The sequence below is a fragment of the Thermobia domestica genome, chromosome 12 (genome assembly GCF_964235325.1).
Source record: "Thermobia domestica chromosome 12, izTheDome1.hap1.1, whole genome shotgun sequence".
NCBI lineage: Eukaryota > Metazoa > Arthropoda > Insecta > Zygentoma > Lepismatidae > Thermobia > Thermobia domestica.
In genome coordinates, this window is record NC_137465.1 from 105127920 (window position 1) to 105200008 (window position 72089).

Here is a 72089-nt window from a genome sequence, read left to right on the forward strand (position 1 = left end):
AGATAAAAATTATGATGAAGAATCCATTTAAAATTATGATCATTGAATTTACCTACTAAAATCATATGTACTGTATAAATGAACTGACTGTGAGTTGCTGTTAAGTTGATTATGAAGAATTATACAGTTTATTATCACTTACTTTAATACAAATCCAACCAAAATCTGGTTATGAATTCCAGATAGAACATTGTTCAAGAACCAAAAATTCCTATAACGGTGAAATAAACATACATTCTAGATTTCAGTGGAAGCACATGTTTTATAACGTATACATACCAAATCTTCCGTTTATTCAGTTATTTCTATTAGCAAAGATTTAGAGCTCACTGTTTTGCAAGTTCGGCAGAAACAAAGACGCCGTTCAAAGTATAATTCATCCTGTAAATTTGTATTAGTAGAAACAAATCCGTAGGCGGGATCTTGATGGGAGGGAAAGATCCAGGAATTTTCTCTGTTCACATATATTTTTGAAAACAATGGTGGTCCAAAGGACATAGGATCCCACAATAGTAAAATTTCCATTCTCGTCCTGCCATTTGCCGCTGGTCGTAGGTCAGGAGTTGGAAGTTCTAACTTCCAGGGAAGGTCGCGAGGCGTTTGAAATCCAATGAAGAACGTCGAGGTATTCATAGTTAATATTGTGATAATCTACAGTATATTATGGTGTTCTTGCCTTCTGTAGGTAGGAGTGAAACCAATATTTTCTCAAAAGGTTCTGTCAGCATTGCGTTATTTTGCCCGGATCAGTTGTCCAGCAAAAATTTTGCACTTTGCGCACTACAACATAGTATCATATGCCGAAAACAAAAATTAATTTATTGTTAAAATGAAATTAAACCAAATAAATTATTCACTACAGGCTGGCACTTACAGTGAATACGAATATTAGTTTACACCACCGTCATTTCATTTGTAATTAATCGCGCGGAATTGACGCTTCAAACAGATCGCGCAGCGTCAGAGAGCCTGGCCGCGGAACTATCGTGAACGGTACTCCGAACTCTGTCGCCGATGCTTTTTCATTGCTGAAGATTTTTTTCTTCAGTTTTCAGCGAATTGAAATGCCGATTATGGCAAAATATTGGTCAAACACCAGGGAATATTTAAAGATATTCAGCGAAAAAATAGGCGGAAACATTAAAATAAATAACGGAAATGTACGGTCAAAGCTGTGAACAAGGTGACTTTTATTCTGGAGAAAACCGATGTTTGCATACTTCGTTGCTAACCGATTTCTTTTCTTTTCTTTTTTTCTTTCTTTTTGTTTTACTACATTTATTGCCGAATATCGTAAAATATTCCGTGAAGTTTGCCCACTATTTTCCACAATCGCCATTAAAATCCATTGAGATTAAAAAAAAAAAAAAAAAAAAAAAAAAAAACAATGCTGGAGATAAGATGTTAAAACACCGTCTTCCACAATGCATAAGCAGAGGCTGACTGGATTCGGAGTCCCATTCACGTTAGTTTCGTGGCCAAGTGTTTCGGAGACAATTGTAATTGTTCAATTTGAAGGTGGCCCCACAGGAAAGGCACATTTGAATGACAATACAATCGAATAGGGGTGGCAAATACATTTTAACAGTCTATCGACACGGTGTGCCAAACAGAAGACAAGTGCCCGTATCTTGCATATGTTTTGATCTCACTACCCCTGATACCAAAAATGAAGCGTGTATCTCTAAAAGTAGTTTCTTCAAACTTTTTGCAAAATCTGTTCAATTTTGAACTTATAACGCTTCTTAATTCAAACACGCTTGCGATCGAGGATTTCTTCGTTTACGTAATTCTTTCATGTAAAAACGAGTTGATTGAGCATAGTATCGATATGAAGTAAGAGTAACATCCTGCGACCTTTCCTAGTTAGAACTTCTTTTTGTACATTAAATATGCCGCCAAAGAACATACCTAGGCGTTATGTGTAAAAGAATTAAATAATATCGTTTGATGTGTGCATTTATTAACGCTTAACAATATTTTCTACACTGGTTACGAAGTATGGTATATGAAAGTAAACTGAACGTCTTACACAAATTTATTTATTACATATTACATATAAGGAACAACCGTGACGTCATGCATGGTCACATTCTAAAGTATTCAATTCTCACTTCTGAAAACCCTGTAAGCTTTAATTTCAAACATGTTATTTGATAATTGCTTGGTTTTGATATCAACTGTTTAGCCTAATGCAAAATACATAGGCCGCATTGAATATATTTGGAATGTCATATGATATGAAAAACAAAAACAAAAATTCTGAAATTATTTTGTTTTTAAGAATTAAGATACAATTGAATTATATTTTTCCATAAAATTAAAGTTTACAGTTGAATAATATTTTTCCATAAAATTAAAGTTTACAGTTGAATAATATTTTTCCATAAAATTAAAGTTTAAAGTTGAATAATATTTTTCCATAAAATTAAACAAACTTTTTATCAAATGTCATGATATTGTTAAAGTTCCAGTTATGTCGTAAGTGTAAAATGCCACTGACAGTCATGTGAATAACTCTGACGCTTATCTAACTTTCGACGAGATAAGTGAAGTAGTCGAGAAGTCCTTGTGGGCATTTGGAAAAAGCACTTCTGCAGTCTTTTCCGTTTTCTCCTAGTCTTTGTGCCCTGATATAATCTTCATGGTCTTTATCATCTTCATACAGCACATTAGAAGGCCTGAAACACACAATTATGAAGTTTATATATATAAAGTAAATAGGGGGATATGAGAATAGGGGGAATATAAAAGAAGGTTTCCTCCTTGTAGCACAGCAAGTACAAGATGAAATTTCTTGTTGCGTGAGTTGGAAGCACTTTTGGAGTCTTGGTTGCGACTGAAAGTTGTGTAAACGTAGAAGCAGAAAATTAAGAAAATATTGATGGTTTAAAGATAAGTAATGTAGCCATAAAATGCGTGTTGTTATTCTGCTCCTATAAAACATAAGATATTTTCCGAATATACAAAACAATTACAAAAACTTGGTTACTCACGTGTAGTGCACAAGGTGTTCCCTTTGTTCACAAGGCATGGCGCGCGTTGCAGAATCGTATACGAACAGTTTTGCAAACCTAAATAAAATAAATATCAAGATGGGGTAATACGAGTTAAGGCATTCGGGGAAATATGGATACGTGGATTTACGTGGGGAATTTTTTCAAGAGACAAAAGGTCTCGTGAAAGCGACGTAAAGTACGTTTCAAATATAGGGCTCGATAGGTGGAACAGTAGGTAAGCCTCGCAAGTATGAGTTTTGTCCCGTCCCGTGAAAAATAGTAAATAAAAAATTGAATACAAACACATTTAAAGTTGGGAACTTTCCTGTTATACAGTAAAAAGTAATAATAATAATAATATTTCACGTAAATTTTAGGTACAGTAGGCAGTTCCAAAGAATTGACAGCAGACGAAAATCTCCTGATTATGAAAAGGAGAAAGAAGTCTACAACGACAAAGAAAGGTAAAACGACTATGATCGCCAAAGTTTCTGAAAATAACACTGACTCTCCATGTTCAGTGTGCCAAGGAGGGTGGCTCTACGGTGGGGTGCTGACTGCCACAGCCAAATATTGGTGCTGATTGCCACGACTGGCGCTGATTGCCAATATCAAGGTGCTGACTGCCACGAGCCTGAGAGAAAGTAGCTAGACGTAACATTACCGGACGCCAAGAAACATGAAAGAAACTAGATGATCCTTAGGATCGTGTTGTTCAGACCAACACCTAACAAAGGTAAACAGGTCTCTGTATGTACACTCATGTCCAAAATTATTGTCACATGATTATAAATATATTGTTCTAGTAATATAATTTGATAACGAATTCGCCCTGTATTTCTTATAATGTTGGTATGTGTATAATCGGCAAAGACAAGTATGTGGTAAATTTCGTGTCAAAAGAGCAGTAAATAAGAACAATAAAGCGAAAATAAAATTTTCTTGTCCATTTAGTTACATTTTATTTTACTCATTATGATTTTCGTTTTTTATCATTCTTTTCCTATGAAATTTATCACAAATATAAATTTTCTGATTATACACATAATATAAGTAATAAAAGTACTCTGCTAAATTATCAAATGATATTCTTACAAGAAGACAGTTATAGATATGCGACAATAATTTTGGACATGAGTGTACTTTCAGTTTTGTCAGGGAGCGGTGCGTACAAAATTGGTACGATTTATGTGTTCTCACTTAAACTCTCTATGTCAGCATGAACTTTGTACAGCTGTGCAAATTGTTTCGAGCAGTTCAGGAGAAAGCACTCGCCTGCAGAGAAACTAAGCATGCCATTTGAAGTCCCAATTCATGCTGATTATAACAAGCTAATAAAATTCCTGTACGGTTGAGAACGGTTCCAGATATTCAACTTGGATGTTTATGTGAGAAAATGAGGATATACGCATTTATACGCGTTAAGTACAACATAATTAGTAACGAATATTGACATACAAATTGAAAGCTATCGGAAGTAACAGAAAAAAAGTGTTTTGCAATAACTAACGGGTTTGTTAGATACAATTAGTCATTACATTGTTCACAATAATCATAGGTTAGAGATGAAAATTGATCTCTGTTGTTCTTCTGTTTTATGAAGAAATGACGCAGGCAAAATACTCCCTTGCACCATGAACATTTTATATGTGCAATTGTGTTGCATCCGTCAAAAGAACAGTTCGCAGAACCTAAGCAAAAAGCAAATTCGACAAGTGATTCAAAAGTTATAGGCCTTGTTCATAACCTGCCTTGCAGAACGCAAACTGAAACAATCCAATGTATCGCGGTGATCGGAAGTGATTCGTATGAACACGAACTTTATTTGATTGTTTCGTTGGTACATTATAACGTCCAGATGAAGAAAATTCATACTATGTATATACAAATCTCCTGCCATAATCTTTGATTGATCTGAATAAAAACACATCAAATTGTTGCACAAATCATGTGCAATTCTTTGGTATCTTCTCGACCATTAGGTCTTTGCCATCCGTCATGCGACTTGTAATGGACAATTTGTCTGTGAATGGACCCCAGTGATCAAGCAATAGCAAGTTCAAACCATCAGGCTTCGCCATAGGTGAGAATACTTAACACATTAAAACGTGCATCCACTCATTTTATCATATAAATTTCCAAGCTGAATATCTCGAACAGTTCTCAACGTACAGGAGTTTTATTACCTGTTGTAATCAGCATGAATTGGTCCTTCAAATGACATGCTTATTTCTCTGCAGAGGAGTGCTTCTCCCAAACTTCCCTTGTCAGCTGGCTTCAGACCATCATATCCATTAAATAATACAATAAAGCAATTAATATAAACAATGAAATGTGCAAATTGTACATATAACAGAAAAAACAATCCCTTTATAAACATCCAAGTGTATGTCGTTCCACTTAGTGAGCAACTTTATAACTTATAGGATACCACATAGATTTACTGTGATGATTACTAAATTAATCCCTACTAAATTAATTAATAATCATAAATTTAGTATGAGGGATTAATTCCTCTCTTTCCAAATACAGTTTCTCCCAGGCTCGTGGCAGTCAGCACGCCGTCGTGGCAGTCAGCACCTTCATATTTGCAATCAGCGCCAGTCGTGGCAGTCAGCACCTTCATATTTGCAATCAGCGCCAGTCGTGGCAGTCAGCACCAATAATTGGCTGTGGCAATCAGCACCCGTGGCAGTCAGCACCTATCCGGTTCTACGATGATTACAATGGAAAAGATTGAGTCAAGTGTACACGATGTTTCATGTGGTATCATTTTGTGTGTGTTCATTTTGAAACCAAGAAGATTATCTGTCTTCAGTGTCCTTAGGCAAAATTCTTAACTTCACCAGTTCCATGTAATATTTTTCAATTATAAGTTCCTGTTTCGTAATATTGAGTTCCTAATATTGTCTATAAGAGTATGTTTGTCACTACGTTTTGTCCTAAAGCTTGTTATTGTAGAATTTATGTACTGTGAGACGGTTAGTTAATGTATTTGTTTTGTTCATATTCCCTGCACTCTAAGCCATATTACCCTTAATTTGGGGGTAATGTGGTTTATTTCAGATAAGTCGCAATTATGTGTGTGGTACTAAACAGTATGCGTAATGTTCTAATGTTTGCTAATATTTCTATGGCGTAGTACTCAAGCTTTGTTATTACCGAAGGTTGTTTCAGTTGTTTAATAAATTACTGAAATACAGAGCTTTATTTCAAAAATTTTCCTTATTCTCCCTATTTACTTTACATACATACACACACACACACACACACACACACATATATATATATATATATATATATATATATATATATATATATATATATATATATATATATATATATATATATATATATATATATATATATACACTCAGTTATCATAGATGATATTATTTTTTTACTGTTTATTTGCGTCTTCTTTTGACATCTTGATATACGTAACCGAGTAATAATGAATCAAAGAAAGGAATTACCAAAGAAATTGAAGTTTGAAATCACTTTTACCAGTAACTTGTTGAATTACATATTGAAAACTTTTTGTTCAATCTATGAATTCTAAGTATCTAGTTAATGCTAGGATGAAGCGAAAAAATATGTTTTATGGAAATATAATGATACTGAGAAATTGGCAACTGATGTTGAAATCATGAAATTTTAATAAAATCATCCCCAAAAATCAACTTGTGTATCAGCAATATATATATTCAAAAATTTCAACATTAAAGTTATTCAAAAATTTCATATTCCGAAAATGATTTGTTTAACTCCTCAAAAATGTTCCTTTCTACAGAATAAAATGTTCTCCAAAATTTTATCATTTTTTTTAAAATCCCATAGATCGCTCATCGAACTTAAAGTATGCCAGATGGGAGCATTTACCAAGTAGTACTTCAATTATGGAAATAGAATATTGATGCCGAGTAAATGTATTGTGTAGTTTTAATACGATGGCGCTATGACGATGGCGCTAAATAGAATCACATGTTAGAAAACGATTTATCTTGTGTTCGAACACTCAGTTCTGCGATCCAGGTCTCTTTTCTTTCTTTTCTCCAAGTGCATATTTTAATGTGGCCAAACTTGGAAAAGACTTGTGAAAGATATAAGAATTGTCTTGAAAGTTGTTCAGTTTGCAAAGGTATTTGCAAAATTTCCACAATTTCTAATATCTACTTTGTCATTGTAATGCTTATTCAATAACTCACATGCGTTTTTCTTTCCTAAAAGGATGTAGGATGTAGGTTAAATCATACTAGAAAATTACTTTCGTTTCATTACAATTTATCATTTTCAATTTTAAACTAATGGAATATTTTAAAACTTTTAAAAGAGACACTTTCTTTATTTTCCATTATAAATTTGCTAATTATTGTAGTCAACTACATTTTATTAAGTGAAAATAAATTAAGAATGTCTAAACCTAGCTCTCTATCCGTGACAATTGGCAATAAAAGTGCATCCGAAGGAGAGGTCTTTTTCGCAAAATCAAATAATGAAACGAATAGACATAATAGATTAAAGCAATATGAGAGCAGATTCAGATCGTAAAAGTGAGCATTTTCTGAGACGAAAAGGTATCCATTAGCACGTTTGTGATCTGAATTTCTTGAGCTCAGGATTTCTTTGAAAAATAAAAAATAAATAAATAAAACTTATATCATCTTCGAGTGAGGAGATGAGTCAAATTACACTAATAACATTTGGGATAAACATACATCAGCTACAGAATTCATGTGGTATCCAATTAAGATTGTAGACTGGCTGCAGCAACAGCTTCCTTACATTGCTTTTAGAATGATTAATTCCAGAGACTTGATAACACTCAGTAGTCTGCCAAGAAAGTCAAAAGAAATGGCAACACGAAATTTTGTGTTACGAAAGTTGTAGGGAAGAGAGAGAGAGAGAGAGAGAGAGAGAGAGAGAGAGAGAGAGGAGATTAGCGGTCACTGGTGCACCTACATGCAGTAATTGGTGAGAAATATACGCTAATCATCCAGGCGCGCAACGACTGTGTTAATAATGATTGACAGGCGTTATCCACACCATACAATTCCCATATAGATCACAAACTTTAAAGGAAACTGTAAAGTATTTGGTAACAAAGTGTCAGCTATTTTGGAATGAACTTGCCAATATCATAAATATTTTCTTCGTAATTCGGTCAATTCTTTTGTAAATCGTTACAGCAGAAAAAAGTTTAAAATTAATTTATTGCCTTCAATTTTAAAAGACTGAGTGAAAAAAGAGGATGGAAGATGTAAACACCAGCGCTTTCAGTCATTCCAGTTGGAAAGGATTGTAAGAATTTCCCACATTACCAAACTGAAATGAGTGAGTTGGGTCAGCTAATCACCTTAATGTGACCTTAATGTTAGTCTCTAAACACATAAAGAACACATATTGGATCTCTAAACACAGACTGGAAAATAAAAGAGTAATACAATTTCTTTATGGTTTTAAAGCGTCAGAGAAACCGAATTCCTCGAAATTTTGCCAATCCATTGCCAACTATTTTTTTTTTTTGGGGGGGGGATAAGAATTACTCTTTCAACTGTCATTCACCACAATATTCCTCCCCTCAATCTCAAGAGTGATTATCTCTTAGGTACCTTCTATCACATCCTAATAAGCTAATTGCATCTAAAATAATGTCCTAACTAATTTCTTTCTCCCATTTAAGTAGCTAGTGTTGTCTGCCAATCGTGTCATCCAAACTTTTAATAATATTTACCATTTGATTTTCATAACATACAGCAAATTATTCCAACTCTTTAATCGTATCAACATTTCAGACATTTACAGTCGTTCTTTTGTACTTTTCTATTCTGTACTCTATATGAAAGATTTGATCACTTTGTTTCATAACATGCTGGTCAATGACTTACAAAATACCCTTTTCTTCTTCCAAAAATTTCTCTCGTCATTCCTATCCAGGATTTCCCTTCTCATTCATATTTTGTATCTCAAAATTACGTAGTTGCCTCAGATATAGTACTACCTACATTACAAAAATTACATAGTTGCCTGACCCATTTTTATCTCCTGTAACTCTATGGAGATATCCAGTTTTAATGATCTGATAGTGCGTATTTTTCCTTATTTCGGCATATTTCAAGGCAACTAAGTCCTGTTTTAACTTTTACACAACTTAAAACAATTTTAAATTAGTGTATTTTGTATTACATACCTAGGGATCACATGTAACTAAGCTGCAAATCATACTTTGAGAAATACTGATCAAAAGAAAGTTGTAGTTGTGTTGCCTGAAGACTACATTAAGCGTACATTCTATAAAATAAAAATATAAAATAACATGTACTTACGTCAATACAAGGTGTAAAATTTCTCCAATAAGTCTTTCTTGATGAAAAGGTGCTTCTGCAGTCTCACAGATGGTTCGTAATACGCATTCTTTACCACTGAATCCATATCTAGCAATATAAAATATTTAATATTTTCTACCCTCAAATCACCTTTAAATACATTACTCTTTGCCAAATGTTATTTATTAGTACAATATTATCACCCAAACACAATGTAAAACAAGTTTAACCATAGACATCTCTGATTCAAGATCTGACAAAACCATAGCGTTGAACTGATGAGATTATTCCATAAACAATGACATTTACTAAACAATGAATTTCTATCAAAACTAAAATGGGATAGTAGTGTCACATGACACTATGTTTATTTGTTGTGTAGGTCCTGGCCGCAAAAGTAAATTACTCGTCATCAGTAAAGTCTGAAGTTATGCCTCAATCTCCTTAAGCTATTACTCAAGAAAGTCGGTGGCTCCGGCTCAAACCTTCAAATAACCGCAAACTAATGAGAGGTCACTTGTACAATATCTAAAAAACACTTTCAAGTTTTTAACTATGTGACAGAAAATCAAAATGTACCGAATATACTAAGTATTCTAATTCCCATTAAGTTAAATCATGTAATCGCTTAGAACTACTGTTAAAGTATTTATTTAAGAAATATTGTCAAATTTGTAATAGATGTTTTCGGCAAATTTCATTGAAGCTCTATAATTTTACTTCCAACTGTATTAATATTTCTAATGATTTAAATGACTATGTTGATTACCTTTTCTCCAACATATTTTGCAACCACCAATAAATGTGTTTTCTTTCAACATCTCGAAGAGATCGCTTATACGGCCCATCTATGAGTTGACTGTAATTGTCCGGTAAGGGATACAGAGACTCAGAGAAGAGAGTCCAGCTGAAATCTCTGGTCGGAATATTATTCAAAGGCAAAGTTAGGCCAAGCACTAACTGAAATAAAATTAAAAGCAAAATATTTTATTTTAAAAGTGGTTCAGAATATTTTCATTTAACTGCATTACTCGCTGAAAATAAATAAATAATTAAATTTAATTTTATAATTAGACAATGAAAAACTCTTAAAATTCAGATGTATAGTACACTGTTCTGTGCATTTTTAATATTTGATTTATTTGAATTATTCTTATATTTATAAAATTGTTTTATTCCTTTACTTACCGTTCCTTCCTTCCTTCCTTTCTTTTTATATCTTCTAGTCTTCCAAACTATGCTATTTATATATATTGGAAGCTTATAGAACGTCTATCTATTTGTCTATCTGTTCATTTGTCTGTCCATCTGACAGGTATCGGAGCAAAAATGGTAAGAGACGTCAGAATATGTTTTCTTGGAATCGATTCAGCGTCCTTGTTCCATAAGTCCTAAACGGCACAAGTTCTAAAAGCATGGGCACAAGCCCTAAATTTAAGGTCTTCTGCAACTTAGGACTTCTGCTATTAAAGACTCATACTTTTTTGCTTTCACTTCCTTTAGTTCTGAATTTCGGTCCAACTACACAGAACTGTGACAGTACAATAGTTGCCACAATAGCTTACGAAGTAGTTAATTTAGACGATAACAGCCTAATTCTAAAATAATAATAATAATAATAATAATAATAATAATAATAATAATAATAATAATAATAATAATTTTTAGTGCATACTGGGAATTACAGAAATAACTGCTCACTTACAATTTCCATATAAATAACATGCAAATAACAAAAATAAACATAAATTAAAATAATAAAAATAAAAATAAAAATAATAACTATTATTATTATTATTATTATTATTATTATTATTATTATTACGTATTCTCCATTTACATATGAAATATACAATAATTTACTCCATTGTAAGAATGAATTAAAACTTTAGTATTTCATATTAATTAATGAAATAAAATATTTCAGTTTAACGTCTCTCAAATAATCATTTCAGGCTAAGAGAACGAGGATTAAAGCACAATAATGATGATGGAAGAATTGATAGAATGGGAATATGGTAAGAAACTTGTGTACGTCGAGAAATCAACGGGATCTATTATTGACCAACATTACTTAAAGTCAACAGGCAAACTCACCCCATTGATCATATACAACGGAAACTTTCGTTAACAATAATAATAAATCTATTATATATATATATATATATATATATATATATATATATATATATATATATATATATATATATATATATATATATACACTTCTTCCTATACGTTTTACATCTGTTTGACACGCTTGATTTTAATATGTACATAATTACGTAAATGTTCACTCACTTATCTTACGGGCAGTTGAGAGCATGGCCGCTTACACAACCTAACCGTATTCATCGTTTCTAAAATACTTCATTACTTTATAAATATTGAAAGTGTTTACATGATCAATATGTAACTACAACACACATATATCACTGAATCTATGTTGAATGCCGTTATATTATGACATTAACCTATCCAAACTATTCACTATGAATTTAAACTATTCTAGAATGTTTTTCATACATATAAACTCTTTACTGTTCTTTATATTGTAATTTAGAAAAACAATTCCTGAAAATTTCAACAATACAACAGACACGACCAAAGGACACAATTTTCCTTCATCAAAATTTAAGGAGGGTGTAAAATTACCTGTGTGCTCCCCATTCCTACATCTGTGTAAGTTTCTGCCATTCACAAATCATAAGTCAGAACATTTTATTATTTCCAAATCAGTGTTATCCCTTTAAATCAGGGTTGGAAAAAATACATTTAAAAAAACAAAACACGTGTTTAAAACACGAAAAAGATATTCGAAATGTTTTAAACATGTTTCAAAACACGAACGAAAAAGAACATATTTTAAACATTTTGAACAGTTTAAAACATACTTCAAAATCGTGTAATAACTTATTTGTTAAGACTTTTTACTTTTTACTTGCAACTAGTATTACAGATTCATTCCGTATACACTGATTAGTGCAACATTGGAAACAGAAATAAAATTGTTTGACTAAAAATGGCTTTTATATAGTTTTTTTTAAATGAATTTTTATTGGCCACTTGTTGTTCAAGATGATTTGCGAAAAAAAAGATTAAATATTTTCGTAGAACACTGGTGATAATGCACCTTAATGTATCAAATTTCGTTTTTGTAGCACCAGCGGTTTTGGAAATTACTTTTTATTTCCGTAAGCTGCCACTGATAACCCACTTTTTTTTTTTTTTACCTAATTTAATTTGTGTAACACCAGTAGTTTGCAAAGTGACTTTCGAATGACCATTCGATTTAATATGACATTTTTTTTTACGGTATTTGGCACAAATAATTGTATTATTGGAATTTTGCACACATGTACATAAATTGATAACCTGGAGCTGGGTGAAATTTTAATTGCAAACATTTGATTGCTATTTCAGAGTGCTAATAAAATTATTTTTAAATAATACATTTTCGAAAAGCGATGTTTCAAGCACACTTCAGGTTGTGCTAACTTTAGAATATTTTCTGCAAGCCCGTGTATTGGTTGTTGTTTAAATCAATAATTGTATTGAAGAGAAACAATATTTGGGACATTCAGAGCACAATGGATCCAAGTCTATTTTCAATAATGTTCAGTTTTGCTCCGCAAATGAACGCTATTTCTAAACGTAATATCTTAGCAGTCAAGAGTACGAAATAAATGAAACTAAAACCACGTGAAAGGGCATTGGCTAGTTTCATATGACGGTCGTTAGACAGGGGTGTCAGTGAGGGCAGGAGGGCAGCCGCGCCGAATCCGTGCCAGTTGCGGACGTCCCAGTTGCGGACGCTGCTCTTATCTGTTAAAATCATTCCCAGTTGCGGACGCACAGGAGTTGTTTGGAATTTCCATGCCTCGATTACGATGCAACCAGACTTGTTAGTCCCAATTGCGGACGCGTGCAGGAGAAGAGGTAAGATCTATTGATAACAAGCAGCAACGTTGCCACATTTTTCATTTCATTACATTTACTACCCTGCCTCGATATAAAGAATTCAAATCTGTCAGTATACGAGCATCTATAATTATAAAGCTATGTAATATTAGAGATACTGCTAACCACTAGTTTATCCATTAATTACATATGAAATACATGTATACATCAGAATTCCTGTAATTATTTTGCAAATTTGTGCATTATTTAATTTCATTTATCCCAGCAAATTTTTAGTGAGGGAAATTTTCGTAGATGCTAGCCCAAAATAACACTTCCATTTTTATTCCTGCTGTCGAAAGAGAAGTTATTTAAATTTATTAGTTTTGCATGATAATTTACTTAATTGCTTGTTTTGAAATTACTTAATTCCTTGTTTTTGAAGTCATTAACAAAAGTTTGTAGTTTGCAGAATATTAATTGATTAAATATTTAATCATAATCGACCGTTTCGCACACGCTCATCGACGAGGAATATTTAACGTCCGAGGAAAATTTCTTATAAAGATTCATTAAGAAGATCCATTTCTCAACGTAATTGCACGCAAACTCCTAGCCTAAACTTTCGTACGAAACTATATGAGACATAACTATGCATGGTAATGTAGAATCAAAATCTTATGATGAATAATAAAAGGAGAGTAATAAAATGAAATTTAGTGGGAAGGTTCATTTCCATGAAAAACTGAACAACACACAACGTAATAACTTCAACTATAGGCTCATTCTACATGTGAAGTAAAAAACAAAAAAAAAAAAAAAAAAAAGGAAGGAAGGAAGGAAAAATAGTGCCTCCGGAAATGTGACGTTAAAAAAAATCCACTAACGCGAATAGGAGAAGCTCTGAAATATGTTTCCTTTTGAACAAAACATAACCCAAAGCGCAGGTTAAAGGATGCAATTTTCATTTCAACCAGTGCCTATGGAGAAAAGTGCAAGAAGTAGGGCTTGTACAAGAATACACAAATGATGATGAGGTTAGGTTGTGCATTAGAATGTGTGCTGCTTTGGCACACTTGCCAATAGATAAATATTCAAGAAGACACACCACGCAACAATAAATTGCAGCAATTTTATGATTATTTAGTCGCCCAGTGATTGAAGAACTCGACTTTTACTACAGAGATTTGGAACTGCCATAACACGAGGCACAGGACCAACAACGCACTGGAAGGCTGGCACAACAGACTGCGTTCTATTACAAACAAAGCACACCCAAACGTCTCTTAGAGTTAGTCCGAGTTCTCAAAGATGAAGCTCGGAACAGCGACTTTTTGTACGATCGTTTGGATTTAAAAATTGGCGGGAAAAGAAGAAAGAAATCGGCAATACTATTAGACAAAAGAATGCGTAAAATTCTTGCGGAATTTCAGGATACTGGTAACATCATGAAGAGTTTGCGATGCACAGCATATGTTCAGAGACTTGAGTAGCTTAGTGTAAATACTGTATATAAGTGGTTTGTGTAAATATTGTATATAATTCACTACCTGACAAAGGAGAACTGCAAGCTCATTCTCATATAGGCATAATATTCGACAGTGGCTATTCTCCTGCAACTTGTAAACACGCCAGTGCCAATAGTTTCAACATTGACACTGCCAGTAGTAAACCTGGTTAAGTGTGAAGGGAAGTTGCAAAGAGGCAACGAAATCCTTGTGTGGGGGGGACGGTTCCCATCTTATTTTTTGAAATAAAATTCTCCTCACTAAACATTTGTGAGAAGAATTTTATTTCGACATTGTAAAAAGGCTAAGGCCCCTGAAAAAGTCATGCCCCTATAAGAACTTAATAGCTACACCCCTGAATGAATCTCTTTTCAGCAAATTGTATTCTTGCAACAAAAACTCCTTCTCGTTGCTGAGAGCAGGGTAGTAAATGTAATGAAATGAAAAATGTGGCAACGTTGCTGCTTGTTATCAATAGATCTTACCTCTTTTCACGCACGCCTCCGCAATTGGGACTAACAATTCTGGTTGCTTCGTAATCGAGTCATGGAAATTCCAAGCAACATCTGTCCGTCCGCAACTGGGAAAGATTTTAACAGATAAGAGCAGCGTCCGCAATTGAGACGTCCGCAACTGGGAAGAACCCAGCCGCGCCCACCCCCACTCTGAATTTCTCATTTTGGGGGCAGTAAGGTAGATTTAGAAACATTTTGACAAGCGAAGTCCAACAGAACTAGTTTGAAGTTCTTACACCGAATAAATACGGAGGAAATATAGATGATCAAACCTGGAAAGTTGCTTAGGCACAATTTCCAGAATTTTAAGCAGGCCCGAAACTCGAAAGTAGAGCCACATTTGGAATCCTTGGGTCAAAAAGAAAAATAAATACAAAAGAACAATATAAGCGCGGCCAATGGAAATGGATTTTAACTGATCAAACTCCATATTTATTCGGTGTAAGGACTTGAATTTTGTTCTGTTGGACTTTGCTCAGCAAAAGGTTTCTGCATTACTGTCCCGAAATTTGAAATTCAGGGTAGGCGGTAGGAGGGCGGATGACCTCTAAACAAACGCCCCTCTCTAGCGGTAATCATATAAAAGCTCTAGATTGCACCTTGTCACGTAGTTTTCTTACTTTCTTTTCGGATTCGTCGTCGAATATATGACGTTTTCCGTTGGTGTATTCTTTTTGATACACCCTGCATTTATTTAATGTAATTATGCATCATTGACTATGACATTTGGAGCTTGACTTATTAATCTTTCTCACAGTGCAGCGTACGCAATATCTTAAATTTATGAGCAGGGAGGGAGAAAATTAGCTCTCCTGTTTCCCCATTCTAGAAACGTCCTTGTATAGCGGTTGTCCTATGAAACTCTAGCCCACACTACACCTTTTTACGTGGCTTCTGGTTCATTTATTTCGGACTCTTCGCTACGAAAATAGTATGTTTGCTGAGCAAAAATGAACCTTTTTGAAAATGGACTTGGATCCTTGTGCTCTGAACGACTCATATCTAAAAATATTTTTAAAAACCCTAAGTTGGAGCCAAATTTATCCTGCAAACCCAAGTTTGTTCGAAACGTATACAATTAGTTCATTCGGTTTACTCGAAATGATGTCCTCTTTTCTTCCCGTAAAACTCATGTTAAACGATTCCAAGTTGTACGAAGACTGAGAACCAACATGTACGATGTGTATTAACGAATGCCTGTGAAATTTTAATTTCAGAACCGCAATTTAGTAAAACCCTTTGTTTTCTGAATACAACACAAAAACTTGTTTCAATGATAATTCTTTTATTTATTGTTTAATATCATTTCTACAAGTAGTCCAATTTTCGACTACAACACTTCCTCGCGAGTTAACTGATAAGCACTTAAACAATACAATAGACGATAAAAATACAATGGGAAAAAGAGGCGAAATAAATTGTGAATCATCACATCGATCTGCTGTAGCCACGAGAAATCAAAACATTCACAAGGGAACAGTGTTGCCACAGTCCTAGCTTTGGAATGGGCTGAAAAATAGTACCAAATTAAATCAAAAGGGGCTGAATTCATTATTTTATCACAGTGTAATAATTACATGGCTCTATAACACGAAACTAAAAGAAGTAAAGTTCTAGAACACTCCGCCCCATTTCTTCAAATCAAAAAATTGCTCTTTTTTAAAAAAACATCCAAATAGGAAGACCCCGAACAATTGTGAAAGTAGATAAATCTTTTCTCGCACGTAGGAAGTATAATAGAGGCCGCAAATTAAAAGGGAAAACAGTTAACATCTTCGATGTAAGGAAATCAAACGCTCCTCTACTTCGAAGTGACCAATAGACCAAAATGGTATTATGACCATATATGAGAAAAATATATAAAACGAGGAACAAATCAATCAATCACGAAATGTAGAAAAAGTCTTACTGACACTTTTGAAAATGTGACAAGTAGCTGTTAAATGGTGCTGAATTGAATAGAATTGTACCAAATTTTTTCACAAAAAGGACTGAAAATGCCAGAGTGGTACCATGAATGACAAAAAGGGCTGAATTTGGTAATTGTATAAAGTGTGGTAACACTCTATGGGAAGAAAACAGCCTTCTGAACGGGATCATTTTTTTGTAATTTTCTTTCTCTGGCAGATTTTTTTTTTACAAAAATTAAATAAAATAAAATTAAACATGTTTAAAACAAGACTTAAAATACAAGTGTTTAAAACAAAATGTTTAAAATGTATATAAAATTTGTTTTAAACAAAATAAATTGTTTAAAACAAGTTTTAATCATTTGTTTTAAACATTTTGTTTTAACAAAATAACCCAGCTTTAAATGAGTGTTCCTTTAGATGTTCAATGTTCACCTTGGATAATATCCAAAATGATACTCTATATATTTTAAATTCCATAGTGCCTATGCCTACTCCCTTTACAAATTGTATATTTTCTAAATCTAAATCTCGTACTCGGTCGCAGCTACACTACACAAAAAGTAAAATTACAATGTCTATTGTCACTGATTGTAGACCACTTGTCCACTAGATCATAAAGGCAATTTTAATAACCTCATTGAGAACTCAGAAGAAACTTCCTCGTAGTTCAATTCACATGTAGTTAGAAAACATAATGAAATATTATACTCTTAAAGGTTAAAAGGAAACGTGCAGCTGGAGAATGATGAAAGAATTAGAAGTGAGACATACACCTATTTGGAAGTAACGGGAGAATCTCCAAGAATGAGCCCTGTGTTGTCTGCAAGATGAAGGCAACAATACTTAAAAGGAGAATTGAAAACTCTATCACTGATACATAGCGCATCCATTTATACAAATCATAATTTATTACTAATATTTCTACACCTTATTTTAAAAATATTTGTTTCATTAAAAAAAATATTTTTAAAAGCTTGTGAGAGACTATGAAATTAAGTAAACTTCAATATTTGTCATTTCTTTTTACAATGTACACGTTATACTTACTTCATAGACGCTGTTCGAGGGCGCCACCAATAGTTGCCGTTTCTGTCTTGTTGATTCAGCTTCTTCTTTGGAAAGTTCTTCCATATCTTTATCACACCGAACTTCTTCCAAACTTGCTAATAGACACGCAATGAGGAGTACCAAGAACACTGGTTTCCTGCAAGACATTATTACAGTACGTTTTATTAATTACATATTTCTTTACAAGATTATTTGATAAGAAAAAATAACTTTTCTCATTTGTCATAAATGTAGTAGCCAAGTGTAGAGTAGTCAATAACGCTCTCGGGCGCGAGTGGTCAAGGGTTCGATTCCCAGTGGGAATGCTCGAACGAAAAAATATAAAAAGAAAAATCAGCTCAGGCATCCTGGGCGACGTTTCTCCTGGGCTTTCTTCATTTAAACGGAATGGTACCCAACATAAAGATCCCGCAGGCCGTTTCCTTCCTTCTCCATTTTCCTGTGTAATGTGCTCGCCGAGAGACGTCATTCATTATACGTGACGGGTTTAAAGGACCATAGATACCGAATACCCAGGAATATAATTCCTAATACTAATTTTTATATATGTAGCAAAAAAGTAGGAAGAAGAGCAAGTCTAGACAAGTAACTTGATAAACTCGTATAGTTAGTGTTTAATATAGAGTAAAGCGGGGTAAAAGGCCGCACTTAATGTTCAGCATGCTATTGCTGCTATACCAAAAACAATATTGAGATGATCCATACCAGTTAACAAACCTTATTCTTTTGCCTATAAAACAGACTGGGTAGATGAGAACTGGATTTCATAATGTATGTTCTAGACGGCGATAACGTAACAAACTCAGTGTATGACTTTTACCCCATATAGGGGGGCAAAAGTCCTTCAGTTAATGGGTAAATGGACGCTTACACAAAAGAGAAATTTACATCGATAAACTTTTTATTTCACAGTTATATAATTCGTATTAAATATAAATTGTGTTTGTGTTTGAATTTTAAAAATAAGAATTTTAATGCTTAGAACATAGAGATATGTGCTATTGTTTTTATTTCTACAAAGGTATAATTTTGGAGCTATAAAATTTTCAAAACAACACATTACGTACTGTGATCATAATATCTCGTGCTTGCAAACTTAAGGAGCTTATTTTTAAAAGGAGTGTTCTACTTCGGGCGCTCAATGCATATCTAGAAGCCTTTGACAAATAAAGCAGAAAACAGCAACGTGCTCACTGAGTGACCAACGAGATGTTCCCTTTTGAAAATAAGTTCCTCAATTATTCATGTAAAGATTTATTTTTAAATTAGGACTGTGAGAATTTTAGATATTTGGAATTACCAATATATTCTAACAGAAATCACATACAAAAGTACCCTCTCCTTCATAAAAGGTACATTTTTCGTGCCACCACTTCTTGTATTTTCTACGCTGTATTCAATCTTCATAGGGAGGATCTTTGTAAACCTCTTCACAAGAAGGACAATTATACAACTCTATACGACCACCTTTTCTAGGAACACCAGCTTTTTTCCGAGAAACATCATCTTTCCTAGAAGCGCTTCTAGTGTAATAATCTAAAATATTATTACAATTATACATGTATTTTTCTATATCCCTGTTAAATTTTAATTAAAAAAATTATTCCCCTTTTAAATTCTTTCTCCGCCACTGCTTCTTTAATGACCACGTTATTTTACTCTCATCTCTTTAGTTTCGACATTAAAATTTCTATTTAAGTAACATAAATGACTATAAACAAATAATATAAATCACGGGAAGGAAGGAAAATAATTTGTAAAGATAGGGACCATCTCATCCAATGAGATGGGCTAGAACGGTTTCCTGTAGTTCGCTTGCATCTCTAACTCGATTGTTATAGGTCCTATTGGCATTTTTGCCTTTAAACCATTGGATGCTAGTGTACAAAGACCGCTAAATCTGTGATGTTAGCGTCTTTTCTTGAAGAACGTGTGCGAGCATAGGAGGGTCAACTAATGTGAGGAAAAATAAATAAACCTTTACACACCATTAGTGCTCCGTTTCAATAGGATTGGACAGACACGAATAACAGAGGTATGAAATAGTGAAATAAGCAGAAATTGAAAATAAAAGAACAAACTAACAGCAGAAAGTAATAGGCAAAAGTGAACACAACAATAGTCATGTGGGCAGCCATATTGCATTAACCGGAATTTTCAACAGAAAATAAATAAATAGTGAAACGTTATTATAGGTATCTTCATCCAATAAAAATAACAGTGTCTCATTTCTTTCATTTATAGGTATTGTTGTTTTTTTTATCATGGCAGCCCCATGCAATTTCTGTGCCGTCGTAAACATTGACATAATGTCAAGTTAAGTAAGGGTGGCCCACCAGGGTACAAAAATGTAGTTCTTTCGGCGAGGCATCTGCCAGAGATCCTTGACTGATCTCTGCAGATGTCTTAAACTTGAAATATGTGATTTTATAACCATTGTTATCAATATTCCCCTCCATTCGGTGTAGAAATTGACCATTGCTTTGCAAACCGAGCTATATCGAAACAAAATTTAACAATCCACAATAGGCAAGAGTTCCACCGTAGTTAAGTATCACACCGGAAAATATATAATTGTTGATTTTAGTTAATGTATTGTGTGATTTAGTCGTAGTAAAGGTCAAGGTCAGGTCCATGATATGTAGTATTGATTAGAGTATTTACTTATTATTTATTTGTTTTGTTTAACCTCATTTCTTTTAAATAATTTCAAGACTAAAATAATTATGCCGCGAGTGTTTTTCGATAATTTTCGTAAATTTGATTCAGTCCATGACATCCATTTAGTGAAAATATACGTATGAAAGTGCAAATTTTATTGTCAGGTGCAAGGGATGCATTATCGTTGTCTACTGTGTCGACTAGGGTGCCATCTGTTACTCTTCGCTTAATGTTAGTGTTTTGTTTTAATAGAACAATTTTCACCAAACTCCTTCGACGAGTTTGATAAGTAGCTGCTAGTATGCAGTTATACGCTTCAAAAAAAAAGTGGTCTTGGGTTATTTTAAATATGAAGTTTTAATCTTGATATGCTGTTGGTAATTTCATGTAGAAATTTAAATTCGTTATTAATTTAAGAAAGGGTAAGAAAGAGTATTACCCAATTATTGCAAGCAAATCCAGTTATTTCAAGACTGCAGAAAAGTGAGAATGTGTTTTCGTGTTGTAAATGCTAGCCATGTCACTTATCAAGCTAACATTTATTCACATTAAAAAAAAAATAAGAGTATAGTTTCGTGGCGGTCTATAGGTATAAAAAAAAAAGTCAAAATGTGTTTGACCGTGTTGTGGCCGTAACGTAATGTAATAATAATATAAATAAATAAATATAAATATAAATGTTTTATTAACAAGTGAGAGACTCTCGGGCCCAACACCAATGATAATTTATAAGAATATTGATAAAGACCCCATGGTATTTTGAGTATAGGCCACGGTTAATGGAAGTACATGTGTATTGATGAGTGCGTGTGATATTTCGGCGTCTTGCACTAACTGTATTTGTTGCTGACAAAATTGAACAATTCGGTACGCGTTGGGAAAGGAAGGTTATTTGGTTGAATTAGGTAAGAAGTTGCAGTGAAGGAAATTTATACTTTAGGTAGGAATCAACAGCATAATAGTGAACTTTCTTAATGAAACAACTGCCAATTGTTCAGATATAGTGTCAAAGTAGATTTCATCGGTATATACACTTCATGTACATGGATTTTTTTTACCCTACCACTTCCTTTAGGCACAAGTGCATGACATTCATTTCACTAATGTGGATGGTCAACTAAAACTGTTTTATGAAAGTTATGGTCTACACTTAAGTTTTATACTCTGACGAACGGCGAAGAAATATTTTATTCCGACGTCCAAACATTATTCCAAGCGGCTGACTTGCGTGGTGTGCTTCTGGCGTGCAGTAGACAACGTGTTGTATGTATGTGTGTGTGTTGATTTGGGAGGATGCAAATTTGTTGTTTTTCCGCGATTTCGTTTTCGTACTTTTGGAATCTGTTACATGCAAGGAGAAAATCGATAGAGATGATGTTCAAACTTTATTATTGACATCCCACTACTGTAAGATAACACGCCGCTCCCTTTTTCCTCTTACGTTCTAGAAACGCGGCGCATGTCTGTAGCGAGCATGTCTTTGTGAGCTCATTTTGGGATTTTGGCAGTTTTCTTCCCAAAATGTCGGAATTTTGAATTATTATTATTATTATTTCTTATTATTTTCTTAGATTGGAGTCAGTGCTTTACTATTTTCCTGTCTTCTACGGACATTTAAAACTACCACGATTTTTTTTTTTTAGAATATTCCAAAATTAATCAGGCAAACCCAACCTTCCGATGTAGTCGGCCGTAACCGACATGGACGTTTCTGGCAGATTACAGCGACTAGAGCGCGGGGAACCTAAGGGTAACGCCTAGGGTGTTTTCTCTTGGTTTTCCATGCTAGGACACAGCAATTCCAGCGGTCATGTCGGGACATTTCAATCCGCCCGATATTTGGGGGCGGTATTCGTTCGGAGTTTATGAAATAGTTTGGATATTCAGCGAATGTTTAAATGTTTTTTTTTAGCGTGGGAAACTAACAGTGTCCACTTCTTACTACTTCTTCATACCTTGAAACTTATGCATGTGTTGAGGATTAACGAGGACTACGAGTTGGGAAATTGTCTAAATTAATGCTAGCGATATTTTTGGAGTAGGGGAAAATATATTTGGCATTTAAAATAGTTGCTAAGTTTTGAAAAAAAAAACGACTCGCAGTGTCGTTTACTCTCAACTAAGTAACTTTGACTGAATTTCTTTTGACTCCTGACTTTTCTTGTTCTAAACTATCTCTTTATTTTTAATATCCCCCTATTTTCCCTAAACATGTTAATATATCTATATAAAAGTTTGAGCGTCAATTCGTAGTGGTTGTTAACTTTTTCTTTTTTTTTGCTGTTTATACATTGGTTTGTACTCAATGATTACGTTTCGGGCCTATCTGCTACCTTCTTCGGTCGTGTGTCTGGATTATGGCGAGCTGGGTTATTCAGTGGCAGATTAACATTTCAATACATGTTTTTTTTTCTTTCCGGTTTCTTGCGACATAACTTAATTGACATCGTATTTCCTCGTCGAGCTGAGTGCAAATACCCATTCTGTGTAGGAAGAATCACAATATAAAACTTGATTTTGTTCTCTCCCCTCAAACTTGTTACAGTTGTCGATACATTTGAATGCATTTAGAGAAAATTATTGATCTTACAAATACTATGTTTTTTTTTCTTTTATTCATATACCTAATTTTGAAGTAGCCTTGTTTTAATAATTTTGTTCACCCAAAGTCATTTTGTAACATATATAATGAAGTAAAGCTTCCTAGCGCCACAGAGCATTCTATATAAATATGTTGTACGCAGTGGAAATGGGGTTGAAAATAAAATTGAATTGTGATGTATATATTATATGGTTACAGGGAATTGTAATGTTACGATGAAAAATATATAATTAATCATTACAAAATATTTGAAATAAGTAAAGAAATGTAAAGTTAGCCCTGTATTTACCGATTCTACATGATTTTTGTCGAGTCCCGACCTACCAGTACATTGTTCGAATTGCCATCTGGGGTGCTAGCCATATTTTGTTTGATTTTTTTTTTAATATATATTTGCTGATTTTAATACAATTCATAGTACGATATTTGTGTATACGTATCATTCAATACTGTTAAAATTTTGTAAATTGGGTGGAGAGACATAATTATGCATCAACTTCTCAGCGAAATAGTGATTTCAAAAATCAGTGGTGGCAAGTAATATAGTAACAGTCTAAACCAAGCGCTCAGGAATACCAAATTATATCTTTCCAACTTAGTGAAATCAAAGTTAAGAAGCTGTCCCAAAATTATATATATCCTGATCTAAGAAGTTTTGCGGTCGTTATGTTAAGTGGAAGCAGTAAGATATTAGACTACAATCCATCATTTAAAATTCCTCATAATGACTAATTATGCTATTCCCGGATGAGACTTATGATTTCTGTGTGGAAATCAAATTTTCTTCAGGTATGATACGTATAAGTAAACCGATAAGGTTCCTTCAAGCAGATCAGTTGAAACGCTGATCAGAAGCAGGGAAATATATATATATATACAATTATGAAAGTGTGCTGTGTACTCTTAGTGAAATTTTGAACTACAATCTAATCGACATAGGACCCGATATAGATTTCTTTTAATCAAACGATTTAAGATTTAATTGGATGTGAGCGAAGAGACTCAAAGTTCTAATTAATTCTAACTTCTTCAAGGATTTTGTTTTATTGTTATTATTTTTCGTTACTTTGCTAACTTGAAACCTTTTCAAGTATCTTAAAGGAAGTGGTTCACTATTGGACGTTTTATTATCAACCATTCTTCGTATAGTATCAATCGTAATGCCACACTGATAGTGGAGCTAAGAAACAGATTTTGTTTTCTAGACGTGCTTATTAAATTTCACATACGCAAAAGCTACGAAACTTTCTAAAATGTGTAATATATCTATGTATATTAATTTCATTTATATTTTAATAATCTGGTTACCGATGTGTTGGATACTTTAATAATCTCAAATGTAACACCGTTTTCTTAAAACTCATTAGTTAAATCTGTTTTGCGAATGATAAAATTTTAAAATCTTGCTTTCGAATTTTATTATATTCTGTTATACATTTTTTTCTTTTCTTCCAATCTTTTTCTGTATGTTAAAATGAATATTTCGTCTATTAAAATGTTTTGTGGAATTGAATTACTTGATTCAACATGTATTAGTAGTGAGTAGTACCTGACTTTTGACTTTAGTGCTTAGTATAATTTAGGAATATGTAATAAGATAGTTTTGGTGTGATACTAGTAACCTATGACAAGTCAACAGAATTATTTTAAACTTGGAAATCCATAAATATCAACATTTAACAGAGTTACCATCAAAAGCCTAATGAATAAAACATGAGGTGGTGCATCATCATGATAGAAGAAAATAATGAATACGGTAATTTAAGTTAACGGTACCATTTTATTAGAAAGTCACTCTGAAATACGATTAGTACATTCATATCAATTCGCAGCTTACCAAGGAGGGTTTCGGTTCATATTCAATTATTCGGCGTAATTGAATATGAATCGGCCTAGTTCCAATTTACTGTTAACTTTGAATTTCTGATACTACAAGCAAACAATAGCATGAAATTACCTTAGAAAAGGTAATTTCGTGTCATTCTTTTTAAATTGAAAACCACTCGTCCTCATCCTCCGTTCTGGACACGGTCATATAACTAAAAGAAAATAAAATATAATTTCGGAAGTCCATTGCCTTTTAAAACTTTAATACCTTCATAAATCATTTAAATCCGTTAGGCTTATTACAATTGCCTTGGCGACCAACAAAACAAATTATAACCAGAATGTAGGAGGAGTGACGTAGTTGGGGGTTTCAATTTTTGGCTCCCAAGTGACAGGATAAGTCTCACCATAGTAACCAAGTTACTAAAAACACTACGGCAGTTTTCGGATAAGTCAGTGACTAGACAATGTATTTCAACTTTTGGCTTCCGTGTCTAAAGATTCGTAGCTATAGTGATGAAAATATCATTGAGCACTGTAACGGATGAACGATACACATATAATCTTTAAATAGCCCCCACTACCCACAGTCCTGCGAGAACGGACGTCACCCCACTTCCCCCTTTAGAATATAAGAATTTTAAAAGGAGAGAGAAAGGAGAATTCCACTCCCCCACGGCTGAGAATAATGACGACGTGAAGAGTGAGGTTCAATACTGGAAAAGGCTTATACTGTATGCAAAAAATATCACTATTAAGATAATCAGGAATTTGTCTACAACTACTTGAAAAATGTAAAAAAAAGTTTTCTAACAAAATGGAAAATTTTATTATAACAAATCCGAAACGTGTTATATAAATAGTAATATAGAAAACATTCAACAATTTTAACAAGTAATAATATCATTAATAGAAATCGCCGTTAGCAAGTAACATTTTTCCCAAAAAGGATTTTTTTTTTTTTTCAAGTGACAAAATTTTCTGTAGTATTATTATAACCAATCGTAAATCCAAAATATAGAATTTAGAAACCTATATAACAATATAATCAAAAATGTATGGAACTCGAAGTTACTGCAAAGTGGCTTTCTTTGGAATGAAAATGTGGGAGGAAAAGATTCCTTAAATATGGGTCAAAATACATGAGTTACGAGCAACAGCTCATCTGTAACTCTATAGATTCCTCTTTTTTTTTCTTTCCTTTTCAAAGCGGACCAAAGACATAAATCATTCATTTGAAGTCTCCACTAGCCTTAATATTCTCCGTAATTTCAATATATTAAACTTCCTGACTGGCGACTTTTCTTTAGTTTTATCAAGGAAAAACAAGAATCAACATGTTTTAACTCAAGGCTTAATTCTGCCTACACAAAACCAGTAACATGAACTATTCAATTAACTATTTTTACTTTCTTACTTTTCCTTTCGCAATGTTTTAGAAATAAGTGCTTCCAAAATATATTGAATAATAATAATGTCTTCTAAATAACAACCATAGCCAGGAACTGTTATAGATTTCAAAAGAAGTTAACAAATTTATACGATAATACGGAAAGAATATTAATTTTAACGACCCATTTTTTTTCATTCAGAGGACCTAACACTCTTACCTCATTTTATACACTGCGAAGCGCTTCGGTCTTAAAGCCAGAACCTCGGCTGCAACGTGACGTCATCCCGATCGACGACTCGCGCAAATCCAACCGAAGGTTAAGCAGTGCTTCCAACTCCAAGAGAAAGAACCAACTTAACAGTAAACTGGAGTTTCATCTCACAAAAGTTTTCCTTTACAACGTTTCATTTTATTATGAAACTTGGGTGGGTTACATAATATCCGAGGGTCGGTCAAAAAAAAATTCCTAACCATAACAAATCCCAAGTTGAATAATAAAATAATTTCAATACATTACCAAATCTTCCATAAATATTCAAATGCTAACGCCTTCTTTACAAACTTCTACAGTAAATTTTCCAATTCCTTACATAACATACACAAAGGATGATGATGAGGTATTTACAAAATGAAAAGGGTTGACCTCTCACTTTCTCGGACGAGGCATTCCTGCAGGAATAAAAAAAAATATACAAAACACAAAATTTGTTCGAACAAACATCCTAAAATATATAAATATATATATAAGTACAATATTAATAATTTAGTTAACCTCAATTCTCACATCAAATCATTTTTTTCTGTGTTACCTTACGGGTTAGGTTGATTAACTTGTCTCGGTGGAAAATATTTCTTACAAAAACGAACATGGCGTTTTATATGAACATATGGTCTTTCAATATTTTCTAGCCAAACTGTATTTGGTGTAGGTTTAGAAATAAGGCGATATGGGCCTTCCCACTGAGGGGCGATTTTTGGATTGAAATGTTTCTCTGCTGAAATTTTCATGAACCTTTTAACCAATACTAAATCATCAATATTTAAATTAACAGGATTATGTTTTTGACTATATACCTTCGCACTATGTTTCCAAGCGCGTTCAATGTTATTATTTATATTGACTAATTTTTGCTCTTTATTCTGGTCGTCGTCTAAAAGATCTAAATCCATCAACCATTTAACATCTAATGGATGGTAAAATTTCCGTCCCATATAAAGTTCACATGGACTGGTCCCAGTAGTTTCATTCATACTTATGTTAATAGTAAAAGCAATTTTAGATAGTAATTGGGCCCAATTCTGTTGAGACTTATCAACATAAATACGAATTAAATTTTTAACCGATCTCACCGTGCGTTCGGCTCTGTTCGATTGTGGGTTATATGGGGAGAATTTTACACTCTGTATACCATAGCTATACAAGAATTTCAAGAAGTAATCACTCACGAAATAAGAAGCGCCATCACTTAGGACTTTACCAGGAAAGCCGTATCGAAGAAATAATTCCTGTAACTTATTACAGATGATTTTTGAGGTTAGTCGTCTTAAAGGTTCTAAAAAGACAAAACGACTATAGGCGTCAGTGACAATTAAAATATATTCAAATCCAGAACTACTAGGCAATTTCCCTGCAATATCAATAAACCAAGTATAATTTGGGTGCAGTACCTTTTTTGTAAAATATTGACCCATAGGTTTTCGATTGGAATCTTTACAGGTTTGGCACAAATGACAAGATTGTATAAAATTCTTAATGTCAGAATATAAAGTAGGCCAGGTATACTTTTCAGCGACCTTAGCAATGGTTTTTCGATATCCCATATGCCCACCATGAATTATTGGACAATGAGAATACTCAATAATCGACTGAATTAAAGAATTAGGTATTACAATTCTAAATCCATTATTCCCTTTACCTTTTGTCTTTTTTAACAAGATCTTATTTCTTAATACATACAGAGGAACTTCTTCCTTTCGCTCTAACCTATTGATAATCTCTCTTAATTCAGGATCCTTCCTCTGGTGATCTGTAAGAGGCACATTAAACACAGGATTTTGCCAAAAATTAATGAAAGACAAATTTACTGTTTTATTATGATCTTTTACGACTTCCATTGTATTTTCATCTTTTGTATAGAATTCTAGATGGTTTCCAACCCTTGAAAGGAAATCGGCTATACTATTTATTTTTGATCTTACATGGACTATACGAAATTTAAACCTCGAGATTTTCTCTAACATGGTTCCATATCTCCTTTGTCTTTTATGGTTATTAAGTAACCAAGTTAAACTCTTACTATCAGTATATACTACAAAGGGATTTGCCAAATAATACTCGAATTTTTCCAAAGATAAAGAAAGAGCCTTAAGTTCTAATTCGTATATATTTTTACTCCAATCAGATTGTGGAATTGCCCGACTAAACATAGATACAGGTCTAAGATTCCCTTCCGAATCATATTGGCTGAGAACCCCAGAAAAATGACGCAAAGAGCTATCACAATGTATTACGAAGTTGGAATTCATATCTGGGACTTTCAAAATGACCTGACTACAAAAGGCATCTTTTAATTTTTGTAGGGCTTCATCATGAACTTTAGTCCATTTAAAAGGCTTTTTTACAGATCTTAATTCTTGAAGGGGAGCAATTAACTCTGAATACCCATAAATAAATTTTGAATAGAACGAGAAAAATGAACATATTCTGTTCACTCCTTTTCTATTCTTTGGTTTTGGTATCTCCTGGATAGCTTTAATTCTCTCAGGGTCTATTGACATGTTGCCATTTTCAAAACGAAACCCTAAATATTTAATACTAGTTTGAAATAGACAGGACTTCTTTTCTGATATAGTAATTCCCCAATTTCTTAGTCGAGATAATACCTCCTCTAATAGAGCTTTATGACTCTCAATATCTTTGCTAAATAAAATTATGTCATCAAAATATATCTCTAAATTCTTACCAATTAACCCTTCAAAGACTTTTGACATCAAATTACTTAAAACAAAAGGTGATAACACTAATCCCATTGGTACCGATTTATATCGATAGATTTTATTTTTTGTCACAAAAGCAGTAATATTTCTACTCTCTTCAGACAGAGGAATTTGATGAAAACAAGATTTACAATCAAGTTTTGAAAAGATATTATTGTCCGAAATACTAGATATTACATTCTCCATGTTAGGAGAAGGATAGCTGTTTACCATCACCTTTTTGTTCACCTCTCCGTATGAAATTACAAGCCGCCTGCTTCCGTCTGAATTTGTTACTAGAAAGCAGGGTGACGTGTAGGGAGAATAATCTACTTCCTCTATAATATCGTCTTTTAAAAGCTGGGCAATAAAAGAATCTAATTCCTTTTGCTTATGCGTTGGAAGCTGATAAGGTTGCAATCGAATGGGAGTTTTATCGGCAAGTTCAATTTTGTAAGTGAAATTTTTTACTCTACCAATTTTGTTTCCAATAACATCAGAATATGAAGTTAACAAGTTATTAACATATTCCTGTAAATTAGAATCACATTTTAATAATTGATCAGGAACCGTATAATTACCTTGAGATTCCTCCGATTTAGTCTCCGGTGGATGCAATATGGACTGATCAAAAACGAATTCCACTTCTGGGTCAAACGTGGTATTAACTCCGCTGTCTCTGGTTACTGATGTCGATGGAGTCAAACTCTGATTGAAATTACCAAAAGATCTAGGCTGAGGTGTAGCTTTCGGACAACCAAGGTCGCATAGCGGCTGCTTTCCACTCACCCCATTCCTAGAAGTATATGCAGAAGCGAGAGAAGTCTGGGCACACAAAAGTTCATCAGCTCGGATCATAGGAACCACTAACTTCCGAGCTTTTATATTATATAAATTACCAGCAATGTCTATCACGGAATTGTATTTTGTATGAAAGTCATTTCCAAGCAGAAGATCAAACTCATTAGAGTCCACGATGAAGAAAATTTCACTAAATTGGTGTCTTCCAATTTTAAAATATAGTCTTACTCTCATATCCACTGTTACTTGTACATTTCCTAAGCCAATCGTCTGAACGTTCACCTTTTCTGTTCTTATTTTACATTTTTTTTCTAAGTTCATCATAAAGATGTCGAGCCAAATAAGAGTTCGTACTCCCAGTATCAATTAAGCACTTAAAACGCATGCCCGTAATGTAAACAGGAATCGCTAATAAATTTTCCAATTTACTACCATTTTGTTTTAAGTCTAAGTTATTTTGAGTTAAGTACTGAGATTCTAAATTATGATTATGAGAAAATTCCGCCTTATCAAAATTTTTATAGTTAGATGGTAAAGAATACATAGCTGGAGAAACTAAAGTTTTATGTAAATTTATTGGTTCACGAGATTGCAACACTACTTGCTGTTTTGTGTTTTTCGCTCCGATAAAGGAAGATGATTTACGGGGTGGTACCAAGTCCCGTACGCTACTACCTTGATTACGTAATCGATAATAATCTTTCCTATATCTATGCAAGGCGTCATAGTGTTCTGCAGCTAAATACAATTGATTTAAATCGATAGGCATACCTCTTTCAGCTAGAAATTGATGGGCAGAAGGCGTTACCATATTAGTAATTAAACTACAAATGGTGGCTTCATCAAAGGACATATCAAGTACGTGAATAATCGATAATTTATTATCTACGAACTCATATAATGAATGATCCTCCCGCATGGGAACGTAGAAAAATAATCGCATGAATTGTGTTCTACCAATAGTGGAAATAAATCGCACCACTAAATGTCTACAAACTGTTTGCCAAGGGGAAGCGTCCCCAATAAACGATTGTATAACTTCTTGCATTTCTCCTTTTGTACGAGAAAGACAAGCTACCAACACAAGATCTAAAGGCAAACCCTTACCTCTGACAATACTATCAAGTTTTAATAAAAACTGAAATGTAGACTCAGTATTGGTACCATCTATTATAGGTAGACTATTAATATCATGCAACAAAGATTTATAAATTCCTTCCGAAGCAAATTTCTCAAAATTTAAATTTAACGAAGCTGCCATATTAAATGGTCGATCTCTATATTTATTTTGAAAGCTCTGACTCCCTCCTACTCTTAAATTAGGCGAGGAATTCGCAAACCGTGAACTGTGTCCCACATTACTTTGTGGATTCACGTTAAAATTTTGATTCTGAAATGGTCTACTTTGACCACCTAGTAAAGGTTCGTGAGGATTCACTTGAATATGGGCTGAAGGCCTTAAATGATCAAACATAGGATTACTAAATTCATAAGAATATCCAAGAAATTCATCCCCACTAGAACTTGAAGAATCCGAAAATCTATACTTTACATGCGTCTCCTTTGATTGTGCCATCCTTACAAGCACACCACAAAATATTAAGCTCAAAGAAACCAAAAGAATAATTACTACTATTTTTACAACCTTATCAATAATTATCTGCTTATTACACAATGACCTACTAAACCATAAATTTTGTATCCGACCCCGGCAACACTGTATTAAGTATTTTACATTAACATTCATATACAACATTTATATTACTCAACAAGAAAGGCATAGTATAATGAAAATATGTTATTTAATTTAGAGGTTAATTTGACCAAAGAAATATACATAATTTTTAGAATATAAAGGGGAACACTTTTGCTGGACCTCCCCGAACCGGACCTCGAAGCCAGCATAAATTTGCCTTTCCAGGGCAGTGTATAAAATTTATTATTTATTTAAAAATTATATATGTAACGGATGAACGATACACATATAATCTTTAAATAGCCCCCACTACCCACAGTCCTGCGAGAACGGACGTCACCCCACTTCCCCCTTTAGAATATAAGAATTTTAAAAGGAGAGAGAAAGGAGAATTCCACTCCCCCACGGCTGAGAATAATGACGACGTGAAGAGTGAGGTTCAATACTGGAAAAGGCTTATACTGTATGCAAAAAATATCACTATTAAGATAATCAGGAATTTGTCTACAACTACTTGAAAAATGTAAAAAAAAGTTTTCTAACAAAATGGAAAATTTTATTATAACAAATCCGAAACGTGTTATATAAATAGTAATATAGAAAACATTCAACAATTTTAACAAGTAATAATATCATTAATAGAAATCGCCGTTAGCAAGTAACATTTTTCCCAAAAAGGATTTTTTTTTTTTTCAAGTGACAAAATTTTCTGTAGTATTATTATAACCAATCGTAAATCCAAAATATAGAATTTAGAAACCTATATAACAATATAATCAAAAATGTATGGAACTCGAAGTTACTGCAAAGTGGCTTTCTTTGGAATGAAAATGTGGGAGGAAAAGATTCCTTAAATATGGGTCAAAATACATGAGTTACGAGCAACAGCTCATCTGTAACTCTATAGATTCCTCTTTTTTTTTTCTTTCCTTTTCAAAGCGGACCAAAGACATAAATCATTCATTTGAAGTCTCCACTAGCCTTAATATTCTCCGTAATTTCAATATATTAAACTTCCTGACTGGCGACTTTTCTTTAGTTTTATCAAGGAAAAACAAGAATCAACATGTTTTAACTCAAGGCTTAATTCTGCCTACACAAAACCAGTAACATGAACTATTCAATTAACTATTTTTACTTTCTTACTTTTCCTTTCGCAATGTTTTAGAAATAAGTGCTTCCAAAATATATTGAATAATAATAATGTCTTCTAAATAACAACCATAGCCAGGAACTGTTATAGATTTCAAAAGAAGTTAACAAATTTATACGATAATACGGAAAGAATATTAATTTTAACGACCCATTTTTTTTCATTCAGAGGACCTAACACTCTTACCTCATTTTATACACTGCGAAGCGCTTCGGTCTTAAAGCCAGAACCTCGGCTGCAACGTGACGTCATCCCGATCGACGACTCGCGCAAATCCAACCGAAGGTTAAGCAGTGCTTCCAACTCCAAGAGAAAGAACCAACTTAACAGTAAACTGGAGTTTCATCTCACAAAAGTTTTCCTTTACAACGTTTCATTTTATTATGAAACTTGGGTGGGTTACAGCACGTATTATCTGCTTACATCAGAATTGTTCATGATTTGAAAGCAAACCTTCAAGTTGATAGAACCGCTAGCAACACCTCATTGTTTTGTTTTAAGGGTGGTTAATAAGCAACAATAATTTAAAAGTGGAGGAAGTAAAAGTAAGTAAATAACGCCGAAGAACTATATTTAACCCGAAGGGCCTATGCAAAGAATTAATTTATATTTGGAGTGTATATTTTGTGTTTATTTGTAAGTTATTTTCTATGTGTGTAAATGTTTAACGATAACATGGCAAATTCGAATAATATAGTGGGGGGTGGAGACTCCTCGAATACTTTGTGTTGCCAGTGCAACCAAACATATGAAGAACCCCAGAGGAAAGTAGAATGTACCAAATGTCCCAATTGGTACCACTTCCAATGTTTACAGTACTCCGATACGGAGGAAAGGGAGGAACAATTGGCAAAAGATTCCAACTGGACATGTCCCAAATGTAGGGAAAAGCTCCCTGATCGTAGCTCAGAATTAATGAAAACGTCTGATCAAGTAGACGCAGACTTTGAATTGGGTAAAGTAACTGCCGAATCTACTCGAAATGAGATAGAGCTGGTAAACGGTAAAGACGGAAATGGGAATTCAGAAGACGGTGACGCCGTCGGAAATTCAAGCCAGTCACCTGTCGACATGTAAACGATGTTGGCAGCGATAAATGAAATGCTAAAATCCGAAATGAATAAGATGAATAAGGAAATGAAGAAAGGGTACGATGAAAATAAGGTAGAAATGATGGATTTGAGAAAAGAATTGGGTAATTCGGTGAACCGATTGACTGAGGACATGAGAAACATGAAATTGGAAATACAGGGTGAACTTAGGAGCGAGGTAAAAAGACTAGATAGTGTAATCCTGGAAGTTAAAAATGAAACTTCCCAATTGGAAAAACGTGTACGAGATGTAGAAGTAGTTTCACACTCGGTCCCAGGTAAGATTCAAAAATTATATTCGCAGGTAAATTTGAACAAAGAGGCTCTTACAGAATTGAAAGTAAAAATGGACTCTGTAAGTGAGATCAACGAGGAAATACGGAGTCAGTTGACCGTGCTGCAGAATAAGTGCGATGAACAGTCGATCAGTAATATCAGTAGGCCACTAGACCCAGAGCCTACTGTAGGAACGGACACTTTCGTTAAGCAAGTTCCTGAACCGGCTTGTCCGCGTATTCCTTTGAGCACTATTTTGGAAGAGTCTACTTCCGAAGGAACTATCAAATTACCAGTGCCAGTGGTAAGCTCTTCCATAACGAATACAGTTGTAAATACACTTCCACAGTTTAGTACTGTAACCAGCACAGTACCCAGTTTAAATATTCCTCATTCGTCTCCATTTAAGTTGAATTTGCCGCTGAGTGGTCTGGCTCCCTCATGGTCCGGAGTTTCGGCCGTGGGTGGTGTCGGATCGGATCGCGGGGCGTACCCTTTTGGGGTTGGCTGTGTTGTTTCTGCCGGGTATCCCTGGACGAGCGGTATTAGTACTACTCGTTCGGCTCAGTATCCTATTCCAACGCCTATATTCAATAATTACACGTCAGTACCGTATGTGCATGCACCCATGCAAACGTACATGAGTACTAAAGTAAAAATGGGAGACATTGATCGATTTCCTAAGTTCGATGGCAACACTTCATCTGGTATTCCAAAAACTTTTCTAAAACGGTTGCAACAGTGTATGGATATGTATCCGTTCACTGATTACGAGAAATTACAAACTGCGGAGCGTTGTCTATCGTTGTATGCGGCTGCATGGATGCAGGCGAATCGGCACAGAATGCGAACGTACTCTGATTTTCTGGTGCTGTTTAAAGAGACTTATTGCAATGACCAGATTGAACGCGCACAGAAGAAAGCGTTGCAATCTACATGATACGATAAAACAAAGTATGCGTCGTTGCTCGATTTCTCCTGGAATATTATAGAACGCTATTATAGTATCACTAATGAACCAAGTAATGCCGAAATTATTGATATTGTAATTGGGTGTCTTCCGCCCGAAGAATCCAGAGCCATTGCAGCTCACTTATGCCAGGATGTGAATGAACTCGTCGCACGAATCGGTGCGTTGTCCGGAGCGTCGCGATATGGACTCGATGATCGACCTCCCCCAAGGAAGTACTTTGCTAGGCACGTGAAAGCGAACAATCCTGTACGAACACACGTTAACACGAGCTGCCAGACTGACTTCCTGAGTTACACTCAGACAGGTTATAGATACCCTCGCGCGTTTGAGTCGGGACACCAGAATGGTGGACCGAGATGGTTTAACAGATATAGACCAATTTCTCATCAGCCGTATAACAGGCCAAATTCTAATCAAAATGTTGATAACAGTGAGTATCTTAGAGCTGTTAACAAACGCGGTAATAGTAGACGTGGTAGAGGTGGATACACTAATACCATAGATCATAGGAACAACACTAGTAATAGTAATAATACCCATAGTCGTTCAGAGAATGAGTTGCGAATAGTGACCCGGGATAATGACCAAGAGACAAGGGTCAAGACGTCAAACTAAAGCCGCAACCATCTTGTAAAATGGGGGAAGGTAGTTGCGGAGATTCAGTAGACCCCATTCAAAATTCCGAAATAGTCAAAATCCAAATGTCTAACAATAATTTAGACTCAGAACCAGACATAGATTTATTTCTGAAATTTGACATTAAATTTGTAGTAGAAGAAGAATCAAATGACTCTGAAGAAAACCGCTATTTTTCCACGTCCCCTGTAGTAAAAGGAACCATTGGAGGCTTACAATTAACTGCTACAATAGACACAGGAGCTGATCTCTGTTTAATGGATTGGGGAGTTTGGAAACAGTTGAAACAGCGTTTTCCGTCAGCGAAACTATGTCCGTACACTGGGTTGACTTTAGGTGCTTTCGCTGGCAAGGAAAAGTTCGCTGTTCAGGGAGTCCAGGTCTTTAACTTAAATATCCAAAATCATATTTTCGAAACTGCAATATTTGTCATTAAATATCTGAGAACAGATTTAATTCTAGGCTGTTCATTCCTAGATAGATATTCGGGAATAGTAGATAGAGAAAAGAAAGAGTTACGTTTAAAGGATAGTTGTGGGAAAGTAGTGGTAGTTTCTACTGATCAACCTAATATAATGTTAGTTAAAATTCCACAAGACGAGATTGCAGCCAGTATATCAGGGAGGCCTGTGGAGGACCGGTCTTCCCTTGGTCCCATTATTTATTGTCAAGCTGCTCATGCAGTAACTCCTTCGACTAGGGAGGTAGTTCAACAGACTGGTGTCATAGAGCCAGCCCTGGATTCGGACTGCAACGTATCGGAAACAGACATAGAACAGTACATAAGAACACGTGGGGATTTACCGGATCACATTCGCGAATGTCTTCGCAAACTACTATTACAGTTCCGTGGGTTATTTTCTGAATATCCTCGCAGAGTTAACGCTCCACCGTACAAACTACAGTTAATTGATAGCGAACCAGTTGTAGGTCCATATTATCCGGTGCCACAAGCACTTCAGGCTGAATTCGAAGCAGAGCTGAATAAATGGTTGCGTTTGGGCATTGCCAGGGAACAAATGTCACCTTATCGCAATCCAATTCATGTGGTAAGAAAAGCTTCAGGAGGTATTCGTCCGGTGCTGGATTTAAGAGCAACTAATGCCAAAATTATTACTCCTAGGGTTCAAGTTGAGCCGATAAACGAGCTTTTGAGCCGGATTTCGCAGTCTAAATGGTTTTCTACCTTCGACGCATCCAGTGCGTATTACGGAATCAGTTTGCACAAGGATTCATACCCGTGTACGAGTTTTATTTATAAGGGAAGGCAATTTGTTTTGACGACTCTCCCTCAAGGTCTCAAAGCGTCTCCATCTATATTTCAACATGTCATGAACCAGTTTTTCAATGACGAACCTAGGCCTTATACTGTTTTGTATCTCGATGACGTTTTGATAAAGTCATCCTCTCAAGAAGAACACTTGTATCATCTTGAGAAAACTTTCAACACCTTCAAAAATGCAAACTTTTCCTTGAATTTCAATAAATGTAAATTCTTCGTTACCGAAGTCCGTTTTTTAGGCCATATAGTAAGTGGGAGCACAGTGAAAGCCGACCCTCGTCACAATGAACCAATCCGTTGCTTTCCCGTTCCAAAAACAAGACGCATGCTACGTCAATACTTAGGGCTTGTGAACTGGAGGAAAAAGTTCTTCAAAAACTTTTCTGGTCTTACTGCGAAATTATTTAATTTATTAAAGAAGGATCAAAAGTTTGTTTTCGATGCTGAAACTTTGGAAGCATTTTATAAAACTCGAGAGATACTTAGCAATCCACCGGCTCTAAGCCAACCAGATTTTTCTCTCCCATTTCATATACAAAGTGATGCTTGTCTCGAAAATTTGGCCGGTCTATTAGCGCAATACCCACCTGGAGAGAGCGACCCTCGAGTCATAGGATACGCGAGCCGGAGAGTGAAACCACACGAATTATCTCTGTCGATTTTCCAACTTGAACTTCTAGCTGTGCTCTTCTTGTGTGAGCATTTTGAGCAGTACATTATGGCGAGAACCACATACGTGCACACAGATAATGCAGCTGTAACCCATGCATTTACTTTGAAAGGGTTGGAACCACGAACCACCCGAATTTTGCTCAAACTTCAAAAATTTGATCTGGTTTTCGAACACTGCCCAGGGGACAAGAATTTTGTAGCTGATACTTTGAGCCGTAACCCTCCAGAAGTAACATCCGAACCTGAAACGCATTATGTAAATTATCTGTCAAAAACGGAATGTTCAAACATAAATATAATTGACATTAGAAACAATCAGAAACGGGATGAATATTGTAAGAAGCTAAGACAGCAATACGAAAATAATATGCATCTAGACCGAATTACTGTACACGAGGATCTATTATATATAAAACCGGATAAATCCTATAAATGGCTTTTGGTAATACCTCAACAACATGTAGACATCATTGTAAAAATAATACATGATGTGGGTCACTTCGGAATTCAAAAGTGTTTTCAATTCAGCAGATCCCTGTTCTATTGGCGAAAACAGAAAACCAGTATCAAACAATATATTAATAATTGTGTACAATGTGCAAGAACAAAATTTGCAACTCGTACAATACTAAAACAAACCTGTCATATTGAAGCTAGCTTTGCACACGAAAAGTTGGGCATTGACGTCGTTGGTAAACTTCCAACTAGCCAGGGATTTCGGTACATTTTGTCAACAATAGACATTTATTCTCGATTTGTTAGTTTTCTTCCACTTCGAAATGCTCACACAAAAGAGATAACTACTGTATTAGAACGTAGATATTTTCACTTAGTGCCTCACCCACAAGAATTCATCTCGGACAGAGGAGCACAGTTTATGTCTAAGCTGTGGAAAAATTACTGTGATAAACATAATATTATTCATAGACGTACTTCGAGTTATTCGCCTAACTCGAACGGCGTTACGGAACGCAGTCATAAAGAGCTCAACCGTTTGATCCGTTTGTGGTGTCGTGATGATCAAACAAATTGGAGCAGGCACCTGGTGAAAATCCAAAATCTTTTAAATCATTCATATTGTAGTGCAATACAATGTGCTCCAGCCGAACGCTTTCTCAGTTTTTCTGCCGTGGATGCGTTCCGCAGGGCGTTTCCCTGGCCAAAAGACCTAGAACCCATCGAAAACAGTCGAAAGTTAATTCTGGTATCTACTGATACAAATAAGAGTAACAATGAAAGTTGCACTGGATTCACGTTAAAAGAAAAACAATTAGTCATGCTAAAAACTCACCCATTGTCATCTGTCATAAAACATGAAGCTGCTAAATGGATGTTAGTATATACCGGCCCATACTTAGTCCACAAAATACTGAAAAATTGCGCTGTTCTACATACACTCAAAGGAGTAAGTATCGGCACTCATAATTTCCACAATTTAAAATTATTCAATTCCACACAGGAGAAATATGAAGAATTGTTGAAAGACTACTCTAATTAACGCTATAAGACCACTGACCTACCAGTACTAAGTAGTAATTTAGTATGCTTCACATTATCTTAATTCACGATCATGGTTATTTCCGTATTAGAGCTCAAATAATCGTAGTCAATTTAGAAAAATTTGCTTTTTATCAAAATCAAATTTTTCTCGCGTCGAGGTGGAGAAATTGTAATAATCTAAAATATTATTACAATTATACATGTATTTTTCTATATCCCTGTTAAATTTTAATTAAAAAAATTATTCCCCTTTTAAATTCTTTCTCCGCCACTGCTTCTTTAATGACCACGTTATTTTACTCTCATCTCTTTAGTTTCGACATTAAAATTTCTATTTAAGTAACATAAATGACTATAAACAAATAATATAAATCACGGGAAGGAAGGAAAATAATTTGTAAAGATAGGGACCATCTCATCCAATGAGATGGGCTAGAACGGTTTCCTGTAGTTCGCTTGCATCTCTAACTCGATTGTTATAGGTCCTATTGGCATTTTTGCCTTTAAACCATTGGATGCTAGTGTACAAAGACCGCTAAATCTGTGATGTTAGCGTCTTTTCTTGAAGAACGTGTGCGAGCATAGGAGGGTCAACTAATGTGAGGAAAAATAAATAAACCTTTACACACCATTAGTGCTCCGTTTCAATAGGATTGGACAGACACGAATAACAGAGGTATGAAATAGTGAAATAAGCAGAAATTGAAAATAAAAGAACAAACTAACAGCAGAAAGTAATAGGCAAAAGTGAACACAACAATAGTCATGTGGGCAGCCATATTGCATTAACCGGAATTTTCAACAGAAAATAAATAAATAGTGAAACGTTATTATAGGTATCTTCATCCAATAAAAATAACAGTGTCTCATTTCTTTCATTTATAGGTATTGTTGTTTTTTTTATCATGGCAGCCCCATGCAATTTCTGTGCCGTCGTAAACATTGACATAATGTCAAGTTAAGTAAGGGTGGCCCACCAGGGTACAAAAATGTAGTTCTTTCGGCGAGGCATCTGCCAGAGATCCTTGACTGATCTCTGCAGATGTCTTAAACTTGAAATATGTGATTTTATAACCATTGTTATCAATATTCCCCTCCACTCGGTGTAGAAATTGACCATTGCTTTGCAAACCGAGCTATATCGAAACAAAATTTAACAATCCACAATAGGCAAGAGTTCCACCGTAGTTAAGTATCACACCGGAAAATATATAATTGTTGATTTTAGTTAATGTATTGTGTGATTTAGTCGTAGTAAAGGTCAAGGTCAGGTCCATGATATGTAGTATTGATTAGAGTATTTACTTATTATTTATTTGTTTTGTTTAACCTCATTTCTTTTAAATAATTTCAAGACTAAAATAATTATGCCGCGAGTGTTTTTCGATAATTTTCGTAAATTTGATTCAGTCCATGACATCCATTTAGTGAAAATATACGTATGAAAGTGCAAATTTTATTGTCAGGTGCAAGGGATGCATTATCGTTGTCTACTGTGTCGACTAGGGTGCCATCTGTTACTCTTCGCTTAATGTTAGTGTTTTGTTTTAATAGAACAATTTTCACCAAACTCCTTCGACGAGTTTGATAAGTAGCTGCTAGTATGCAGTTATACGCTTCAAAAAAAAGTGGTCTTGGGTTATTTTAAATATGAAGTTTTAATCTTGATATGCTGTTGGTAATTTCATGTAGAAATTTAAATTCGTTATTAATTTAAGAAAGGGTAAGAAAGAGTATTACCCAATTATTGCAAGCAAATCCAGTTATTTCAAGACTGCAGAAAAGTGAGAATGTGTTTTCGTGTTGTAAATGCTAGCCATGTCACTTATCAAGCTAACATTTATTCACATTAAAAAAAAATAAGAGTATAGTTTCGTGGCGGTCTATAGGTATAAAAAAAAGTCAAAATGTGTTTGACCGTGTTGTGGCCGTAACGTAATGTAATAATAATATAAATAAATAAATATAAATATAAATGTTTTATTAACAAGTGAGAGACTCTCGGGCCCAACACCAATGATAATTTATAAGAATATTGATAAAGACCCCATGGTATTTTGAGTATAGGCCACGGTTAATGGAAGTACATGTGTATTGATGAGTGCGTGTGATATTTCGGCGTCTTGCACTAACTGTATTTGTTGCTGACAAAATTGAACAATTCGGTACGCGTTGGGAAAGGAAGGTTATTTGGTTGAATTAGGTAAGAAGTTGCAGTGAAGGAAATTTATACTTTAGGTAGGAACCAACAGCATAATAGTGAACTTTCTTAATGAAACAACTGCCAATTGTTCAGATATAGTGTCAAAGTAGATTTCATCGGTATATACACTTCATGTATATGGATTTTTTTTTACCCTACCACTTCCTTTAGGCACAAGTGCATGACATTCATTTCACTAATGTGGATGGTCAACTAAAACTGTTTTATGAAAGTTATGGTCTACACTTAAGTTTTATACTCTGACGAACGGCGAAGAAATATTTTATTCCGACGTCCAAACATTATTCCAAGCGGCTGACTTGCGTGGTGTGCTTCTGGCGTGCAGTAGACAACGTGTTGTATGTATGTGTGTGTGTTGATTTGGGAGGATGCAAATTTGTTGTTTTTCCGCGATTTCGTTTTCGTACTTTTGGAATCTGTTACATGCAAGGAGAAAATCGATAGAGATGATGTTCAAACTTTATTATTGACATCCCACTACTGTAAGATAACACGCCGCTCCCTTTTTCCTCTTACGTTCTAGAAACGCGGCGCATGTCTGTAGCGAGCATGTCTTTGTGAGCTCATTTTGGGATTTTGGCAGTTTTCTTCCCAAAATGTCGGAATTTTGAATTATTATTATTATTATTTCTTATTATTTTCTTAGATTGGAGTCAGTGCTTTACTATTTTCCTGTCTTCTACGGACATTTAAAACTACCACGATTTTTTTTTTTTAGAATATTCCAAAATTAATCAGGCAAACCCAACCTTCCGATGTAGTCGGCCGTAACCGACATGGACGTTTCTGGCAGATTACAGCGACTAGAGCGCGGGGAACCTAAGGGTAACGCCTAGGGTGTTTTCTCTTGGTTTTCCATGCTAGGACACAGCAATTCCAGCGGTCATGTCGGGACATTTCAATCCGCCCGATATTTGGGGGCGGTATTCGTTCGGAGTTTATGAAATAGTTTGGATATTCAGCGAATGTTTAAATGTTTTTTTTAGCGTGGGAAACTAACAATGTCCACTTCTTACTACTTCTTCATACCTTGAAACTTATGCATGTGTTGAGGATTAACGAGGACTACGAGTTGGGAAATTGTCTAAATTAATGCTAGCGATATTTTTGGAGTAGGGGAAAATATATTTGGCATTTAAAATAGTTGCTAAGTTTTGAAAAAAAACCGACTCGCAGTTTCGTTTACTCTCAACTAAGTAACTTTGACTGAATTTCTTTTGACTCCTGACTTTTCTTGTTCTAAACTATCTCTTTATTTTTAATATCCCCCTATTTTCCCTAAACATGTTAATATATCTATATAAAAGTTTGAGCGTCAATTCGTAGTGGTTGTTAACTTTTTTTTTTTTTTGCTGTTTATACATTGGTTTGTACTCAATGATTACGTTTCGGGCCTATCTGCTACCTTCTTCGGTCGTGTGTCTGGATTATGGCGAGCTGGGTTATTCAGTGGCAGATTAACATTTCAATACATGTTTTTTTTTCTTTCCGGTTTCTTGCGACATAACTTAATTGACATCGTATTTCCTCGTCGAGCTGAGTGCAAATACCCATTCTGTGTAGGAAGAATCACAATATAAAACTTGATTTTGTTCTCTCCCCTCAAACTTGTTACAGTTGTCGATACATTTGAATGCATTTAGAGAAAATTATTGATCTTACAAATACTATGTTTTTTTTTCTTTTATTCATATACCTAATTTTGAAGTAGCCTTGTTTTAATAATTTTGTTCACCCAAAGTCATTTTGTAACATATATAATGAAGTAAAGCTTCCTAGCGCCACAGAGCATTCTATATAAATATGTTGTACGCAGTGGAAATGGGGTTGAAAATAAAATTGAATTGTGATGTATATATTATATGGTTACAGGGAATTGTAATGTTACGATGAAAAATATATAATTAATCATTACAAAATATTTGAAATAAGTAAAGAAATGTAAAGTTAGCCCTGTATTTACCGATTCTACATGATTTTTGTCGAGTCCCGACCTACCAGTACATTGTTCGAATTGCCATCTGGGGTGCTAGCCATATTTTGTTTGATTTTTTTTTTAATATATATTTGCTGATTTTAATACAATTCATAGTACGATATTTGTGTATACGTATCATTCAATACTGTTAAAATTTTGTAAATTGGGTGGAGAGACATAATTATGCATCAACTTCTCAGCGAAATAGTGATTTCAAAAATCAGTGGTGGCAAGTAATATAGTAACAGTCTAAACCAAGCGCTCAGGAATACCAAATTATATCTTTCCAACTTAGTGAAATCAAAGTTAAGAAGCTGTCCCAAAATTATATATATCCTGATCTAAGAAGTTTTGCGGTCGTTATGTTAAGTGGAAGCAGTAAGATATTAGACTACAATCCATCATTTAAAATTCCTCATAATGACTAATTATGCTATTCCCGGATGAGACTTATGATTTCTGTGTGGAAATCAAATTTTCTTCAGGTATGATACGTATAAGTAAACCGATAAGGTTCCTTCAAGCAGATCAGTTGAAACGCTGATCAGAAGCAGGGAAATATATATATATATACAATTATGAAAGTGTGCTGTGTACTCTTAGTGAAATTTTGAACTACAATCTAATCGACATAGGACCCGATATAGATTTCTTTTAATCAAACGATTTAAGATTTAATTGGATGTGAGCGAAGAGACTCAAAGTTCTAATTAATTCTAACTTCTTCAAGGATTTTGTTTTATTGTTATTATTTTTCGTTACTTTGCTAACTTGAAACCTTTTCAAGTATCTTAAAGGAAGTGGTTCACTATTGGACGTTTTATTATCAACCATTCTTCGTATAGTATCAATCGTAATGCCACACTGATAGTGGAGCTAAGAAACAGATTTTGTTTTCTAGACGTGCTTATTAAATTTCACATACGCAAAAGCTACGAAACTTTCTAAAATGTGTAATATATCTATGTATATTAATTTCATTTATATTTTAATAATCTGGTTACCGATGTGTTGGATACTTTAATAATCTCAAATGTAACACCGTTTTCTTAAAACTCATTAGTTAAATCTGTTTTGCGAATGATAAAATTTTAAAATCTTGCTTTCGAATTTTATTATATTCTGTTATACATTTTTTTCTTTTCTTCCAATCTTTTTCTGTATGTTAAAATGAATATTTCGTCTATTAAAATGTTTTGTGGAATTGAATTACTTGATTCAACATGTATTAGTAGTGAGTAGTACCTGACTTTTGACTTTAGTGCTTAGTATAATTTAGGAATATGTAATAAGATAGTTTTGGTGTGATACTAGTAACCTATGACAAGTCAACAGAATTATTTTAAACTTGGAAATCCATAAATATCAACATTTAACAGAGTTACCATCAAAAGCCTAATGAATAAAACATGAGGTGGTGCATCATCATGATAGAAGAAAATAATGAATACGGTAATTTAAGTTAACGGTACCATTTTATTAGAAAGTCACTCTGAAATACGATTAGTACATTCATATCAATTCGCAGCTTACCAAGGAGGGTTTCGGTTCATATTCAATTATTCGACGTAATTGAATATGAATCGGCCTAGTTCCAATTTACTGTTAACTTTGAATTTCTGATACTACAAGCAAACAATAGCATGAAATTACCTTAGAAAAGGTAATTTCGTGTCATTCTTTTTAAATTGAAAACCACTCGTCCTCATCCTCCGTTCTGGACACGGTCATATAACTAAAAGAAAATAAAATATAATTTCGGAAGTCCATTGCCTTTTAAAACTTTAATACCTTCATAAATCATTTAAATCCGTTAGGCTTATTACAATTGCCTTGGCGACCAACAAAACAAATTATAACCAGAATGTAGGAGGAGTGACGTAGTTGGGGGTTTCACTAGTGCTTACTTTTCTTGAAAATAGGCTTCGGACTTTTGCCCCAAACACGGATTACGACATTCTTTTTTTTTTCTATCATCTACCCACGGAGTTTTCAACACAATATGCCTCACTTCAAATTGACTACTAATGATCAAACCGTTGTAATTGTCGCAACTTTCTGGTAGCAATTGACTAGAAACATATCACTGTTTTCCACTGATGTCGAAATTAGTAGCAAAACTATCAAAAAATATCTTACCTCATTATTTTAGATAATTTCCTTGCTGAGTAGTTCCGTGCAGTTGATAACGACTAACGACCATGACACCTTTCCAGTGACACGACAACATTGCAAACTCATATCATCTTCTCGACAAAATCCCCTCCGCGGACTTTTACCTCTGCGGACCTTTGCCCCCATCTCCTATAATCTTTACAACAGTTCTGCACCTAACTTTTGAGGCACCATACCCTCAAATGAAACATGCATAGTTCAATGAAATGAAATTTATAGCTTTATGTTCACACGTAAATGTCCTTTAGACTACATAATTGGTGTAATGAGAATTTGGAGGGGAACAGAAGAACCACACGGAAACACACAGGCGCAATGTTACCCACCTCAAACTCGTGTGGCCAGGGAACGCCACATACGAAGGACTTTTTGCACCAGGTGGCCACTTTATTAGTGTGCCACCGACCTCCGTACATCCTACATAGTTAAAGTTATCATGTATGTCCTCCTGGAAAATAGGCCTCAACGAGTTAAAACTTTTTACAGAATATGTACACACAAAATGTTCAAAGGTCACCTAGGTATTTGTTCTTCCATTTCTCTTTTATTTTGGTTTTCGAAATTTTATAGAGATTATAAAAATGATTCAAATTTTGGTAATTTTTAAAAATATATTTGAATTTTGAACAATTCGCAACATGGTTTCTCAACCTGTGGTATGCGTGGGTACGACTTACAGTGCTATTAATAATTAATATGCTTCGGTGGTACGCCAGTAGAAAATGTTGAGAACAACTGTCGTACATCAAACCGTAATGCACTAGATTCTGCTTTCTATCTATAAATCGATTAATAAAGGATAAGGATAAATTTCTCGTTCGCAATTTATAAACATAAAAGGTAATGGCTTACAGTGAGATAAAAGTCATATAGGTTAATATATTCATCGTTTAATAAGAATAACAAAAGATTCGAATTACACCAATCGTCAGTCTGACGACGTTCCCCGAACACACAGTTTACAAAATTCTTTGAATGGTATAATTGATTGCTTTCTCCACCTATGTAGCCCCATCAAGGTTTCCACCAGCAAGTTTCTGCATTATTCCTGCTAGTTAGCTCTATTCCATTAAAGTTAATTGGCATTACTCTTGCAAATGTTAAAGCATAATCTTCTCATACAAAATAGTTCTGTACTGACTTAAAATGATATTTAAAAACAGTTCCACATGTACAAGTGAAAAACAAACCAAATTTGTTTATTTCTTAATCAGTGATGATTTCTCTCATGGGAGAATTTCAATACACAGGGGTTTAAAGTAGTACTGCGGAAATACAGGTAACCCTTATTCAACACGATCGGAGAGAGGGGGAATTTCGTAGCTTCGGATGTGGAATTCACCCCAGGTGACACCCAGATATTATCACTGCATTGATTTTTGCACATTTTGCATAGAAAGTGGATTTCATGCAAGAAGGAATAGATTTAGCTAGCTCAATTGAACTGAGTCGATGTCCTATCAAGAATATGCAGATATTATCAAATTAAAATTAATAAATTACTTACCTTGTTGAAAACTGCGAAATCCTTTCTCCTGGACCATACATCTCTTGTCATGAAAGAAAACATTAGAGAAATAAATGTTAAATGAAACTCTACTTCTTCCTCTCTGCGAACACACCTTACTGTGTTGATAAATGAAAACAAATCAAACCACTTGATAATCTAAGGAATTGTTGGAAAAGTAATGCGCGCGAAACCAATTAAGGATAGTCTTCCTGTTTATTATAACGCTGCTGAATGCCGCCTTCTCAAAACTGTTAGCGGTGAAACCTCAAAGCGTACAAGCGTTGTTCGTTACTAAATGTTTTCTTCTTCATTTGTTTACTTCGATAATGCAAACCTAATGAAGTAAACGAAATAACTGTGAATGGAACAACTCACTAATAGTCGTTTCAATTATGAAACAGATGGAAAACGCAATTGTTTATATTCTGTATTTCATGAAAGTATCCAACAACTTAAGCATTCTTAAGCAAATATCTTCATAATATCAACTTATATCTGTCAGCGTGACAAATGTTAGTCATAGGTAGTAAAGGCTTACAGGGTATGATTCACTCAATCATTATAAAAATTGACATTCTTAAAAGTCTCTTGACATTTCTATAGGATCTATATGGTCTAAGGATACTGTAAAAAAGAAAGTAGAATTAAAAGTAGTTCTGTTATGTTATAGATGGCGTTTCAATGATGTAACATGTGTCTAAATGGCTCATCACCGCTGACACAGGACCACATAGAAGGTGACTGGAGTTCTATGCAAATTGCCCAAGATAGATTGAACCAAAGAGATAACATAGTATCCAAAGAGGTCATTGTAGTTGAAAGTACGCAGATATGGTTCATCCTTTTCTTCACTGGTCCATAATCACGATTTAAGGTGCATCAGATTTTAGCAAAATGCAAAGAAATATCAGTTACTAAAATATTTTCTATTTTTCCAATAATAATAACAATTATTGGTCATTTTATTTGAAAAGGGATTTATAAGGATTAGAAAAACGAAATTTTCACACTGTTTAAAATCATTATTTTCTTTATTTTTCTGTTCGCTATAATGACTTATAATAACATCAATACAGTGGTTCAACACGAGAACCAATATTTTGAGAAATATTGGTAAATTTGAAAAAACTGAACGGAGGTGACAGCTAATTGAATGGAGAAGACTTTATACCAGCATGGATGTGACATCACATGAACGAAGGTGACAAGACCATCTCTTTCCAATTGAAAAGTAAAAATTTGTAACGAATTTCGAAAAAAAGTAGTATTACAAGGGCATAAATGATTGCCAATGTCCAGAACTCAATTGTTGACATTAGCATTCAAATGAAGTACAGTATTTTGTTTAACATATGCTATCCTATATAATTGTTTATTATAAGAAGAAATACGATGCGCGCATTAAAAATATTGCTAGTTAAGAGGCCTCATTGTAATGAATTTAAACTTCCGCTAATTTTACAAATTTTGTGTAATATCTTCAAAATGGATAAAATTAATCAAAAAGTGGAAATTTATTGTACTAGACAATATTATTTTGCATGAAATACCGTTATCACGACTCACCTATGTACTTTCGTTTTGCAGCCATTATTTAACGTGAAAATAAATGTAGTATCTATAAAATGTTCGCAAAGCGAAAGAAGATAGGTCAGTTGTGATAACGGTATCTCATGCAAAATACTCTTGTTTAATATACTGCTTTTCCACTTTTCGATTAATTTTATCCATTTTGAAGATATTACAGATAAACTGTAAAATTAGTGGGGTTTAATTTCGTTCCATTGAGGCGTCTGAATAGATAGCACTTAAAATACGAAAAATCAAATAGAGCAATCACGAAGAACCACATCTATCAATTTAAAATTTTGAAAATGACAGAAGTCTTTTTTAGTAAACACATGTTGCCCTCGACTGGTTATTTTAAACTGGCAACAATATCCGTTTTCTCCACATATGAAATATCATCACAAACTAGAAAGGTAAATGTCTTTTTACAAGATTTCCTCATATACTTTATTTCAAACTCGCATAGGATACAGATAAAATCAATCCTACGTAATGCCTGGAACTCTTCTTACTTGAAAACATGACAACAACAATAATATTTTCACATAATGTTTGTTGTGACTTATCTTCGACATAGCGTCTTCCTCGCTTTCTGAACTAGTGTAAACTTCTCTGTATATCGATTTTCTTTGAACGTTCTTCTCTTCTTGTTCACCTCAACCATAAGTTGGTGGGCAACATGGACGCCACTCGTTAATCTGCCAGTGACAATTCAGTGGGTAGGACTCTGTCAGGTACAAATGAAGGGTCTAGGTCAAAACCCCCACACTCAAGAAATGTCAAAACGCCCACACAAACGGTCATAACCCCCACACAAATGGACAAATCTCCCAAACGCACGAACGGTCAAAACCCCCACACTCAAGAAATGTCAAAACGCCCACACGATCGGTCATAACCCCCACACAAATGGACAAATCTCCCAAACGCACGAACGGTCAAAACCCCCACAGCCAAAACCCCCCACACTCAAGAAATGTCAAAACGCCCACACAAATGGTCATAACCCCCACACAAATGTACAAAACAGCCACACATAGCAACGGTCATAATCCCCACATAAATGGACAAAACTCCCACATAAATGGTCAAAACTCCCACATGCAGAAATTGTCAGAACTGCCACACAAATGGACAAAACCCCCACAAAATCGGACAAATCCCCTACACTCTGAAATGATCGTCATTTCACGTCTTTGTTGCGGCTCTTTATGACGCCCAAGAAGAATAGTTGCAACATCAGTTTAAGTGGAATAAAAAATGTTATTAAAAAGTACAAGGGCAAGACATGCAACCATGATCATTTCAGAGTGTGGGAGATTTGTCCGATTGTGTGGGGGTTTTGTCCATTTGTGTGGCAGTTGTGACAATTTCTGCATGTGGGAGTTTTGTCCATTTGTGTGGGGGGTTTGTCCATTTATGTGGGGATTGTGACCGTTGCTATGTGTGGTTGTTTTGTCCATTTGTGTGGGAATTATGACCGTTGGATGTTATGACCGACTACCAATGTGGGGGTTTTGGCTGTGGGGGTTATGACCGTTCGTGTATTTGGGAGATTTGTCCATTTGTGTGGGGTTATGACCGTTTGTGTAGGCGTTTTGACATTTCTTGAGTGTGGGTGTTTTTGCTGTGGGGGTTTTGACAGTTTCCCCAAATAATGAATATGTACCATCATCCACAGGTGGCGATTTTTGCTGGAATTAGGAAAATGCCATTACATGTAATATTACGTGGAGAATTGCATCGTGTAAAATTGGCATTAGAGAGCAGTGAAAGATTCGATTTCATTAAAACAATTTGTTTCGAATGCAAAATTATTGTTAATTTGCACTTAACAAAAAAAAAAAAAAAGTTTCGCCAAAAATAATGCATCAATAATAGAGAAAATTGGGCAACAATTAAAATCAAAGGTAATCTTTAATTTTTCTTTTTTATATTTCCCTTAAAGATTTGTTTATGTTTTTTGTGATATACAATGCAGTGTTTTATTTCCGTTGTACCTTGCAATTTAATATCTACGTAAATATTAAAAGAAATAAACGGATAGATATGAAATTGTAATGTTACAACGGGAATGACACAGTACTTTCGATATTAAAAAAATATAAACAAGTTCATAACAGTGACGGATCTAGAAGGTAAAATCTGAGGGGCCTGCTAAAACCCAGACTATGATAGGTATATCACAAGTTTACTATAAACTTTCAAAAAATATAAATTATAGTTTCAATTACTTTAGTCATTCAAAAAAAAACTGTGGCTAGGCCCCGCCGGCCCAGGGCTAGATCCGCCACTGGTTAATAACGAATATAATAAAATTGGACATCATCTAGAAAGTTTGTTCTGCATAGCAGATACAAGTAGTTTGCGTCGGAAAGTTTGCAAAAATTTTGCTTTTCAGTCCTTGAATGTCAAACAAGTTTCGTATTTTTCTGAGATACTGCACTTAGATTCATTACGCATGCCTATAAGAATAATTCCACATACCACTATTGGTGTGCATGCCGTAAGTTGCCGAGGTTTATTGCAAAATGTCACTCCATGCGCATCACCCCCCCTCCGTGCACGCAGTATTGAACGAAGGTGACATTACTTTATACGCACGGAGGTGACAAATTCCGCCATTATGGCACGATTAAGATATACCCCTAAGGTTAGATTCTGTTTACCCTTATTTTCAGCATTAATTCTTAAAAGGTAACATTATGTTTCAACTAAATTAAATTATCATTTATAAATACCTTCTTATAATTTCTAACGGAGTTGACAGCTTGTGTTGAACCAAATTATAACAAGTGCATTTTCAGACTAACAAAAAGGAACAATCACCACCATCAAACTTACCTCGCTTAACTGGTGCCTTGCTTGGAAATTTCCATAGACTAACAAGTCTTGGGGCTACGACGAAAATAAAGTTGTGAAATATGGCGGACATATATCTGTTTTTTAAAATGCATTAGCACGGAGGTGACAAAAAAACTGGATACAGAAAAAAATGCTACTTTTAACAGCATAAAAAAAAGCTTTAGCTTATAAATTTGTTTCCATCTATTCATTGATATTCATACGTTTAAAAAGTCTAATACTTGGCGAATAAAACATAGTACTTTAATAATTTCGAATCATTCAAGTAAAACTGTAAGTGGTTACAACGCATGGTGGTGACATATAACCTATTTTGACATCAATATTTTTAAGTAAAATTATAAAAATATTACTGAGTTCATTATGAATTTTAAGTTATCTTTGCAATGTATGTACTTACACAATTTCAACGTGTTTTGATTTCTATCTGCCTATCAGCATATCAGTTACATCAAGAGTCCCATTTCAAATAGAATGACCCTTATAACTTATACTCTAAACATAATAACACTGATGTCTTTCTGAGAGCGCGCCATATCAGATAACGATATAACAGTCTGTAGTAAAGGGGTCCACTTTGACTGAACCTCACTCAATTTCATGCTCATGCCACCAATCCAACACCACGCCCTTTCGACCTCGCACTCACATCCTTTCAACATCAAGCCTTCTCGACCTCACGCCAACATTCCTTCAACACTAAACCTCAGCTTACATCATCATTTTGACAACACATTCGCGCAACCTCACGCTCATTTTGTGAAGTTGAGGTCGGTTAAGGGTAAATTTTGAATTCGTGAGTGCTGACCTTATGAGTTCGGGTACTTTCGGTCTATAACATCACGTTTAGAAATTTTAAACCACATTCAATGTTGCATATTTCAAAACGGCCGCTAAGCCCCTCATATATCACCATGTTATCCACCTCTCTCACACAAACAGATTTTGATTTCACATTGTCTACTAGTTTCAATTTAATTTCAGTATATTCACACTGACATTAATAAAAATATATGAACATTATGAAGGAAGAAAATGTAATTCTCAGCATCTTGTCCGTGGATTTTCTCGACATTTTCCGTTTCATCCTACATTCTCACTTCATCCGGTTATGGTATTTACTTTCATTAAACACCTGTCTCCTTTACACTAATTAGCATATACGTGCAGTGACGACTCCAGAGGAAGGCAACACCTCAGACTTGTATTGTAAGTGGAACGTAAAACTCAAAGATTTCATTTCATTTCTTCCATCTCATTGAAATATTTCTTCTATAATAAATCAATATTTATTTACTTTTCTTATGTAATTGAATGAAATGTTATTTAAATTTCATCCTTTCGAGGATTAAATTTTATTTTACTTTGTTTATTTCGGAACTTCGTGGCCCGAAATAACCACAATTCAAGTCATATTTAATTTTTTTTCAAATGCCGGTGAGGCTAAAGGAGATGGTGGTGATGAGTAATGAATGAAATGGTGGAATAAAGAAAGTGGGAGGAAACGGGAGAACCACGAGGAAACCCACGCACATGGTGTTTGTCCACCACAAAGTTCACTTCGCGGGGGCTGGGATCGAACCTGGAACCCCAAGCCCAGAGGTGAACGCTCTACCACTGAGTCGCCGCGGCCCCAATTCAATGAGATGGAGATTCTGTAGGAATCTTTAGATGCCAAATGACCCAAGTCCAAATAAGGACTAATGTCTTTATGTACTTTTATAATGGTACTCTTTTATGGGTACCATTTTCAAAAGATACCTGTAAAAAGTAAATTATAAGACTTAAACTATATAAGTTAGTTACTATTTTGATTGCTTATATGACAGATGAATTGTTCATGAAGTGTTTAAATTTCTCTCCTGCTTAATTTTAATTTTGAGCGTAGACTCCAGCCCAGTTGAATTAGGGTGTCAAGATGTAATTATGTTATTGTAGTTCTAGTTGTCTATAGTGATCGTCAGGAGTCGTGAAGCTTGACTTAGATCTACCAATTTCAGTATCCAATAGAACGAGAGGGTGTGTCCCGATTGTTAATCCCAATTCAACCCACACTCCCATTGAGCTATACAGAGAACATCTCTCGATGGTACAATGTTGTTTGATTGTCGCCTCGTTTCGTATATTTTTTTTTTCGTTTTTCCGTATTTTTCCTAATATTATTGTTACTGTTTAATTCGAATTAATTTAGTGTTCATGTTATGATTCTTTAAGTGATCTTTTTGCCGTTTGGTTGCAAACTTCTTACGTATTTTGTTTGACCAACATAATTGTAGTTCTTCCTTTTCTGTAATGAATTAGCTCTCTTGATTTGTAGTGCAATACTATGTACTTGTGAACGTTTATGTGAAATAAAAAGAAATTAAAATAAAAAAGTGGTTTGATCAATATTATACCAATCAGATGTTTATGTGTTCAAACTCAGTAAAAAACGACCTTTCTTTTTAAAGTGTCTTCCTATTTTCGTTCGGAGACTAAGAACATTTATTTGATTAATCCTTTGGAAACTCCTTTTCTTTCAAATTCGATTAGAACGGAACATTATATGAATTAAAAATCTAAAATTCATTATTAAACAAAATAACTATTTATAAGCAATGGCGATTCCAAAAGATTCTCCCAGGGAGGATTGTGAATATACGGAGGGGGGAGCACTGCCAAAACACTGGTAGTCCACATTGAGCAGGATCGAAGACATTTCCCCGAAGAAGGAAATTCTTAGCTCGAGAGGAATCTCAAATTCTTCCTCAGATCACTTCCTAAAATTATCACTATTTAAAAAGTTTTTTCTTAAAAAATAGAATATTACATTTGTTTCTCGACCTATATTTTGCAGTAGCAAATCATAATTTATAGAGAATTATAATAAAAACATAAAGAATTATAATACTAATTGCGTAAAAATTATCCTGTAACTTACCGATTTCTGGTCAGATTAAAACTCGAATCTTGACTGGAAAGGCATATTTAACTCCAATGAAATAATAAATATTTTTAATAATAATTTTTATTTTACTATTGTTACTATTCAATATTGTATAAACTTCATTTCCAAAGTTAAAATGTATATTGGACAAATGCATATTCGCAAATAAATTATCATTTAGTTTACTTAAGTGCTGAATCGCTTTGTTTGTATATTCGTATTTATAATAATAATAATAATAATAATAATAATAATAATAATAATAATAATAATAATAATAATAATAATAATAATAATAATAATAATAATAATAATAATAAAATAATAATAATAATAATAATAATAATAATAGTAAAAATCATAGTCGTATCTTTATTACAAAATTTCGAGCTTAGTCAGTAAATAAATTAAACGAAATCAAATGCTAGGTATGCTTTTTATATATATATATATATATATATATATATATATATATATATATATATATATATTTAATATATACACTTTATGTATATATATACACGGTCGAGGATCCAGGATATGATCAAGGGAGGGGCTAAACCATAGTTTGCCGTTTTATCCAGTGTAAAGCAGGATCGAAGCCCATTTTATCCAGTGTAAACCTGAGCGTCAAGGGGGAACTATAGCCCCCCCATGGATCCGCAACGGGTGTCAAAAAATTCCACTGACAAAAGTCGAGAGGTAAATCCTCTCATAAGAAGAAACAAAAACGCTCAGTAAACATGGGTCCGGAAACGCGTTGTTTCGGAGATATAAGGCCCCGAAACCGTGGGAAATGAATTTTCAAATGCGTATATTTCAGAAACTATTCAACGTAAACGGTGCGGTTTGAAAACTCACTAGCGAAGTCATATCTGCTCTTGTTAAACATGCATGTTTCATAATCTTGCAATGCCTACGGAAGGAATTCCCCAAAGGAGCGTAGGGATTCCCGGATAATGTGCCGAGTGAACATGGCTCGAAAGGGGTATGAATGGACGACTTTCTCACCTGTTAGCAGTACTTCCTTGTACCAAGACGATAACCCAAACGGATACAAAATGGTGTACATTTGTATACCTGCTGTGTGTGGTTGCATAACCGCCACATACGGATGGTGCCCAATAATGAAGTTCGGAATATGAAGTACTGTGAATATGCAGTCAAAGGTTAGTAGTGAGGCACATACGGTGTTGCTACAGCATAACACACGAAGCAGAGTGATTGAGAGCTGTTGAAACTAGATGCAAACCCGCTATCAAAATGTACATAAATTATCGTGGACAAATGTATGTTAACATATGCAGCATTGTGGAGTATAGTATTAACATACGTAAGAAGCAGCTGACAAATGACCTCCTGGGAACAGCGATAATGTAATTCGCATATTAGTGGCATAGTTGGTGGCGTGCAATGCTGTAAAGCATAACCTCCAAGCACACAAATAAAATACACAAAGACAGAAGAAGACGAGTCAATACAGGAAATGGTGTTTGTAATTCACTTGTACAGCGGGGGACACTTCTAAATGGTACAGCCATATGGAGATTTACGGCTAAGGTATACCATTTAGAAGTGTCCCCCGCTGTACCTTACAACGTCACGAAATCTACTAAAAATGTGAACCATTGACTTCAATGCACAAGAGATAGGATCGCAGCACTTCGTCTCGCACACGAGGAAAAACTTCATGGTAAACACGAATTCTTGCGGAAGCCTCGACAATGCGGCCCACAAGGACCAATTCATTCTCCACTGGTGTCTGGTAGACCAACTCCTTCATGTGTCCCCATATGTAAAAGTCGATAGGTGTCATATCCGGTGATATAGGAAGCCATGCTACAGGACCACCATGTCCGATCCATCGATTCCCATACATATCAGAAAGTACATTTTGAACACGTTGGGGCCTATGGGGTGGAGTTCCGTCATGCTGGAACCACATTTGTCGCCGGACTGCAAGGGGGACATTTTCTAGCAGTTCCGGGAGTACTTCTGAAAGAAACACACTGTAAGTGTGCATGTTCAGTCGTGGAGGTAATACATAAGGTCCTACTAAGACATTATCCACTATACCGGCCCACACATTAACTGTTAATCGTTCTTGATGACCTCGGCGAAACATTGCATGCGGATTGTTTGCTGCTCACACGGATTGTTTGCATGCGGATTGTTTGCCTATTATGAGCATTGTAACATTCGTCACGAGTAAAACTACTCTCATCCGTGAACAAAACATGCCGCGCGAACTGCGGATTCTCCACACACTGCCGCAGGTACTATCGGGCAAATCGCACACGTTTGGGATAGTCTGTAGGACGCAAAACTTGTACTCTTTGAGGATGATATAGATAGAGATGTTCTTCATGTAGGACGTTCCACACTTTCTGGTGCTGAACATGCAACACATGTCTAACGGCCCGGGTGCTTGTTGAGGGATTGAGGATGATATGGATAGAGATGTTCTTCATGTAGGACGTTCCACACTTGCTGGTGCTGAACATGCAACACATGTCTAACGGCCCGCGTGCTTGTTGAGGGATTTTGTTCAAATTGGTCCAACACATTCTCTTTGAATGCTGGTGTTCTCACTGTTCGTGGTCTTCCTTCATCAGGCCGGTGAATATGTAATGAACCTGATTCTCGAGCTGCCGATCAATTGACGTAAATGTAGTGTGATGGGGGCACCGTCGTTCTGGAAAACGTTCTCTATACAGTCTTTGTGCCTCCCTTGCATTTGCCAAAGCTGCATCATATGCCAGATGCATATCACTTAATTCTGCCCAATTAAACTCCATTTCCCACTATGGTGTTTTATAAAGCACAGACAGTAAGCACTGCACACAAGCACAGTCGCTTCCAGAATACACGTCAGTCTTCGGTAGACTAGCTTCTTTAGGTGTTTGTCTGTCATATGGCTTAGAGTCGAATCCCACTAACAGCATGACTCTGTTAGTCAATGTTTATTTTATCTCTTCCATCGTATTTTTGTTCCTATAAACAGTTTTTTACGTAAGAAAAACGCTATGTACTGTCATTTCAAGGGCAATGTCTTTTTGTTGAATATTTTGGATTCAGTTAAAATTATCGTGTGAAACTGAAATACCTCTTACATGTTTTAAGATTTAAAGAAGACCAGAAACCAATTTCCTTACACACAGTAAAATTACAATCAATGTTGTTTTTGTTTTCAAAGATCGACAATACTCTCCAGAGTTCGACTGCATGTGCATTTGAATGCAGCCTAAATCTGTTTACATTATGAGAGTTAATTACATCCGACGACTAAAGTTCAGACACAAATGCAGGCGATCTTGCGGCCAGAGTGTTTATAGAGGTACCATCTCGGCATTCGACTTGTGAAACTGAAGAAAGCTACTCAGAATGGTTGAACAAAGAGTGGCGAATCTAGGCTGGGGTCGGGGGGCCTTGGTCCCCCAATTTTGCTGCGTTACTAGAAAATCACTAATGTCATAAATACTAAAACGCAGTCCAAATTACGTATTTTACATAGGAAAATACTGACACCCCCTCCCCCTCCAGTTTTTACTTTCAAGATCGGCTACTGAACACAAGGATCGTACCCGGTTCTCTCTACACTTAATGTACTCTGGTGTACTAAATTGGAATAGGCGTATAGATTTGATTCTCCAGCAGTTGCATTGTAAGCAAAAATAAAGATGAGAAGAGTATGACGTTATGATTATTATTTTGTAATAACGTCCCCGCCTTATAGACCTAACAAAATGGACACGAAGACAATCTTGATGTAACTTTAAATGGAGGAATAAAGACAAGGTATAAAATATGAAGGTGGTTTATTGTTCTGTTTACATATTTTGGAATCTGTTAACACGAGCGGCTTGGGTACCCGAAGAGAAAACGAAACCGTAGCAGGACTTACATTTAATTTAACGAGCTAAACCAGTTCATTTAGATATCACATTCGCGCACTACAGTATCATTCAATTGTACTTTTATAACAATTGTTTATTGTTTGATTGTTTAGTTGTTAAGATGTTCAACGTTCCTTTTCAGCAGCGGCGCTATATGGAGACAGGACCTAAAGTTTCAAATGCGATCCGATCCATCTCTTGGTTGTTGAGTCCAAAGCTTGGACTCTTAGTGGGGATTGACCCCGCGACACGGCGCGTCAACGTGCAATCTTGCTTTCTGTTGCTTCCTTGCTTATCCACGTAACGGTGCAACAACTGAAAGGAACAAGTACCATTGAAATCAGGTAGACGGTTGCAGACTTATTAAGATAATGCATATGATTTCAAATCACAAATCTCTTATTCATTTAATCAGATAATTCATGTAATGTACTTAATATTGGGTCTCGTTCATTAGTGACATTCACTCAGTTTACTAGACATAACGATATTTCTAGCCATTGCTAAACATTACGCATATCTGGAAATGTGCAGACTGTATTCACTATCGTGCTATTTGGAGTTTTCGTTTGCACCAAGTGTTTTCACAATTTCAATCACTCTGTTTCGTGTGTTATGCTGTAGCAACACCGCACGTGCCTCACTACGAACCTTCGACTGCATATTCAAAGTACTTCATGTTCCGAACTTCATTATTGGGCACCATCCGTATGTGGCGGTTATGCAACCACACACAGCAGGTATACAAGTGTACACCATTTTGTATCCATTTGAGTTATCGTCTTGGTGCAAGGAAGTACTGTTAACAGGTGAGAAAGTCGTCCATTCATACCCCTTTCAAGCCATCTTCACTCGGCAGATTATCCGGGAATCCCTATGCTCCTTTGGGGAGTCCCTTCCGCAGGCATTGACACTAGAGATGCAAAAAAGCCGGCTTTTTTGAATCGATGGGTTTTTTTTTTTTTACATAAAAAGCCGGCTTTTTTTGGGAAAAAAACGAGAATTTTGGAAATTTTGGCTTTTTTCAATTTCATGATTTTTCTATCTAAATAGCTTTCTTATAGTATATTCTATAGTTAGATAAGAATTCCATGACCTGAATGTGATATTTCGCTCTGAAATTCACCATCAAGATGGATTGAGCACATGTTTTACGAATTAAAGCTAACATGAAGAATGTAGTATTTGAGGATAATTTTAGAGGCTATTTAACTTTATTTTAACTTTTGAGTTATCGACATTTTTTTTTCTTCTCTAGTTTGTCATCCGTGTTTCATTTCTAAGAGGTTTTAGTATTCTAGCTTCTAGCGCAAAAGTTAAACTTGCCCGTTTTTCTATTTATCCGTCAAAGCGTACGTGTTTCAATATATCCGTCAAACCGTACTTCCACATTTCTGTTATACTGTAGCTGTGAAGTGATTTAGCAATAATTTTCCGGACACAACCTTGAATACCAATTTATACAAATAATCAGTAGCGGATTTAGAAAAGTACTTTAGGAGGGGCTTTTCTGATTGTTTCGTTTCCTAAAAAGTCCTAATTTTATTTGGGGGGGGGGGGGGCTTGAAGTTTATGAGTACAGGCATAACTAATATTTCGTTTCGTTTACATGTTTAGCAATAATCTTCCGGATACAACTTTAAAAATCATTTTATACTGAGAATCAGTGGCGGATTTAGAAAAGTATTTTGGGAAGGTTTTTTTTTTCTTACTAATGTTTAGTTTTTTTAAACATTCGTAATTTTTATTTGACGGGAGCTTAAAGTTTATGAGTAAAGGCATAAATAATAGATATTTCGTTTGTTGCAGACATTCCGTAACTTTCGGGAACGGGCTTCAGTCCGAAAGACCGCCCCCCTAACCTTTGCAAAACCGTCACTGTTGGTAATTAGTAATAATAACGATTTAAAAACAATAAGAAAGGAAGTCGCCCAACTCACAGTACACGCACTATTTCTACATTCACAGATGGAATGAAGAAAAGCTTTGTCAGAATGGTCGAATGCTGGTTGAATCCCGGACTTCCCGATAGAAGCGCAAAAGCTAATCACTCAGTCATGTTTGTTGTGCAGTTGTATTTAGCTTAACTTAAATATTTTCGTTAGTCCTTTATTTTCAGGGGGGGGAGTTCCGTAATGATAAGTTGAATCCCTCTTGTTAAAAATTCAGAAAACTTGAGGATTGGGTAAACTGTGATGGTGGTTCTATAAAACTTAACTGTAGAATTTCAAGAATATACAGAACCAAAAGCTCTAGATATGCAGCCTTTAAGTGTGTCATATAAATCTAAGTATTTCCCTTATGTTTTATTTTAATTTTATTTTGTTTCAAAAAGAGGGTATGGAATATTTTGAAGTAAAAATACTACATACTATTTTGCTAGTTATTTGTGTATTCTTTTAAAAGAAGTGTTTACTTTTAGGGTTGGCTGGTTTACACCAACTTTTTTTTTTAATAACTGGTTTAAACCACAAAAATAAAAAGAATGAAAAATGCGAATCGTGTGAACTTCATGGTGACGTTTCCAGATATCAAACCACCTGCAATAGTTTTATTTCCCTTTCACCTTTTAATCAAGGTGTCCCATGTTCAATTCTCGGTCGAACCACAAACCTTCTTTCATGCGTAAACCAAGTAGCGGTTCGGATGTCAGTTTAAGCGAAAGTCTTCTCCTTGATAACCTCGGTATTTCGTAAGGATGTTAAAGAATAAACATACGAAACAAACCAAATTGTATATTTCTGCAAGCCTAAATGCCTGTTGTTTTATAAAGAAGCCAAGATTGCTTAAATATTTTGATAAAAATTGGCAAAATTTATCGATTGCCTACGTAGCTTCCAACATTAGCTTGGATTGGACTTTCAATGATATCTACGTACTAAATTTGTAATTTGAATACCTCAGTTTTAGCGGACTGATTATGGTACGTTGACCTTTAAATTTTAAATGCAAAGCAATAACAGGATTTTCCCGTTATTGTCTTACATTTCAAGTAATGACGGGACTTTCCCAATGGCTTGGGCGGGAGATTCTCAATTTAAGAAATTTACTGACCGGACTTCTTTAAGCTTATGGGAGTTCTTCCGGCATAACTCCGCTGTTGCATAATAACACCAAGGCGAAACAAACTTATTTCTGTGAATATGTAATATAAATACATAAAGCAAAAAATCTAAATCAAAGAAGCCTGGTTTAAACCAAAAAAGCCTGGTTTAAACATCCCCCCGAAAACGGGTTTTTGGCATTTTCAAAAACAACCATGGTTCTTGCCAACTCTGCTTATTTTTGTATATAGGAGGTTAAAAAATTCTTATTATATACATTGGTTAATCCTGTGGAATTCATAATGTAAATATGTTGAAGAAAAATTGTTTGAAATATCTTTTCGACATTCATAGTTTATTTTCGATGTTTTATATTATTATCAGCATCAACCACTAATTAAATGATCTTTTGTGTTATAGAGAAGCGATACAAAGTCTGTTTTATCAATTTAAAGCAGTATTTTGAAAAAAGCCCAAAAGTTCCCAAGCAAAAAAGCGAAGCAGAAAAAACCGAGTTTTTTTTTTTCAAAAAAGTCGGTATTTTTTCGAGCCCTTGCATCTCTAATTGACACCAGTGGAGAATGAATTGGTCCTTGTGGGCCGCATTGTCGAGGCTTCCCCAAGAATTCGTGTTTACCATGAAGTTTTTCCTCGTGTGCGAGACGAAGTGCTTCGACCCTATCTCTTGTGCATTGAAGTCAATGGTTCACATTTTTAGTAGATTTCGTGACGTTGTAAGGTACAAGTGAATTACAAACACCATTTCCTGTACTGATTCGTCTTCTTCTGTCTTTGTGTATTTTATTTGTGTGCCTGAAGGTTATGTTTTACAGCATTGCACGCCACCAACTATGCCACTAATATGCGAATTACATTATCGCTGTTCCCAGGAGGTCATTTGTCAGCTGCTTCTTACGTATGTTAATACTATACTCCACAATACTGCATATGTTAACATACATTTGTCCATGATAATTTATGTACATTTTAATAGCGGGTTTGCATCTAGTTTCAACAGCTCTCAATCACTCTGCTTCGTGTGTTATTCTGTAGCAACACCGCATGTGCCTCACTACGAACCTTCGACTGCATATTCACAGTACTTCATATTCCGAACTTCATTATTGGGCACCATCCGTATGTGGCGGTTATGCAACCACCATCTTCACTCGGCAGATTATCCGGGAATCCCTATGCTCCTTTGGGGAGTCCCTTCCGCAGGCATTGCAAGATTATGAAACATGCATGTTTAACAAGAGCAGGTATGACTTCGCTAGTAAGTTTTCAGACCGCACCGTCTACTTTGAATAGTTTCTGAAATATACGCATTTGAAGATTCATTTCCCACGGTTTCGGCGCTTTATATCTCTGACACAACATGTTTCCGGACCCATGTTTACGGAGCTTTTTTGTTTCTTCGTATGAGAGAATTACCTACCGAAGTTTGTCTGTGGAATTTTTTGACACCCAGTGTATATATATATATATATATATATATATATATATATATATATATATATATATATATATATATTCTGGTCTCTATTCCAAATTCTAATTAATTGAATCCGACAGGAACACAAACAGAAACGACACTCGGTTATGGCAAACCTTAGAATTACAGGAAACATGCTTCGAGTAGCAGCTCTTGTTACAGAATAAATGATATTTTGTATAGTCTGAAATTTAAGCCTAATTTACGTTGATGTAAATATGTTTATTGATCTTTTTTATCTTTATGTTTCCGTTACTTTGACGAATGATATATTTTGTTGATGTAGGTTCTATTACATATTCGTTCAAAAACGTTAAGTGTTATTTTTGATCTTTCATGGAGAATTCACTGATGAATATGTAGTAGAAAGAGAGTGCAATTAGAAAGAGAGAAAGGAAATGTCTAACAGGCTGTTAGAATGTCACTACTATATTTGAAATCGCAAAAAGGGGAAAGACAAAAAAAATCAAGTATGAGCAACAAACGGAAAGGAGGGGGCCTGAAGCTGCAGGGTTTCCGAAGTCCCTTAGTTTCTTTCATCTTCTTGAATGATTATATAGAATATCCATTCATATCTTCTACACATTCGGAAATGATAAATCGTATTATATATTAATCGTTCTTCACACAAAGACATTGTTGCTTTTCCAAGATTTAAAAAAAAAATAAAATATTCTTTATTTTAATAGAATATAAAAGATTCAATGGAAAGAATCATCAACCCCCACATCATCACCCTGACTCTTCGACACGCTACTGCCTATGTTGTAACTTTTAATTTCGAATCGAAAATTAGAAACGTGCTATATACTATATATATTTTTCATTCATTGTACTTCTGCAGAAATAAAATATCCACAATTACAATGACAGTAAATATGAAGTAGTTTATTGTAACTCTTCACTTTCATCCTCTCAAATATGAAAGACTGAAAATGTAATAATAGGAGGTTAAGAATTCGAAATATTACATATATTTTGGCACGTGTATTGTCTCACTTTATTTCATCTCCTGTATGGAATAAAAATATTCTTAGCAAACTCGTCGATGCTTTATTTTTTAATCAATACAAAGCATTGTATTCATTATTGTGGAGGATAAAGAACAGCTAAAATGTATTTTACGCTTGTCATTGTGTAAAGAATCACCAGGTTAATGCTCGTCTAAGTTATCACTAATCAACTGGACTCATAAAAAGTGATAATTAATATTGTTATTATTACACTATATGAAGAATGAAGAAATTAAACTATAGCACATTTTTCTCCAATTAGAACTCAGCTAAAGAAGTGACAATAAATAAAATGAGTTGTATTCATTCGAATTGAGATAAGGTTTGAAACAAGAAATTAAACAACCGAAAGGAAAACATTGTTAACCAAAATAGGAATACTTTTATCCGAGATGTAAAATAGTCGTTAATAAACTGAAATGAAAGTAATGATGGAAGTGATATACGTTCAAAGTCAATTCAAAGACGTTCAAAGTCAATTCAAAAATAAGTTTTGAAGATGTATTACTGTTCCCTTATGTTCTAACGTAACTACTAAGTAAGTAAACAAAAATGAAGAACTAATGTCTTCTGTACTCTTGAGAAAATATAATAAATAAATAAATGGAAGTGAACATTTTGCCAAAAGTAACACATTTATACTTAGTTTAATCTCCAAAGACAATAACTTCTTGGAATCTAAAGGAAGTACAAAATACAAGTCTCGAGTAATAAGATGGCGTGTCACGGAAGTGTTACCACAGTTCCATAACACGATTTTGAAGAAACGTTTTGTCTCTGTTCTGACTATTCCTCCCATTCTTGTATCATAGACCTATAGATGTTCAATTGGATTCAAATCTAAAGATAGAGGAGGCCATTCTAAACAAATTAACTCCGAATGTTCATTTAGCCAATCTCGTGTTTGCCTAGAAGTGTGGCAGCACTGTTCCATGTATAAATACATACTCTTACTGTCCCTATTCAGTGGAAAAGGTTCTTTCTAAGGAAGACAGCAACGTATTTTCAAGGATATTAATGTAAACACTGATGTTCATTCTTCCAGGGGATGCAACCAAATCTCTAGGACTAGCAGCTGCCATATATCCCCCCACAAGTGTACTACTATTCTTCCTCAACAATAGTTCTGAGATTCTTCGGCATACCTGGTTCCACCAATATAACTGTATAGACCAGTATAACTCTACCGCCGTGGTGGCTCAGTGGTAGAGCGTTCACTTCTGGTGCATGAGGTCCTTGTTTCGATCTCAAGTGAGCTTTGTAGTGGGCAGACAACATGAGCTTTTCTCGGGGTTCTCCCACTTCCTACCACTTTCTTTATTCTACCATTTCATTTATTTCTCATCATCACCGTCTCCTTTAACCTAGCCGGCATAATCGTGGGACGTAAAACTTGAAGATTTCATTGCATTTTTCAATATAACTCTACCTTGCTGGTTAGACTTGAAAACCTTCTCCTTGGTCGAATACGTCCAATATGATTAAGGTTGTGTTATGTTCTTCTGTGCCCATTCCATTTGTCTGGCCTTGTGAGTTTCAATCAGGAGAGTCTTCGTAATGGGTATTGAACAGTTTAGGCCAGTCTCCAATAATTATTTCTTATTGTTTCGTAAGAACAATTATATCCCTGGCTTCGTCCAAGAGGATAGACTTGTTGCGTAGAGGTCTGTTCCTTACTTCCTAACTAACGCTTGATCTTAAGCAGCAGTTGCCACTTTACACCTCCCACTTCTTGACCGAGACCTTCTTCGTTTCGCTGAATCCATTTCTTGAGTGTTTCCTTGTAACAGCCCAGATCTTTAGCGATCTGATGGACAGTTTGTGCATTGCTGCTCGGCCTAATATTCCACCTCGCAGAGCAACAAACAGGTCTCTACAGCCATTAAAGTGAGACATTTTGACAGCCTGATAGAAATTTGCGTTATGACTTGTATCAGAAACGCCAGTTAATTGGATCTTTCTGTTTCTGTGCATCATCATTATTGGCAGGTTACTTGGTGTAACTGAGAAACTTTCATGCTCGACGGTCTCCTGCTAACCTTTTTGTGTTCAGATACGAATTTTGTGTTTTGATATCGTGCATCAGTTGTAGCCTCATTCATCTCCTCACTCTCTTTTTCCGCCACCATACCGCCTAGCACGTCCCTCATAATAGTTTCTTCTTAGCCATGTTCTAACTAGTTTTTCTTTCTCTTCTTAATAATATCTAAAATTGTCCTTTTCCCCCACCATTTCTAACAGTTTCTTATTCGTTTTCCGCTCCGCCCAGCTAATTCTCCAATTCTTCAACACCATCACATTAGAAAAGCTTCCAATTGTTTTTTATCATTTTTACATGATGTCCATGTTTCTGCCCCATACACTATTCTTCCCCAACAAGAGTTCTAAGATTCTGTAAAATTCAATATACGAACAATTTTATGAGTATTTTTCTCAACTCATTATTCAAGGTCCCACAAAAAACTTTTCTTCATTCTAAACGCGAACGGGTCCCATTTTTTCTTTTATTGCACATTCACACTTCATATCGTTCCTAGTAATACTATCCAAGTATCGAAAACTAGTCACCTGCTCTATTTTCCCCCTCCTATCTCTATATTTGATACCGACAGCTTTTGTCTAACATTTATCCAATCAAATTGGATTTTGTTTAACATTTATTTTTATCACATATTCTTCACAGTCCTTCCTCAAATTTTCTTACAACTTTTTGGTTTCTTTTCACATTCCACAACAAACGCCATATCAATTTCAAACCGTATATAGATGATTGTACTATTCTTACCGAAGTGCCATCCTCATTACGTAGGCTCTTTTTTTTTTTTTTTTTTTTGCTATCTTTTCAAGATAGTAAATAATATTGGTGAGAGACAGCATCTCTGTCGAATTCCCCTTCCAATTGTCCTCTCTGTCTACTGTGCATGAACCAGTGAACTTCCATGAAAGGTCATAATAATTCTAATAACACTAGCCAACAGTGAAAATATAACTGGAATGAAATAAATGTTTCTTAACTATATCGACCACGCTGATAACGGAAACGACAATGAAACACTCGAATTAGCTCTCGTTTCCAAGTTAAAGGGGGGAGTGCATTTAATTATAATTATTATACTTTATTAGCATTAATTGTCAATCCCTTCTCATATAGGCTTCGAAATCCCGCTGATGGTAGACAGACTGATTAAGTTTCTTTCAGGCAACAATTGCTGTGTGTATTTTGTCGCTGTTTTTAGTCCGAGCTCCTTGCAAAAAGGGGATGGGGAAGGGAAAGACGAGAGAAGGGGCGGAACATGTTTCATTTAAACGTATTACAGTCTCTGACATGCTGTGTTCTGTTCGAATGCTGGAAGAAAGTGTTACTGAAGTGTAGTTAGTACGTGTAATCATCGTAATTCCTGTGATTCAATATGCCTCGCAAATGTGTAAACAGTGCTGACAATTTTTGCTACATTTCTGGATAGGCTACATTGAAAGTGCAAAGGAGGCCAATAACGCCATGTGTTAGGAAGGCGTACAGATTGTATTTTGGCTGTAAAATTGGGGACCAGGACAAGCTTTGGGATCCTCATTTATGTTTCATATCTTGTGTCTTGAGTCGTCATTCGTGGTTGAATCGTAAAAGATTTTCCATGGGCTTTTCTATAACCATGATCTGACGAGAACCATCAAATCATGTGAATGATTGTTACTTTTGTATGGCAATTAGAAAAAATATATTAACGCATGATATTTCCAAAAAGAAAAAGTCTTCCTTGATATATTCTAACTTCTTTCCTGACAAATGTGGTGATGTAAGCGACGAGCACATGGAACGCTTGCACTACTTAATTTCGGACATGGAAATGAGATACCGGGAAAAGTGGAGTGCATTAATGTTAGCCGATTATTGCTGGACACTAATAAGGGAATCACCAGCAGAAAGCTACGAACACCAGGCAAGGCAGTTTCGCCTTCTGTTACCTTCCTTCGAGATATAGTAGCAAGGTAAATACATGTATAAGCTTATATACAATCTATAACTTAGTTATAGTAACTTCAAAACGAGAGCTAATCTTGCATTTTCATTAACATGTTTGTTATCAGCACACCCGAAAACATAAAGATTAGCTGTTTTCTTGCTAGTTACAGAAAAATCTAAAATTTTGTTGACTAGTGTAATTTATATAATATTTATGAATGAACATACAATAGAACCTATATCAATAACACATACTCGTGGTATTCGTCAAAATACCGTAAACATAAAAAATTCAAGCATATTACACCTGAGCGAAATAGGATTAAACTTCCGAAAATATAAAATACATTTCATTCTGCGATAAGAGGTGCTAATTGGAACACCCTCCACTAGTCAGGTAGTCTAAGGCGTTCGGCTATAAATCATAAGTCGCTATTAAATGTCAATTAGAATCATACTAAAGTAGAATGTCTTCATTTTATTATACCTGTTCTCGAAGTTTCTGTTTGTGTTCCTGTCGAATACGATTAAGTAGAATTTGAAATAGATAGAAAAAAAGTTTCGTATATAGAAAACATAAGTAGCATGTAATTTCATTTAGTGCACTTATTGACTACATCCGAGATTTTGTGATAGGACTATGATTTTATTATTATTATTAAATTAAGGGTTCCAAGACGGACAATCCAGTATTTACGTAAATTAAATGATATCTGCTAACATATATTCTTTCAATATATAAGCCTATTTGTGAGATTTTGACTTCGGAAATGAAGTGTATCAACGTTGAATAGTAAAAATATTACAATAAAACTATATTAGTAAACTATTGGTTAATTAATTTGTTACCAATAATGCTGAATAGACTGACTTGGCATAACATAAAAACGAATGTCCAACTTTTGTTTCTACTGTGATGAACCTTTGATGTATTTTAAATAGTACTGCATTTCAAGAAAGTACATCCGCACGTTAAAGGATCCCATCATTGCAAAATTAAAATACCGCTATTGTTGCAGTAATTACGTGATTTCTTTAAATAGATAAAAGGTAATCAAAAAGTGGAAGAAGAGCTCGCTAGACAATATTATTTCATATGTGATACCGTTATCACGACCCACTTATCTGCTTTAGAGTCTAGCCAGGGCCATCGCGAGGGGGGGGGTCGAACCGTGCCATCTCCCAGGGCGGCAAAATTTGAGAAAGAATATAATAAAGGGGCGGCATGTGAAAGTACCGCCCAGGGCGGCAAAACTTCTAGCGCCGGCCCTGAGTCTAGCCATTTAGAAAATTGGCATTTATTTTCGCAATTTTAAATGGCTACAAACGGAAAGCTACTAGGTGACCCGTGATAACGGTACCTCATACAAAATAATATTATCTTGCGCGCTCTTGTTCCACATTTCTATTATCTTTTATCTACTTGAACATATCCCATAATTACTGTGAAATTAGCGGTATTTTAATTTCGTAGTGATTAGGCTCCTTAAGCATGTTTACAAATCCACCTTTTGGCGATTTTTGATACGAGACGCAACGCAAATTTCTAACAGACTGTCAAAATGTCTTCTGAAAGTTGTGAAGAACTATGTTACTCCCCGAGGGAAAATGATAGTCTGAGCAACAACGGGGCAAACAGTCTCAGATCGCTAAGAATCTAGGCTGCGGCAAAAACAATGAAGAAATTGATTCATGGATTCAATGACATGATAAATGTGGTGAATGATTCATGTCACAGCAAGCTATGGAAGAACAACAATAATAATAATCTCACCAATGCTTGTTTATTTCCAGCAAGACTTCTACATACCTTCCTAGTGCAGAATTACTTTTTTGTAAATTGTCATTACAAAATTGTCAAGCTAAATTGTAAAGGGTCATTACAAGTGGTGCTTTATTCCTTTCACAGTTTATTTCTTCCAGCACCTTGCTCTCTCTTACTCGCTCATCACACCTCCCCAGGAGCAGATTTGCACACCCCTCGTTTGGGAACTAGTGCTTGTAAACGAGACATTCTGACAGTCTGTTAGGGACTTTCTTCCTTCCTTCCAGTTGCACTCTCTCTCTACTGCATATGAACCACTGAATTTCTATGAAAGATCATAAATAATACTGACATTTTCTAAAATATTTATGAAAGATATGTAATAGAACCTATATCAACAACATAAATCATTTGTCAAAGTAACGAATAACGTAAAAACAAAAAAAATCAGTAGACATATTACATCAAGGTAAATTAGGCTTAAATATCACACAGCACAAAATACATTTTATTCTGTAACAAGAGCTGCTAACACGTTTCTCTAAGTTTTGCCCTAGCCGAATGTTCTAACTACATCGTTCGGCTGTAAATTATAAGGTACCATTAAGGATTAGTTCGAGTCTCACCATAGTACATTTCTAACCTGTTCTCAAATGATAATTTATGTGGTAAATATGCACTCGTCCGATATACATTTGCGAGATTTTGCTTTTGTAAATGAAGTGTATTGAATAGTAACAGTAGTAAAATAAAAATATATTAGCAAAATATTGATTTTTTAATTGGAATTAAACATGCCTTCTCTGTCAGGATTATATAAAGAGTAGGGTGGAGCGTTATGCACTTTTGTTGGAAATTCAATGACGGCTAGTGCGGAAAAGGTGCCATTAGTGGCACCGACCTTGCTGATTTTTATTTTATTTTTTGGACAACCCCTTACCCTGCCCCAACGGACTTAAAGTTTTTTAAGTGTTTGGTTAGGCAACACCACACACAACACCAATGACAGAAAAGCTACTTGTGGTCGTTTTTAGAGTTACCTGATGGCTATAATACAGTTATTTTATTTTAAAAAACTTTTATCAATGCCAATAAATAATTTTAAAATGTTTATGAGTCGTCGCAACGTCCGGCTCCGTTCAGGAGATTCGCGTACCTCCCGCTCGCCTCGTTGGCTCCAGAACCTACGCCGACGTTTCCAGAATCTACACCGACGCGACGTTTCTTGCAGTTACCTACGTACGCTCACGTTATGCGACATTATCATTGGTTTCGAAGTGGTTTAAGTGGTGACCAAAGTGTAATTAAATTACCAGTGACTGACATTTGTAAACTAGTACAAAGAGTACAAGAAAAGCATTCCTGTAGTTTCAGAAAAGAGAGTTTTTGACATGCTGAAAACATTTTATAATAAGTGTCGCACCAAAGAAAAACATTTCCGTCGACAAGGACAAGGAGCAAAACTTCGTGCAGGTTTTGTTGCACACGCGGAAAAGTCTATTTTGATATTGCATCTTGCAAATGTAAAACCGCCGAAGATTGCAACTGTGAGAGGACACGCAAGATTCCAAAACGAGAATTCAAGTTTCTTTTGGACCAGACAACATCACGGAAAATGAGCATTGGTAACATTGACGTGCGAATAAGCAAGTCTCTGTCAAAGATGTTTTCCCGTAAAGTGGGCAGATTTAAGGGACAGACAACCAAGAAAAACGCTGGAAGTGTTGAAGTAAGTCCATCAAGTAGTGGGATTAGGCATAGGCACAGGTCAAAGATACTGTTGTTGTCAGGGGAATCCAGCGAAGCAGTCGAATCAGGAAGCACGTCGGGATCTGACTTCGAGACGCGACCAAGAAGGAAACATAGACTAAAGCGCATCTGTCTTCAAAATACAGCGCAG

The 72089-nt window shown here is 35.0% G+C and overlaps 1 protein-coding gene across 1 annotated transcript; it reads right to left on the bottom strand.

Annotated features, from left to right (window-relative positions):
• Positions 1-2334: 2334 nt before the first annotated feature.
• Positions 2335-47834, bottom strand: LOC145665771 (uncharacterized). The gene is made up of 5 exons (XM_081732898.1): positions 47653-47834; positions 18209-18365; positions 10095-10285; positions 9326-9433; positions 2335-2681 (listed from the first exon to the last, which is right to left on the bottom strand). Exons 1-5 carry the CDS (start codon positions 47691-47693, stop codon positions 2531-2533), a joined length of 648 nt encoding a protein of 215 aa, XP_081589024.1. The 5' UTR covers positions 47694-47834; the 3' UTR covers positions 2335-2530.
• Positions 47835-72089: the final 24255 nt, after the last annotated feature.

Bases quoted from the DNA above. Each gene is read 5' to 3' on its own strand.
- LOC145665771 (XM_081732898.1), bottom strand. From the start codon at position 47,693: ATGTATGGTCCAGGAGAAAGGATTTCGCAGTTTTCAACAAG. The intron at 9,434-10,094 runs GTAATCAACATA...TTATATTGCTAG, and splicing joins CAAAATATGTTGGAGAAAAG to ATATGGATTCAGTGGTAAAG. The intron at 2,682-9,325 runs GTAAGTACATGT...TGTGTGTTTCAG, and splicing joins ATTTTACACCTTGTATTGAC to GCCTTCTAATGTGCTGTATG.